The 72,089-nt window shown below is 45.7% G+C and overlaps 3 protein-coding genes across 3 annotated transcripts; 1 reads left to right on the forward strand and 2 right to left on the reverse strand.

The window, feature by feature from the left end:
* The first annotated feature begins 11,987 nt into the window (after positions 1–11,987).
* On the forward strand, positions 11,988–35,928 carry LOC306939562 (uncharacterized protein). The gene is made up of 4 exons (XM_079524154.1): positions 11,988–12,126; positions 18,788–18,908; positions 33,341–33,601; positions 34,272–35,928. Exons 2-4 carry the CDS (start codon positions 18,788–18,790, stop codon positions 35,696–35,698), a joined length of 1,809 nt encoding a protein of 602 aa, XP_079380280.1. The 5' UTR covers positions 11,988–12,126; the 3' UTR covers positions 35,699–35,928.
* Positions 25,434–28,794, reverse strand: LOC306940207 (uncharacterized protein; the record flags this gene model as incomplete). The annotated part of the gene is made up of 2 exons (XM_079525229.1): positions 25,434–25,545; positions 26,088–28,794. One exon carries the CDS (start codon positions 28,792–28,794, stop codon positions 26,185–26,187), a length of 2,610 nt encoding a protein of 869 aa, XP_079381355.1. The 3' UTR covers positions 25,434–25,545; positions 26,088–26,184.
* A 3,398-nt stretch (positions 35,929–39,326) lies between the features above and the next one.
* Positions 39,327–48,799, reverse strand: capslb (calcyphosine-like b; the record flags this gene model as incomplete). Its single annotated transcript, XM_079523894.1, has 4 exons — positions 39,327–39,447; positions 44,790–44,999; positions 46,679–46,856; positions 48,663–48,799. 4 exons carry the CDS (start codon positions 48,797–48,799, stop codon positions 39,346–39,348), a joined length of 627 nt encoding a protein of 208 aa, XP_079380020.1. The 3' UTR covers positions 39,327–39,345.
* Positions 48,800–72,089: the final 23,290 nt, after the last annotated feature.

The raw sequence follows: 72,089 nt of genomic DNA on the forward strand, positions 1-72,089 counted from the left end.
CACGTTTCCATCGCATCGCTACATTTCCAACATTAAACAACTACATTAAACGTTTATATTTCAAACATAAAAGTCTCTCCTCAAAGCCACGGCTGTTAGTTCTCCTCGGGTTGGTAGAATAAACATTATCTTCACTGTTCTTAAATGAAAAATATTTTTAAATCACCTCGGTGGACATTTTCTCACTTTTCCACTGTATGCTTTCAACTAGGCGCCCCTATCGGTGGAGAGGTGTATTGCACGTCTGATTACATTATAATTATGAGACAAAATGTCCACGGATGTTGTTTAAATGTTGTTTATGTAACAATAGTGAAGATAATGTGTCTTCTACCGACCCGAGGAGAACCCTCACATCCCTGGCTCTGAGGAGACCTTTAGGGTTGGAATAGAAAACGTTTATGTAGATGTTTAATAATGTTATAAAAGTAGACAAACAGGCTGAAGTTCCTGAACCAATGGCTACACTGGAAGGGTTTATGCTGCACGCCGCCTGTAGAGGTCACTGTTGTTCAGCTGTTGAGGGAGGAGGGAAAAAGGCCTTTCCTATAGAGATTGCAAACATTGTAAAATAAATAGTTTTTTTTATTGATTTAGATTTTATTGATTTTATTTTAAGAACTGCTAGTGTGTTATGCATTATTATAACACCATAGCATTAAAATAATGTGAAATGGTTACATTTTGCTCTACTGTATAAAACATAAAGTTATAGTTATAACTTTACTCTCTTCAGAGTCACAGACCAACATGTGTAAAGCACTGGTTCCCAAAGTGGGGTCCGGGGACCCCCAGGGGTCCTCGATGGAGTTCCAGGGGGTCCCCAGCTAAATGATATAGTTAGGAACCAAATGGACCCTTATGGGTCTGATCATGGTGAAAAGATGACTTTTCTTTAGGTGAATCTTACATCTTCGTAATGAAAGGATAAGTGTCTTGCCCCGAAATGACCAATTAAACATTGTTATGTTGTCATTATTACATTATAAATGACCAATTAAACATTGTTATAATATGTTGTCATTATTACATTATAAATGACCAATTAAACATTGTTATGTTGTCATTATTACATTATAAATGACCAATTAAACATTGTTATAATATGTTGTCATTATTACATTATAAATGACCAATTAAACATTGTTATAATATGTTGTCATTATTACATTATAAATGACCAATTAAACATTGTTATAATATGTTGTCATTATTACATTATAAATGACCAATTAAACATTGTTATAATATGTTGTCATTATTACATTATAAATGACCAATTAAACATTGTTATAATATGTTGTCATTATTACATTGTACAGCTTTTCGTCTCGTCTCATATTTGCCGTCGACAATGAAAGGAGAAATTAGGTCACATGTGCCTGAAATATGACGTTAATGTTTGGCAACACAAACATTAAATTCCGTTGATAATGAAGGGAAAATGTACGTCACATGTAGACCAATCACATGATGTAATAATGATGTCATAATGTAGGCCAGGGGTGCCCACACTGTTTTGACTTGAGAGCTACTTTCAAAATGATTTTTACACTTGTGTTCAATGACTGTGACTGTGACTGTGTGTGTGTGTGTGTGTGTGTGTGTGTGTGTGTGCGTGCGTGCGTGCGTGCGTGCGTGCGTGCGTGCGTGCGTGCGTGTGTGTGAACATGACTTTGACCTTTGTAACAGAAGATGAAGGAACTGTTATGGTTTATAAATCATGATAAGAGTTCATGATAATAAAATGAAATGTAAGCCTCGGACGTTACGCTCATCCTATAGCCCAGGGGGTCATCATATCCTATAGCCCAGGGGGTCATCATATCCTATAGCCCAGGGTCATCATATCCTATAGCCCAGGGGGTCATCATATCCTATAGCCCAGGGGGTCATCATATCCTATAGCCCAGGGGGTCATCATATCCTATAGCCCAGGGTGTCATCATATCCTATAGCCCAGGGGGTCATCATATCCTATAGCCCAGGGGGTCATCATATCCCATAGCCCAGGGGACATCATATCCTATAGCCCAGGGGGGCTCAACCCTAAACCACACATCATATCCTATAGCCCAGGGGGTCATCATATCCTATAGCCCAGGGGGTCATCATATCCTATAGCCCAGGGGGTCATCATATCCCATAGCCCAGGGGGTCATCATATCCTATAGCCCAGGGGGTCATCATATCCTATATCCCAGGGGGTCATCATATCCCATAGCCCAGGGGGTCATCATATCCTATAGCCCAGGGGGTCATCATATCCTATAGCCCAGGGGGTCATCATATCCTATATCCCAGGGGGTCATCATATCCCATAGCCCAGGGGGTCATCATATCCTATAGCCCAGGGGGTCATCATATCCTATAGCCCAGGGGGTCATCATATCCTATAGATGCCTTAACAGATGACGTCACACTGATAAGCAACAGCATGCGCGCGCAGGCCGGCAGCAGAAGAACCCTGCCTCTCATAAGATGCAATGGAAAAGTTGTAACTGCACTCACGTGTAAAAAATACCCCACCAAATGCTGTTTTTCTCCCAGTGTGGAGGAAGAATGATTAGGATTTTTATTGTGATCTCTCACTCTTGAAATATAATAATCCATTGGTTTCTGTTGTGTGTGAACAATAATAGCAACTCAAACCAGTCGCTGTCATAAGAACGGGATACAGCCCATCAAGTATCATTTATGATTCAACCAGTCGCTGTCATAAGAACGGGATACAGCCCATCAAGTATCATTTATGATTCAACCAGTCGCTGTCATAAGAACGGGATACAGCCCATCAAGTATCATTTATGATTCAACCAGTCGCTGTCATAAGAACGGGATACAGCCCATCAAGTATCATTTATGATTCAACCAGTCGCTGTCATAAGAACGGGATACAGCCCATCAAGTATCATTTATGATTCAACCAGTCGCTGTCATAAGAACGGGATACAGCCCATCAAGTATAATCTGTCATAAGAACGGGATACAGCCCATCAAGTATAATCTGTCATAAGAACGGGATACAGTCCATCAAGTATCATTTATGATTCAACCAGTCGCTGTCATAAGAACGGGATACAGCCCATCAAGTATCATTTATGATTCAACCAGTCGCTGTCATAAGAACGGGATACAGCCCATCAAGTATAATCTGTCATAAGAACGGGATACAGCCCATCAAGTATAATCTGTCATAAGAACGGGATACAGCCCATCAAGTATAATCTGTCATAAGAACGGGATACAGCCCATCAAGTATAATCTGTCATAAGAACGGGATACAGCCCATCAAGTATAATCTGTCATAAGAACGGGATACAGCCCATCAAGTATAATCTGTCATAAGAACGGGATACAGCCCATCAAGTATAATCTGTCATAAGAACGGGATACAGCCCATCAAGTATCATTTATGATTCGTCCCGTAATGGTGTCACGCACGCAGACCTCTGCGCTCCCAACAGTCGCATCCTCAATGCGATGTGAGCTGTTCTCTGTGCGCAATACTGTTGCACAATGAAGTATAAATGTCTCCTAGGGTGCACCTCACTAGTCAACACACAATGAAGTATAATGTCTCCTAGGGTGCGTCTCACTAGTCAACACACAATGAAGTATAAATGTCTCCTAGGGTGCGTCTCACTAGTCAACACACAATGAAGTATAAATGTCTCCTAGGGTGCACCTCACTAGTCAACACACAATGAAGTATAAATGTCTCCTAGGCCTCACTAGTCAACACACAATGAAGTATAAATGTCTCCTAGGCCTCACTAGTCAACACACAATGAAGTATAAATGTCTCCTAGGGTGCATCTCACTAGCCAACACACAATGAAGTATAAATGTCTCCTAGGGTGCACCTCACTAGTCAACACACAATGAAGTATAAATGTCTCCTAGGGTGCACCTCACTAGTCAACACACAATGAAGTATAAATGTCTCCTAGGGTGCACCTCACTAGTCAACACACAATGAAGTATAAATGTCTCCTAGGCCTCACTAGTCAACACACAATGAAGTATAAATGTCTCCTAGGCCTCACTAGTCAACACACAATGAAGTATAAATGTCTCCTAGGGTGCATCTCACTAGTCAACACACAATGAAGTATAAATGTCTCCTAGGGTGCACCTCACTAGTCAACACACAATTAAGTATAAATGTCTCCTAGGGTGCATCTCACTAGTCAACACACAATGAAGTATAAATGTCTCCTAGGGTGCACCTCACTAGTCAACACACAATGAAGTATAAATGTCTCCTAGGGTGCGTCTCACTAGTCAACACACAATGAAGTATAAATGTCTCCTAGGGTGCACCTCACTAGTCAACACACAATGAAGTATAAATGTCTCCTAGGCCTCACTAGTCAACACACAATGAAGTATAAATGTCTCCTAGGCCTCACTAGTCAACACACAATGAAGTATAAATGTCTCCTAGGGTGCATCTCACTAGCCAACACACAATGAAGTATAAATGTCTCCTAGGGTGCATCTCACTAGTCAACACACAATTAAGTATAAATGTCTCCTAGGCCTCACTAGTCAACACACAATGAAGTATAAATGTCTCCTAGGGTGCACCTCACTAGTCAACACACAATGAAGTTAAATGTCTCCTAGGGTGCATCTCACTAGTCAACACACAATGAAGTTAAATGTCTCCTAGGGTGCACCTCACTAGTCAACACACAATGAAGTTAAATGTCTCCTAGGGTGCACCTCACTAGTCAACACACAAGAGGAGGTTGAATGAACTGAAACCAGCGCTCCCCAAAACAACAGGTTTGGAGATCTGTTGGGAATTGATTACATGAAACAGTCACCCGTGCGCCCAGGGTGTCATCATATCCTATAGCCCAGGGGATCATCATATCCTATAGCCCAGGGGATCATCATATCCTATAGCCCTGGGGTCATCATATCCTATAGCCCAGGGGATCATCATATCCTATAGCCCAGGGGGTCATCATATCCTATAGCCCAGGGGGTCATCATATCCTATAGCCCAGGGGATCATCATATCCTATAGCCCAGGGGATCATCATATCCTATAGCCCTGGAGGTCATCATATCCTATAGCCCAGGGGATCATCATATCCTATAGCCCAGGGGGTCATCATATCCTATAGCCCAGGGGTCATCATATCCTATAGCCCAGGGGATCATCATATCCTATAGCCCAGGGGATCATCATATCCTATAGCCCTGGAGGTCATCATATCCTATAGCCCAGGGGATCATCATATCCTATAGCCCAGGGGATCATCATATCCTATAGCCCTGGAGGTCATCATATCCTATAGCCCAGGGGATCATCATATCCTATAGCCCAGGGGGTCATCATATCCTATAGCCCAGGGGATCATCATATCCTATAGCCCTGGAGGTCATCATATCCTATAGCCCAGGGTGTCATCATATCCTATAGCCCAGGGGGTCATCATATCCTATAGCCCAGGGGGTCATCATATCCTATAGCCCAGGGGGGCTCGAAATGGGTGCCACGCCTTGATGCAAGTTTAGAGGTGTCTCCCAATACTTTGGTCATGTTTATCACAGAATGCCCCCGCGACCCGACTACGGATAAGCGGTTGAAGATGGATGGATGGATCACAGAATGCAGAGAGACAGTAAACTATAGGATCATAGAATGCAGAGAGACAGTAAACTATAGGATCATAGAATGCAGAGAGACAGTGTAGTGTCTCAGTAAACTATAGGATCATAGAATGCAGAGAGACAGTGTAGTGTCTCAGTAAACTATAGTATCATAGAATGCAGAGAGACAGTAAACTATAGGATCATAGAATGCAGAGAGACAGTAAACTATAGGATCATAGAATGCAGAGAGACAGTGTAGCGTCTCAGTAAACTATAGGATCATAGAATGCAGAGAGACAGTAAACTATAGGATCATAGAATGCAGAGAGACAGTAAACTATAGGATCATAGGATGCAGAGAGACAGTGTAGCGTCTCAGTAAACTATAGGATCATAGAATGCAGAGAGACAGTGTAGCGTCTCAGTAAACTATAGGATCATAGAATGCAGAGACAGTGTAGCGTCTCAGTAAACTATAGGATCATAGAATGCAGAGAGACAGTGTAGCGTCTCAGTACACTATAGGATCATAGAATGCAGAGAGACAGTGTAGCGTCTCAGTAAACTATAGGATCATAGAATGCAGAGAGACAGTGTAGCGTCTCAGTAAACTATAGGATCATAGAATGCAGAGAGACAGTGTAGCGTCTCAGTAAACTATAGGATCATAGAATGCAGAGAGACAGTGTAGCGTCTCAGTAAACTATAGGATCATAGAATGCAGAGATCACTGTACACTAAATCCCTTGGCACCATCATCTCTGCTCACAATATATCCTATCACTGCTATGCCGATGACACACAACTGTTTCTATCCTTCCCCCCCTCTGCCACCCAGGTGGAAGAGCGCCTCACTGCATGCCTGGCTGACATCTCACAGTGGATGTCTTCCAACCACCTCAAGCTGAACCCAGACAAGACTGAGCTTCTGTTCTTCCCAGCTAAGTCCTGCCCTATGCGGGAGCTAACTATCTCCGTAGACAACGCCCTGGTAAAGTCTGTCCCGACAGCCAGGAACCTTGGTGTTGAAAAACTTGACTATTGTAACTCCCTCCTTACTGGCCTACCGGCATGTGCACTTAAGCCCCTCCAACTGATCCAAAATGCCGCAGCCCGCTTGGTCTTCAACCAGCCAAAATTCTCACACGTCTCCCCCTTCTCCGCTCCCTCCATTGGCTCCTGGTCGCTGCCCGCACAGAATACAAAACTCTGATGCTGGCATTCAAAGCAACCAAAGGTATGGCTCCCTTATATCTCACAAGTATGATCGTACCCTACAAACCCTCCCGCGCACTCAGATCAGCCAACGCAAGCTGGAGGTACCTTCACTAAAAACGCTGGGACAACGCTCCACACGTCCCAAACTCTTCTCCCTTCTGGCTCCAAAATTATGGAATGCACTTCCCACCACAGTCAGAACTGCAGCCTCACTCCCAATCTTCCGCCGTAGTCTAAAAACCCACCTGTTCAGACTCCATCATGGCCTGTAGCACCTGCCCTAGTACAGCCCCTTAGATAGCACATTATGTAGACTTAGATAGTATTTAAAACAGACTTATAGCTTGTTACGTAGACAGCTCTAGAATTGCATTTTACGTAGTCATAGCACTTTATAGTACACATGTATAATATATAATATAGTATAGTATGTATAGTTTACATAGATACTCCACTGTTACGTTCTTAGTTTACGCATGATTCATGATAAGTACTTTTTTATATATATATATATTTATATGTGATGTATGCCATGCTTTTGTTATTGCTTAATGTAAGTCGCTCTGGATTAAGAGCGTCTGATAAATGCCTAAATTGTAAATTGTAAATTGTAGAGAGACAGTGTAGCGTCTCAGTAAACTATAGGATGGATCATAAATCAATGACACATCAAATCATAATTCACAGAAACAGTAAAGTTACCTTGCTGTACAGATCGTAATCAATCATGGCCGGGCCGGTCTCTTGTGTTCGTTATAGTCCCAGATAGTTCTGTAATAATTAATAACACATTAATGACGTTAGATTAAATTAAAATATAGTTTTAGTCAGCCTCTCGCTGAAGGAATGAAGGAATGAATGAATGAATGACAGCCGCTCGAGGCTGAGCCTTTTCTTTCACAAGCTTGTCTGAACAAAACAAACACACCTCTCAGGGAGATAATGGTCGTGTGTCTGACGTAACATGGTACCTCCGCCCTGCGCCACACGCACACACACACACACGCACACACACACACACACACGCACACGCACACGCACGCACGCACACGCACGCACACACACATACGCACACACACACACACACACACACACACACGCACACACACACACACGCACGCGCACACGCACACGCACACGCACACGCACACACGCACACACACACACACACACACACAAGCACCACACCTTCTCCAGGTATGAGCTAGGGCATGTGTTGTCCTGGAAACAACAAGCTGCAAAGTCATTAAGGTGCTTCACTCAATTCATTAAGTCATTAAGGTGCTTCACTCAATTCATTAAGTCATTAAGGTGCTTCACTCAATTCATTAAGTCATTAAGGTGCTTCACTCAATTTATTAAGTCATTAAGGTGCTTCACTCAATTCATCAAGTCATTAAGGTGCTTCACTCAATTCATTAAATCATTAAGGTGCTTAGTTATAACCCATTCATTCTACTGTACTTACTGTACTCAGTTATAACCCATTCAGACGTGAGGACCGGGTTAGTGTTAGGGTTCTACTAAACGGTCTTCTGAATCCTGACAGTTTTCTGAAAATATCTTGTTCCAGGAGCAAAGATTTGAGTTAAAAAAAAACGTTCGCTCTGAAAAAGAATATCTATATATTCAAAGATTTCAAAAATAGCAGATCTACAAGCTCGTAGCGCGGCACCGAGTGCCGCGCTACGAGCTTGTAGATCTGCTATTTTTCAACAGCTAAGGAAGAACATATAATGCTTTAAAGCAGCATTCTATTCCCTCCCCGTCCCCAATGGGTTAATAGCACGTGGCGTCAACAATGGGAACGGCAAGCAATGAAATGGTTCCAGGGGAGAGAAAAATAATTTGTACTGAACAATACAGAGAAAATGCTTTGAACAAAGGAAGTACTTATTGTGCAGCATTTTGACGTTTCTGTCCTCCCATTAAGGAGTAGGGGTGCTAGCCCCTCCTATATACAGCTTTGAGGGTGCTAGCCCCTCCTATATACAGCTTTGAGGGGTGCTAGCCCCTCCTATATACAGCTTTGAGGGGTGCTAGCCCCTCCTATATACAGCTTTGAGGGGTGCTAGCCCCTCCTATATACAGCTTTGAGGGGTGCTAGCCCCTCCTATATACAGCTTTGAGGGGTGCTAGCCCCTCCTATATACAGCTTTGAGGGGTGCTAGCCCCTCCTATATACAGCTTTGAGGGGCGCTAGCCCCTCCTATATACAGCTTTGAGGGGTGCTAGCCCCTCCTATATACAGCTTTGAGGGTGCTAGCCCCTCCTATATACAGCTTTGAGGGCCCTAGCCCCTCCTATATACAGCTTTGAGGGGCGCTCCCCTCCTATATACAGCTGTTGTAACTCCTCCTAAAGCCTTTATTAACACACAGCATGTTGTAACTCCTCCTAAAGCCTTTATTAACACACAGCATGTTGTAACTCCTCCTAAAGCCTTTATTAACACACAGCATGTTGTAACTCCTCCTAAAGCCTGCATTAATAGTTAACAAACACCCTCTATAGCAACATGATGTGACTTAAAGGGATAGTTCAGATTTTTTGAACTTAAGTTTTATGAAATACTTGCCATTAATATAGTGGTTGCAACTGTATTAATTGATTGCCCGAGTCCTGTGGTAGGAGTTCTGCTCTGGTTTTGCTGAAATATCAAGTAGTTCCGGTCATTTTGTGGGGGGCACTGGGGGCCACGCAGTAAAAGTAAATGAATCCACAAAACTAACGTAATTTGTATTGTTGACCTATTTCTAAAATATTAGTGCAACTTCCGTTCTTTTTTTACCCCTCTATCACACAGAACTATGTTTTTTGTGTCCATATCACTACGCCCAAAAAATAGTTCCATGTGTTAATATTGACCAAAACCAGAGCAGAACTCCCACCACGGGACTCTGGCAATCAATTAATACAGCTGCAACCACTATATTAATGGCAAGTATTTCATACAACTTAAGTTGTGGCCTAAACTATTCATTTTTATTATATAAATGTAACTCCCCACCTATAACATCTAACCTAACCTAACAACCTAACAACCTAACCCTAACCCTAACCTATAACATCTAACCTAACCTAACAACCTAACCCTAACCCTAACCTATAACATCTAACCTAACCTAACAACCTAACCCTAACCCTAACCTATAACATCTCACCTAACCTAACAACCTAACCCTAACCCTAACCTATAACATCTCACCTAACCTAACAACCTAACCCTAACCTATAACATCTCACCTAACCTAACAACCTAACCCTAACCCTAACCTATAACATCTCACCTAACCTAACAACCTACCAATCCAATAGGCCTACAGGGAACAGGATAGTAAACAAACCCTTAAATGCTAAACTCCTAAATGGCTCCTAATTAGAACAGAGCCAGGACAATAGCAGTAACACAAAGCCATTCAGATTCAAAATCAGACCATCTTGGTCTGAGGTTGACACTAATGGGCTTGATGAGTGGACTTAATCCCCTCAAAAGTTTAATCATCAAGGTTGAATCATCAATCAACACTTTAATCGTTGACCTCAGAGGTAGATTAAGCCGGACTAAAACTAAATATAAGATTGAGACATTTTTTAAGACTAAAACTTAATTGCCCAGACTCTTCTTCAACCAAGATGGCGAAAGCAAACATTCTTTGTTCGGTACTCATACAATAGTTTGGTACAAAACACTGAAGTCCTTAAACCAAAAACCTAACCCTAACCTATAACATCTCACCGGGACATCCAGCTCTCACAACAACAGGAGGCACTGTGCTGAAGGAAGTCAAGGACTTCAAGTACCTGGGCTCATGGGTCAACTCAACCCAACAGTAGCTGGGCTCATGGGTCAACTCAACTCAACAGTAGCTGGGCTCATGGGTCAACTCAACCCAACAGTAGCTGGGCTCATGGGTCAACTCAACCCAACAGTAGCTGGGCTCATGGGTCAACTCAACCGAGCAAGATCTGAAAGTGAGGAAGGCACTTGCATGGAGGGCCCTGAATGGCATGACCAGTGTATGGAACTCCAATCTCCCCCGACAAATCAAACTCAGCTTCTTCTACGCAACAGTGGAGTCTGTTCTCCTATACGGCAGTGAATGCTGGACCCTGAAGCCAACCCTGCAGAAGTCCCTTGACGGGTGCTACACCAGAATGCTGCGTGCAGTACTTAACATCAGCAAGACTGTACATGTTACTAACTAGACTCTGTATGAGGGATTGCCAAGGGTGAGCCAGAAAATAGCAGCCAGGAGAATGAGACTAGCAGGACACTGCCAAAGGCATCAAGAGCTGCCAGCCAGCAAACTGGTGCTCTGGGAACCAACACACGGGCACCGGTCACGAGGACGTCCCACGCTGACATACGTCGATGTACTCAAGAACGATGCAGGAGCTCAAAGTACCAACGAACTGGTCGGATGTATGTAGAACCATGAGGATGACTGGAAGCGACGATGGAGGGCTCGTCTGAGGACCCCCTAGAGAACTCAAACATATTGATAACAGTCAATGTTAATCATATAAACCCAATTTAGTGGCATGCATCGCTTATTCTGAGTTTCCCAGGCTAATTACCAAAAAGCGGCCCAAATTAGCTGACATCACCCTACAGTACAGTACAGTACAGTACAGTACAGTACAGTACAGTACAGTACAGTACAGTATCATTGCCAATGGCAAATCTTGAGACCTGTGAGGTCAAAAAGCACAAATTCAATTTAAACTAGACTAAAATTGTTTGTACCCAGATTCGGTACAAACAATGGACTAAATTATTTTCGCTCCTATGCCACCAAAATGTGGAACGCCCTACCAACAGTCATTAAGACATACAAATCCCTTGACTCCATCAAAATCGCTCTCAAAGGGCACCTATGGACGGCTGCTATTCAAATCCCCCCCCCCACCCCTTTTCCCCTCACTGTATATGTTTCTTTTTGTGTCTATTTGTACGTCTCTAAATGTTTTGATGAATTGAACAAGGTGGACCCTCTTGTAAACAAGTGTAATGCTTTATGGTGTCGTCCACTCACAGTTAACAGTCTTTGTATTGAGTTGTGCTTTAAATCTACTGTAATTCTGCAAACTGCAAAATAAATATTTAAATCAATCAATCAATGATCTTCTAGTTGAGCCTGATCGTCTTTGATGATCGACTGCTCTCCTCTCCCTGCACAGAGCAATCTGATGCTAATGCTAATGCTAACGCTGCAACCTCTCGTCTCTGTTATTGTTTACGTTTGGTTACCCTGGTGATTGTTGTTGTTAATTGATCTGCACTAATAAGCGGTGAGTCAAAGAATATGTGTTTATTATTTATTATTATTATTGTTCATTGGCTGATTGCTTCTAAACTAGCTATAGTTAGACCAACACGTAGATGTAATTTGTTTTAAATCTATTTGTACATCTGTTCATGTGTCCGAACCTCCTGTGGTCACTGCACGCTCACTAGTCCATCCCGCGGAGATCTTAAAGATGGACAAAAACACCATATTAGGGTTTTATCCGCCCGTCCCAAATGTTCCCTATCTTTGCGGGAGGTTTGTGTAACTTATCGATCTGTCTGTTTCAATGAAGAAGTGTTTTAAATCCCGTCCGTGGCCCAGTCTGGCGCGGGCTGTCCTGAGGGGGCGCGTCTGGCGACAGCCGGAATTACGCTCCTTGTTAACATGAGGTAAACGATGGCGTTTTGGCCACAGACGGAATTAAAACACTTCTTCATTGAAACATATGGACTGATAAATTACAAACCTCCCGTAGAGATAGGTGACATTTGGGACACACGGATAAACACCTTATATTGTGTATTTGTACATGGTTCAGAGCGCTGCGGGCTGGACCGGTGACCGTGCAGTGACCACAGGGGCTAGGCCACTAAGACTCTCACATACATACACGAACATGATATACATGTTGTTGTACAGAGAGAGGTTTTAAGGATAACACAACACGTTATAGGGGCGTAATTGTTTCCATTGTGGTCCTGTGAATTCAATTCATCTATTAAATCAATTTAACATGTATTTTGTCCACAGACAAAACCCCATCTGAAAATATACACAATTTGACTCTTCTTTTTTTTCATGATTTGTTTTTGAGGGGCTCTAGCCCATCCTATACACCCATCCTATACACCCATCCTATACACCCATCCTATACACTGACACCACGGGGCTCTAGCCCATCCTATACACTGACACCACGGGGCTCTAGCCCATCCTATACACTGACACCACGGGGCTCTAGCCCATCCTATACACTGACACCACGGGGCTCTAGCCCATCCTATACACTGACACCACGGGGCTCTAGCCCATCCTATACACTGACACCACGGGGCTCTAGCCCATCCTATACACTGACACCACGGGGCTCTAGCCCATCCTATACACTGACACCACGGGGCTCTAGCCCATCCTATACACTGACACCACGGGGCTCTAGCCCATCCTATACACTGACACCACGGGGCTCTAGCCCATCCTATACACTGACACCACGGGGCTCTAGCCCATCCTATACACTGACACCACGGGGCTCTAGCCCATCCTATACACTGACACCACGGCTCTAGCCCATCCTATACACTGACACCACGGGGCTCTAGCCCATCCTATACACTGACACCACGGGGCTCTAGCCCATCCTATACACTGACACCACGGGGCTCTAGCCCATCCTATACACTGACACCACGGGGCTCTAGCCCATCCTATACACTGACACCACGGCTCTAGCCCATCCTATACACTGACACCACGGGGCTCTAGCCCATCCTATACACTGACACCACGGCTCTAGCCCATCCTATACACTGACACCACGGGGCTCTAGCCCATCCTATACACTGACACCACGGGGCTCTAGCCCATCCTATACACTGACACCACGGGGCTCTAGCCCATCCTATACACTGACACCACGGGGCTCTAGCCCATCCTATACACTGACACCACGGGGCTCTAGCCCATCCTATACACTGACACCACGGCTCTAGCCCATCCTATACACTGACACCACGGGGCTCTAGCCCATCCTATACACTGACACCACGGCTCTAGCCCATCCTATACACTGACACCACGGGGCTCTAGCCCATCCTATACACTGACACCACGGGGCTCTAGCCCATCCTATACACTGACACCACGGGGCTCTAGCCCATCCTATACACTGACACCACGGGGCTCTAGCCCATCCTATACACTGACACCACGGGGCTCTAGCCCATCCTATACACTGACACCACGGGGCTCTAGCCCATCCTATACACTGACACCACGGGGCTCTAGCCCATCCTATACACTGACACCACGGGGCTCTAGCCCATCCTATACACTGACACCACGGGGCTCTAGCCCATCCTATACACTGACACCACGGGGCTCTAGCCCATCCTATACACTGACACCACGGGGCTCTAGCCCATCCTATACACTGACACCACGGGGCTCTAGCCCATCCTATACACTGACACCACGGGGCTCTAGCCCATCCTATACACTGACACCACGGGGCTCTAGCCCATCCTATACACTGACACCACGGGGCTCTAGCCCATCCTATACACTGACACCACGGGGCTCTAGCCCATCCTATACACTGACACCACGGGGCTCTAGCCCATCCTATACACTGACACCACGGGGCTCTAGCCCATCCTATACACTGACACCACGGGGCTCTAGCCCATCCTATACACTGACACCACGGGGCTCTAGCCCATCCTATACACTGACACCACGGCTCTAGCCCATCCTATACACTGACACCACGGGGCTCTAGCCCATCCTATACACTGACACCACGGCTCTAGCCCATCCTATACACTGACACCACGGGGCTCTAGCCCATCCTATACACTGACACCACGGGGCTCTAGCCCATCCTATACACTGACACCACGGGGCTCTAGCCCATCCTATACACTGACACCACGGGGCTCTAGCCCATCCTATACACTGACACCACGGGGCTCTAGCCCATCCTATACACTGACACCACGGGGCTCTAGCCCATCCTATACACTGACACCACGGGGCTCTAGCCCATCCTATACACTGACACCACGGGGCTCTAGCCCATCCTATACACTGACACCACGGGGCTCTAGCCCATCCTATACACTGACACCACGGGGCTCTAGCCCATCCTATACACTGACACCACGGGGCTCTAGCCCATCCTATACACTGACACCACGGGGCTCTAGCCCATCCTATACACTGACACCACGGGGCTCTAGCCCATCCTATACACTGACACCACGGGGCTCTAGCCCATCCTATACACTGACACCACGGGGCTCTAGCCCATCCTATACACTGACACCACGGGGCTCTAGCCCATCCTATACACTGACACCACGGGGCTCTAGCCCATCCTATACACTGACACCACGGGGCTCTAGCCCATCCTATACACTGACACCACGGGGCTCTAGCCCATCCTATACACTGACACCACGGGGCTCTAGCCCATCCTATACACTGACACCACGGGGCTCTAGCCCATCCTATACACTGACACCACGGGGCTCTAGCCCATCCTATACACTGACACCACGGGGCTCTAGCCCATCCTATACACTGACACCACGGCTCTAGCCCATCCTATACACTGACACCACGGGGCTCTAGCCCATCCTATACACTGACACCACGGCGCGTAATCAGCGCCTCAAACTGTGACTCCGCCCTATTTTGGGGGAAGTTGTGATTTTGGCTCGTTCATTGCAATGCAATTTGCGGCATTTTCAAAACAATATTGAGCAGAGTAGCGATTATCAAACGTATTTGCAATGCCATACGTTGAAAGATCTGTTGCCCGTGGACAAGGCACGCTACCTCCGCAAGTTAGATAGCATCGGCATAGATGCATAGAAAATTCTTACCCCAGGCTAAAACTGGATGTGACGTTTTTGGGCGTTCCTGTCTAGCGTGGTGTCAGTGTATGCACAGATTTGTGCGTGCGTGCGTGCGTGCGAGCACGGAATGTGCTCAGCTGATTGGCTGAGCACGGAAGGTGATGTATGATGACGTATGATGATGAGAGCGCCCCTCACTTCACACAAGTGTGATTGAGGGGCACTAGCCCCTCCCCTAGCCCCTCCCCTAGCCCCTCAAGTCCTCAAACACGTCTCAATATTTACCATTGACGATGAAAGGAGAAATTAGGTCAAATGTTGCCAAATATGACGTCAATTTAACCAATCACATGAAATCAGTTGTTCATGAGATTGTGTATAATGATAAGAGCACCGCTCACTTCACATGGGTGTGATTTTTAACTATCGTTGGCTCATTGTAACCCACAGGCTTTCCCTGTCTTCAAAAGATCTCTAAAGTACGGTACGGTACGGTACGGTACGGTACGGTACGGTACGGTACGGTACAGTACAGTATCATTGCCAATGGCAAATCTTGAGACGTGTGAGGCAGTGATGTAAACAGGTTTTCAATGTAATGAGTCCCAGGATGCAGGGATGGTCTTTTAGAAATGAGTCCCAGGATGCAGGGATGGTCTTTTAGAAATGAGTCCCAGGATGCAGGGATGGTCTTTTAGAAATGAGTCCCAGGATGCAGGGATGGTCTTTTAGAAATGAGTCCCATGATGCAGGGATGGTCTTTTAGAAATGAGTCCCAGGATGCAGGGATGGTCTTTTAGAAATGAGTCCCATGATGCAGGGATGGTCTTTTAGAAATGAGTCCCAGGATGCAGGGATGGTCTTTTAGAAATGAGTCCCATGATGCAGGGATGGTCTTTTAGAAATGAGTCCCAGGATGCAGGGATGGTCTTTTAGAAATGAGTCCCAGGATGCAGGGATGGTCTTTTAGAAATGAGTCCCATGATGCAGGGATGGTCTTTTAGAAATGAGTCCCAGGATGCAGGGATGGTCTTTTAGAAATGAGTCCCATGATGCAGGGATGGTCTTTTAGAAATGAGTCCCAGGATGCAGGGATGGTCTTTTAGAAATGAGTCCCAGGATGCAGGGATGGTCTTTTAGAAATGAGTCCCAGGATGCAGGGATGGTCTTTTAGAAATGAGTCCCAGGATGCAGGGATGGTCTTTTAGAAATGAGTCCCAGGATGCAGGGATGGTCTTTTAGAAATGAGTCCCAGGATGCAGGGATGGTCTTTTAGAAATGAGTCCCAGGATGCAGGGATGGTCTTTTAGAAATGAGTCCCAGGATGCAGGGATGGTCTTTTAGAAATGAGTCCCAGGATGCAGGGATGGTCTTTTAGAAATGAGTCCCAGGATGCAGGGATGGTCTTTTAGAAATGAGTCCCATGATGCAGGGATGGTCTTTTAGAAATGAGTCCCAGGATGCAGGGATGGTCTTTTAGAAATGAGTCCCAGGATGCAGGGATGGTCTTTTAGAAATGAGTCCCAGGATGCAGGGATGGTCTTTTAGAAATGAGTCCCAGGATGCAGGGATGGTCTTTTAGAAATGAGTCCCAGGATGCAGGGATGGTCTTTTAGAAATTAGTCCCAGGATGCAGGGATGGTCTTTTAGAAATTAGTCCCAGGATGCAGGGATGGTCTTTTAGAAATGAGTCCCAGGATGCAGGGATGGTCTTTTAGAAATGAGTCCCAGGATGCAGGGATGGTCTTTTAGAAATGAGTCCCAGGATGCAGGGATGGTCTTTTAGAAATGAGTCCCATGATGCAGGGATGGTCTTTTAGAAATGAGTCCCAGGATGCAGGGATGGTCTTTTAGAAATGAGTCCCAGGATGCAGGGATGGTCTTTTAGAAATGAGTCCCATGATGCAGGGATGGTCTTTTAGAAATGAGTCCCAGGATGCAGGGATGGTCTTTTAGAAATGAGTCCCAGGATGCAGGGATGGTCTTTTAGAAATGAGTCCCAGGATGCAGGGATGGTCTTTTAGAAATGAGTCCCAGGATGCAGGGATGGTCTTTTAGAAATGAGTCCCAGGATGCAGGGATGGTCTTTTAGAAATGAGTCCCAGGATGCAGGGATGGTCTTTTAGAAATGAGTCCCAGGATGCAGGGATGCTCTTTTAGAAATGAGTCCCAGGATGCAGGGATGGTCTTTTAGAAATGAGTCCCAGGATGCAGGGATGGTCTTTTAGAAATGAGTCTCAGGGACATTTTATTGAGTCCCACTTCAACCACGTTAGGAGTCATATTTTGCCATTTTTACAAATTGCAGCATTTAACTCCCATTTAATTTTATATGGTTATAATGTGGTTATATTATTCATGTAGAAAACAGAAGAAGAAATGATTATTATAACTAAAGCTAGCAAAATAAACTATAATAAAACCAGTACAGTATTCAGTAGTGCATCCCGTGGACGCAGAGGTGGTTGTTTTATTGCGTCCCTGAACTATAAACTGCGTTTTGGGATGCAGAATGCACCCTATTTTAATCTCTGGTGAGGACAAAAAGCACACATTAAATTACATTTAAACTAGACTAAAATGTTAGGAAGGGACTAGTGGACAAGGGACTAGTGGACTAGTGGACAAGAGATCCAGTGGTTTCATTGTGAGCTTGTAGATCGGCTATTTTCAGCAAGTGTAAAAACAGCCATCACGACGGCATCAACAAAAAACACTTTAGTCGACTAAATCAAACTGTAGATTTAGTCGACTAGAATCTTATGACATTTTAGTCGACTAAAACTAGACTAACACTAAAACATTCCAGGTGACTAAAATGTGACTACAACTAAATGAAAACTATTCAAGAGGCCATGACTAAAACTAAAAACTAATTTGCTGACTAAATCAACACTGGTGTGTGTGTGTGTGTGTGTGTGTGTGCGTGTGTGTGTGTGTGTGTGTGTGTGTGTGTGTGTGTGTGTGTGTGTGTGTGTGTGTGTGTGTGTGTGTGTGTGTGTGTGTGTGTGTGTGTGTGTGTGTGTGTGTGTGTGTGTGTGTGTGTGTGTGTGTGTGTGTGTGCGTGCGTGCATAAATCAGATGTCTACCAGTGATTCCTTCCACTCAGCAGCCCTGAGTGAAGACCTGAGCTCTGCTGCCCCCTGGAGGCCTGCTGCCTGCATGACTCCTCCTGTCCACTGCACCGACACTGACGCAGGCTGTGAGTCACGCACGCACGCACGCACTGAGACAGGCTGTGAGCGAATACTAAAAATACTAAAATTCTATTTTCGTTTTTTGGTGTTTTAAAGCATTAATGTTATACTTTAGCTGTTGAAAAATATTTTGAGATGGGGGTCCGCGGCCCAATAGAGATAATATTTTGAGATGGGGGTCCGTGGCCCAATAGAGATAATATTTTGAGATGGGGGTCCGCGGCCCAATAGAGATAATATTTTGAGATGGGGGTCCGCGGCCCAATAGAGATAATATTTTGAGATGGGGGTCCGCGGCCCAATAGAGATAATATTTTGAGATGGGGGTCCGCGGCCCAATAGAGATAATATTTTGAGATGGGGGTCCGCGGCCCAATAGAGATAATATTTTGAGATGGGGGTCCGTGGCCCAATAGAGATAATATTTTGAGATGGGGGTCCGCGGCCCAATAGAGATAATATTTTGAGCTGGGGGTCCGTGGCCCAATAGAGATAATATTTTGAGATGGGGGTCTGCGGCCCAATAGAGATAATATTTTGAGATGGGGGTCTGCGGCCCAATAGAGATAATATTTTGAGATGGGGGTCTGCGGCCCAATAGAGATAATATTTTGAGATGGGGGTCTGCGGCCCAATAGAGATAATATTTTGAGATGGGGGTCTGCGGCCCAATATAGATAATATTTTGAGATGGGGGTCTGCGGCCCAATAGAGATAATATTTTGAGATGGGGGTCTGCGGCCCAATATAGATAATATTTTGAGATGGGGGTCTGCGGCCCAATAGAGATAATTCTGGAGGTCCTTGACATGAAAAAGGTTGAGCACCACTGACATAGAAACATGTTTTTTTCAGAAAAAATGTAGGATTTAGAAGCTTTTTTTTTAATCGACCTCAGTCCAAAATGGGTTAATTAGCTAGCAGTACAACCAGCTACATTTCCGATGCGATACAAAATCAAGAATTATTGACAGTTTACATAATTACAGCACATTTCAAGCACAACTCAATACAAAGACTGTTAACTGTGAGTGGAGTGTGGACGACACCATAAAGCATTACACTTGTTTACAAGAGGGTCCACCTTGTGCAATTCATCAAAACATTTAGAGACGTACAAATAGACACTTCTACCGGTATATAGTCAAAGAACAGAACAGGAATTCATCATAAAGGAGGTCAAAAGGGAAAAGAAACATATACAGTGAGGGGAAAAAGGGGGGGGGGTTCAGGGGAGGGATTCAGATTTTACGGGGGCCAGTTTCGAATTGCAGCCGTCCGTAGGTGCCCTTTGAGAGCGGTTTTGAAGAGAGAGAGAGAGAGAGAGAGAGAGAGAGAGAGAGAGAGAGAGAACATTGCTTTGAGAGAGAGAGAGAGAGAATTGCTTTGAGAGAGAGAGAGAGAGAGAGAGAGAGAGAGAGAGAGAGAGAGAGAGAGAGAGAGAGAGAGAGAGAGAGAGAGAGAGAGAGAGAGAGAGAGAGAGAGAGAGAGAGAGAGAGAGAGAGAGAGAGAGAGAAAATTGCTTTGAGAGAGAGAGAGAGAGAATTGCTTTGAGAAAGAGAGAGAGAGAGAGAGAGAGAGAAAATTGCTTTGAGAGAGAGAGAGAGAGAATTGCTTAGAGAGAGAGAGAGAGACACGTAAAGCCGTTCCATTTCAAAGAATAAAAAAATGCCGTCTCGCAGGCGCGACTCCGCGAGGCCCATGTGCAGCCGCACCGTTCGCACAACCTAAAAAGCGTCTCTGTCTCTGAGAGTGCAATATTATAGTTAGTTACCGTACTTATATTAGTGCAGAAAAGAGACAATAAATCCCGCTTTGGAGAAGATGTGCTCCGAAGGGTTGTAGTGGCAGGGAATCAGGGATGGATAGAATCCTCTTCTCTACTATAGGTGAATCAGGGATGGATAGAATCCTCTTCGCTACTATAGGTGAATCAGGGATGGATAGAATCCTCTTCGCTACTATAGGTGAATCAGGGATGGATAGAATCCTCTTCACTACTACAGGTGAATCAGGATGGATAGAATCCTCTTCGCTACTACAGGTGAATCAGGATGGATAGAACCCTCTTCACTACTACAGGTGAATCAGGGATGGATAGAATCCTCTTCACTACTATAGGTGAATCAGGATGGATAGAATCCTCTTCGCTACTATAGGTGAATCAGGGATGGATAGAATCCTCTTCGCTACTATAGGTGAATCAGGATGGATAGAACCCTCTTCACTACTACAGGTGAATCAGGGATGGATAGAATCCTCTTCACTACTATAGGTGAATCAGGATGGATAGAATCCTCTTCGCTACTATAGGTGAATCAGGGATGGATAGAATCCTCTTCGCTACTATAGGTGAATCAGGATGGATAGAATCCTCTTCGCTACTATAGGTGAATCAGGGATGGATAGAATCCTCTTCACTACTACAGGTGAATCAGGGATGGATAGAATCCTCTTCACTACTACAGGTGAATCAGGGATGGATAGAATCCTCTTCGCTACTATAGGTGAATCAGGATGGATAGAATCCTCTTCGCTACTATAGGTGAATCAGGGATGGATAGAATCCTCTTCGCTACTACAGGTGAATCAGGGATGGATAGAATCCTCTTCACTACTACAGGTGAATCAGGGATGGATAGAATCCTCTTCGCTACTATAGGTGAATCAGGATGGATAGAATCCTCTTCGCTACTACAGGTGAATCAGGGATGGATAGAATCCTCTTCACTACTACAGGTGCCAACTTTGCATAACGTGGCACATTATTTTTCCACCACAGCGGTCGTGGACTTCTTTGCATATTTTAAAATGCAATCATGTCACTTTTGACTTATTTTTCTGCGTGGACGGCATGACTGTACTGTAGCTGTAATTGTTGACTTCCTCGTTAACACGTGAGGACAGAGGAGGCTCTGCGAGGCGCGAGCATGGCTCGCAGACCAAATGGGGACGCTTTTTTTTTGGATGACTATTCGATTTTTTATTTCAAGATCGACTCCCGTGCTTATCGATCGAACGTCGATTAATAATTTTTTTTGGGTCAGCCCTAGACCAGACCCATTGCAAGATGCTGTACTCTGTCATCGACCCTAAGCCATTCCAGCCTGTCAAAGTGGGGGTGCATACTTAGTTTAGACTAGTCATTGGTTAGACATGGGTTAAGGTTAGGTTTAGGTGTGCTGCCCCGTGGGAGGTTAGGTTTAGGTGTGCTGCCCCGTGGGAGGTTAGGTTTAGGTGTGCTGCCCCGTGGGAGGTTAGGTTTAGGTGTGCTGCCCCGTGGGAGGTTAGGTTTAGGTGTGCTGCCCCGTGGGAGGTTAGGTTTAGGTGTGCTGCCCCGTGGGAGGTTAGGTTTAGGTGTGCTGCCCCGTGGGAGGTTAGGTTTAGGGTGAGGGTTTGAGATAGGTTGTAGTTGTAGGACCAATGACTGGTCTAAACCAAAAACGGTCTAAACTAAGTACTGCACCCGTCAAAGTGGGCAGGGGTGGGGTGCATACCGAGTTCAGAGCTGAGGGCCTTTTCAACCTGCAGTTTGTTCCTGTCCGAGACCAGCAGTGCTGAGTCATCTGCGAACAGGAACAAGTTGCAGTCACAAGCTGATGTCATGTCGTTTACATATATTAGGAACAGTAAAGGCCCTAGTATGCTTCCTTGTGGAACGCCACAGCTCACTGGGAGGGGGGGGGGGGGAAGTGTTCCGTTCACCTCCACCATCTGTTCTCTCCCCTCCAGGTAGGATTGCATCCAGCTCACTGATGTGCTATCGAAACCAATTGCTTTTAGCTTGTTAACCAGTATGGACTGGTTCACTGTGTCAAAAGCCTTTTGGAGGTCCAGCATGACCATGCCGCAGTATTTGCCAACATCCACCTCATGTTTGATGTGGTCGCTCAAATAGAGAAGGCATGTGTCAGTGGAGTGGGATGTTCTGAAGCCAGATTGGAACTCGTACATTAATTTATTTGTGGCAAGATACTTTTCAACCTGTTCATAGACCATTTTTTCCATCACTTTCGAGATGGAGCTAGAATAGAAATAGGGTGGTAGTTGCCGGGGTCTAATTTACTCCCTTTCTTGTGCAGGTTTGATTGATTGATTGATTGAAAAATGTATTAACAGTTTGCAGAATTACAGTACATTTCAAGCACAAACTCAATACAAAGGCTGTTAACTGTGAGTGGACGACCCAATTAAGCATTACACTTGTTTCCAATAGGGTCCACAATGTTCAATTCATCAAAAACATTTAGAGACGTACAAATAGACACTTCTATATAGACAAAGGACAGAACAGGAATTCATCATAAAGGAGGTAAAAAGGGAAAAGAAACATATACAGTGAGGGAAAAATTCACGTTCAGCTCCCCAGGGTCCCCAAGTCGGCTCCGTGGCCGTACCTTGAGTTGGCTGTGTGGCCGTGACCATCTCTTGTGTTGTCCTTGTGTTGGGTCCCCAAGTCGGCTCAGTGGCCGTACCTTGAGTTGGCTGTGTGGCCGTGACCGTCTCTTGTGTTGTCCTTGCGTTGGGTCCCCAAGTCGGCTCAGTGGCCATACCTTGAGTTGGCTGTGTGGCCGCGACCGTCTCTTGTGTTGTCCTTGCGTCCGTGTTTGAGGGATTCCGATTTTACAGGGTCCAGTTTCAAATTGCAGCCGTCCGTAGGTGCCCTTTGAGAGCGGTTTTGAAGGAGTCAAGGGATTTGCATGTCTTAATGACTGTTGGTAGGGCGTTCCACATTTTGGTGGCATAGAAGCGAAAATAATTTAGTCCCTTGTTTGTGCCGAATCTGGGTTGAACATGGTTCGTTGCACTCCCTCTGGTGTTGTGGGTGTGGACTTCGTTAACATTAAGGAAGTATCTAGACAGGTACATGGGTATCTTGGTGGTGTATCGAATCTTGTGGACCAGACCCATTGCAAGATGCTGTACTCTGTCGTCGACCCTAAGCCATGGGTTACTTTGGCCAGTTTGAAATCTTGGGGGACCTGTCCCTGTTTGATGGAGAGGTTTTCTATGTGGGTGATGATTGGAGCTATAGAGATGGCTGAGTCTCTGAGAAATGTGGAGGGAATAATGTCATGGCCAGTGGGGTTGGAGGGCACTCAATTTCTTAAGTACCTCATCAGTTGTTACCATAACTAGTTTAAAATCATCTTTACAAACACCTAGGTTTCTGTAGAAGGTTTTAATGTGCTCTACACCAAAGAGCCCAGAGTGGGAGGGCAGTTTGTTAACCAGAGTTGTTGCTATGTTTGTAAAGAAGATGTTTAAGTAGTTGGCCACATCAAGCTTGTCAGTGATGAGAGTGTTGTTCGGTTTGATGTTTATGTTTGAAAACCTGGTTTTTAGTTTCTGACCGCAGCCTAGTTGATTGTTTAGTAGGTTCCAGAGCTCACGAGGATTGTTTTTGTTTTCCTCTGCTTTATCATTGATAAAGTTACTTTTAGCTGATTTAGTCATGGTAGTTACACTGTTTCTTAGCTTGTTTCATTGTGTTTTTAGGATGCCCAGTTGGGTTTGGAGATCACTGTCGAAGCGTTTGGCTAGCTTGGACTTGCATTTTAGAAGTTAAGAGCATTTTTTGTCTCTGGCTTTCATTGCAGTCCGTATGTCTGAATTCATCCATGGCTCCGAGCGGGTTTTGACCCTGATGGTTCTCAAAGAAGCCATGTTGTTTAGTACTGATAAATAATAATGTAAATGTGGTTTTGAAGCCAAGCCATGCTTCCTCGACTAGTGAGCTCCTGAGCTCATCGGACCAATCCAGACTCTCCAGTTCAATGTTAAAGGCCTCGCTAGAGTAGGTTTTGAGGTCCCTAGATATGACTGTTTTGGACAGCCAGACTTTAGTTTTAGTTTTTTGCGGGTGCAGAAAATCATAAAATTATCGCCTTTCTTGGAGATTCTGGATTTGTCCGAGGACAGAATGAGATAAATGACAGTTTGAGTAGAATCACACACTCTCGTGGGTTGGGTAATTAGCTGACATGTCACGTTGCATGTCTGTATTGTAGTCGCCAATCAGGATTTTCTCTACACATTCCTCCCCAGCTAAGCACCCCTCAAGTATATCATAGAACCCATGTTGGTCAGGCGGTCTATATACGGTGCCCACTAATACTGATTTAGCATTTTTGAAAATGTATTCAACCCACACAGTTTCTATTTCATCATGCTGTAAGTCAGTACGAGTGATGTATTCAGTGTCTTTGTGAATATACATGCATATACCACCACCATGTCTGTTTCTGTCGTTTCTGATGATTGAATAGTCCTCTATTTCAACTTCAGGATCTTTGGTAGATTCATCCAGTTTAGTTTCAGAGAAACTCAGAACGTGTGCCTTACCGTTTTGAAATATTTGTTTGATTTCGGCAAGTTTAGGTCCAAGGCTGTTCACGTTCGAATGACATATGTGCAAGCCGTTGGCGCCGATAATAGAGGTGATATTGTCTGTGTTGAAGTAGGCTGATGTGTGAATGGGGGGGGGGGGGGGTGTCAAGTTCAACTCAGTTCCACTCCAAAGGACATACAAGGACGCAACTCCAATTTCCAACTCAATCCAATGGTTTTTTATTTTCCAACTTTTACACTCAGTGTTGGCTTCATTGGTGATTGGCTGGTCATTTCAGTTAGGTTGAAAACCTTCGAACACAAGGAAACAAAGATTAACAACATTGCCAAACAACAAATGATAATCCTTTCAAACCAGGTTCTCTTTTTAACCACTGATTTTAAACATTACATGTATTTTAAACAGTGTTTAAACAATGAACACCTTAGTCAACATTTTAAACAAATTAAACATTTCAAATTACTTTACCCTTTAAGCTTGGATAAAGGAATAAGGATTCAAGTTAAGTAAGCATCTAGCATTTTAAATTGAATAAGTAGTTAAAGAAAATAGCTGAACTTTAAGCTCTAATTGAACAAGGCATTTTAAACCTTTAACATGAATTGTCCATATTTTAGTAGTCTTTTAAATTCTTAAATCATTTTAACATTTCTAACTTATTTTGTAAAGAGATACTAAACATAAATGAAATCCAACTCTCAAGCAAGTTAATGTGTCCTTCCCCACTTCAGACTGAAGCAGTTGAAGCTACTAAACACAATTAGCCAGATTTTAACCACATCAAACAGTACTGCAGTGCATACATAAGTATAAATAAAACAATATCACCGACCATTGGCGTCTTTGGAGGTAGAACCCAAGAGTTGTCTTTGCTGTTTGCATCTGGTGTTTGTTTGAATGACTGACGCTCCATTCCTTTTAAGGTGCTCCTAATCAGGTAACGAGCAGCCATCTTGCTGCTGCATTCTGGGAGATGTAGTTTCTGAGGTGTGAGATGTCATGCTGACCAGATTTTGTCCATTTCTGAGTTTTAACTCAACACCTCCCACTTGAGCTCCTGGGTTTCCAAACACAGAGAGGTCACAAGTCTTCACACCTTTGACTCTGGTTCCTTTCTTGAGTCCGTCTCTTCTTGAACTTGAGAGAAGCGATGCATCACATCCTTTGTCAGTCGGCGCAGGTTGCTTTGGTGATGTTGCCTCCCACTTTGATTGGTTTGGGCCTCCCACTTTCATTGTTTTGGGGCCTCGCACTTTGATTGTTGTCCCCATGGAGCGAGCAAAGTGTGCATTTGATTTGTACGCTGCCACCTCCACCTCTTCAAGCAAGTCAGGATGTGCTCCACCCACCGTCTTGCCAAGTGGACTTTCCCACAAGACGAGGTCTCCAATGACCTTTACCCTCTGGGGAGCGAGTCTTCCCTCTCGATGGCTAATGAGAAGCTCAACTTCTTCTGGCCTTTCCAATTCTTCAAGTGTGACCTCTGGGAAGAACTTCTGCAACTTCTCCGGTTCAATTACTTGGTGTACTTTGGCAATTTCATTCAAGCCGTAGCAGACCATTTCATGAGCTCTCACTGTTCCTTTGGGAGTCTTGACTCTGACTTTGAGGAGATATCTTTGCGTTTTCACCTTCGTGGTCATTCCACCAACTCCATGGACAACTAAAGTTATCTTCTCTTTTCTTAAATTCAGTCTTTTTGCAGCCTTGTGGGTAATATAATTTGTGTCTGATGCAAGGTCAATTAAGGTCCCAATCTTCTGCCCTGCATTTGCAGTGACTTGCATCAACATCATGATGACCGGAAGTTCAGAGAGCCCATTCTTCTGCAGAAGTTTAGACTTAGCTGAAGTGCTGCGTGTCGCTGTCGTCTTGTTGGTGAAAGCCCTTCTGCCGCGATATGCCATTTCTGGGGAAAGTTCAGACAGGAATTCCTCTTGTTCCTCTGTCAGTTTGAATTTTCCCTCTTCACCTCTTTTGCCTTCTGCTTTAGGACAAAGGAAATAATGGTGGTCCGGAGCACAGCTGCCTCCCCTCTCACAGTCTGTGTTTCTGCAAAGGAAAGTGTCTCTGCAGTATCCATCTTCATCATGGCATCCTAGACACTTTGTGCATGCTCCCATCTTTTCCAACACATCTTTCTTCTCAGGTAACTTCAGTCCTTTAAATATCTTACAGAAGAATATTTTGTTGTTGTGCCCACTCTCACCGCAGACACCACATACCCCATCAAGGTCTGGTCTCTTTGTGGTTCTTGTTGAGGCAAACTTCCTCTCTGAATGATATGAACGATCTGGTTTGTCCATCTTCTCCACGTTTCGGAGCTGTTCGAGTCTCTCTAGGATTTCTTCTTGGTTTGTCAGGAACTTCAAGAGCATGTCAAAGTGATTGTCTGACGTGACATTGTTTGTGGGTTCAACCATGAACATCAGCCAGTCTCTTAGTATAAAGTCAGGCAACTTGCTTTCAAGTGATCTAATTACTAGTGGGTTGTTAATAGCTCCCGAGTTTCCCAATTCTGTGAGATCCGCTAGGGCCTTCTCCACCGTCTGTATGAGGTCAATGACGTGCCTTGGCTGGTCCCCCTTCACATGTGGCATCTTGTCCAGCTCTTCAAGTATTTCTATAGTGATGGTTGACTTGTTGCCATATCTGTTCTCCAATACTCTGAAAATGTCATTGGCAGCGGGGTATGTTGACAGTCTGAGGTCTTTTGAGATCTTGCCATCCACGCTTTCCAAGAGTTGAATTTTCTTCACCTCCGGTGATCCGGATGGCTCCCCCTGCTTTTGCAGGCTTTCCCAGTCTTTCCTCCATCTGTGGTATTCTCTCTTGCTTCCATTGAAGATAGGTAGAGTGGTTGGTTTGATTCTCACCACTGGTGCTGTCGGTTGGGGTGGTGCTGTTGGTCCTGTGCCTTGCTCGGCGATCCTCCTTGCAGTGACAAGTTGAGCTTTCTTGAATAGAAGCTGGTTGTTGGACGCTCTTAGTCTCTTGATTCTTCCATCCAATTCATCCCTGGATTCCCCAGGGATCCAGGTCTCCCATTTGGACATTTCTGAGATGGCCCCTTTTAGCCACTCATCTAAGAGAATGAGGTACTCTTCTTTTAAATATACATTTTCTACTGGTACATCATTTGCTGCATCATTGGCCATTTCAGCTCCAAGGATCGCCCTTTCAAGATCACTCTTGCCATACCTGGACCATAGGTTGATCTGAACAATGGCTCTAATCTCTGCCAGCTTCGTCTCAGCTTCTTTTGCAGACTTTTCAATTTCAGCCACTTGCCGTTCATCAAGGACTGCTTCTGCACCATCTTTAATGTCAGCCTCCAGACCAATCCTGTAGTCGTTATTGGCTTTGACCATCTTTTTGAACCCGTCTAAAAGTTCAGTAAACTCCACCTTTAACTCCATTTGAAGCATGTTGTTTGCTCCCCACGAAATGTAATTGGCCTGCCTGGCGAAGCTGCTTTTTGCCATGGTCCACTCCATCTTGAGCTTCTTGACCGACTTCTCCAGGCCATCTTCTGCCATTTTGACTTCCCTCCACATCAACAGCTTGTATCTGGTCAGAAGCCGTTTATCTTCTTCCAGGCTGCTCGTAGGTGGTTTTCTACTGTTAAGTTGTCCTCTGCATCAACAGCTTTGATTTGGACTGAAGCCGTTTATCTTCATCCAGGCTGCTCGCATTTGGTTTACAACTGTCAAGTTCAACTCAGTTCCACTCCAAAGGACATACAAGGACGCAACTCCAATTTCCAACTCAATCCAATGGTTTTTTATTTTCCAACTTTTACACTCAGTGTTGGCTTCATTGGTGATTGGCTGGTCATTTCAGTTAGGTTGAAAACCTTCGAACACAAGGAAACAAAGATTAACAACATTGCCAAACAACAAATGATAATCCTTTCAAACCAGGTTCTCTTTTTAACCACTGATTTTAAACATTACATGTATTTTAAACAGTGTTTAAACAATGAACACCTTAGTCAACATTTTAAACAAATTAAACATTTCAAATTACTTTACCCTTTAAGCTTGGATAAAGGAATAAGGATTCAAGTTAAGTAAGCATCTAGCATTTTAAATTGAATAAGTAGTTAAAGAAAATAGCTGAACTTTAAGCTCTAATTGAACAAGGCATTTTAAACCTTTAACATGAATTGTCCATATTTTAGTAGTCTTTTAAATTCTTAAATCATTTTAACATTTCTAACTTATTTTGTAAAGAGATACTAAACATAAATGAAATCCAACTCTCAAGCAAGTTAATGTGTCCTTCCCCACTTCAGACTGAAGCAGTTGAAGCTACTAAACACAATTAGCCAGATTTTAACCACATCAAACAGTACTGCAGTGCATACATAAGTATAAATAAAACAATATCACCGACCATTGGCGTCTTTGGAGGTAGAACCCAAGAGTTGTCTTTGCTGTTTGCATCTGGTGTTTGTTTGAATGACTGACGCTCCATTCCTTTTAAGGTGCTCCTAATCAGGTAACGAGCAGCCATCTTGCTGCTGCATTCTGGGAGATGTAGTTTCTGAGGTGTGAGATGTCATGCTGACCAGATTTTGTCCATTTCAAACAGGGGGTGGAGTGAGGGGGGTGGCGCCGTTGAACCTGGTAATGTCTGCAGACAGACCATCTCAATGGGGCCGTGTTGAACCTGGTAATGTCTGCAGACAGACCATCTCAATGGGGCCGTGTTGAACCTGGTAATGTCTGCAGACAGACCATCTCAATGGGGCCGTGTTGAACCTGGTAATGTCTGCAGACAGACCATCTCAATGGGGCCGTGTTGAACCTGGTAATGTCTGCAGACAGACCATCTCAATGGCGGCCGTGTTGAACCTGGTAATGTCTGCAGACAGACCATCTCAATGGGGCCGTGTTGAACCTGGTAATGTCTGCAGACAGACCATCTCAATGGGGCCGTGTTGAACCTGGTAATGTCTGCAGACAGACCATCTCAATGGGGCCGTGTTGAACCTGGTAATGTCTGCAGACAGACCATCTCAATGGGGCCGTGTTGAACCTGGTAATGTCTGCAGACAGACCATCTCAATGGGGCCGTGTTGAACCTGGTAATGTCTGCAGACAGACCATCTCAATGGGGCCGTGTTGAACCTGGTAATGTCTGCAGACAGACCATCTCAATGGGGCCGTGTTGAACCTGGTAATGTCTGCAGACAGACCATCTCAATGGGGCCGTGTTGAACCTGGTAATGTCTGCAGACAGACCATCTCAATCGGGCCGTGTAGAACCTGGTAATGTCTGCAGACAGACCATCTCAATGGGGCCGTGTTGAACCTGGTAATGTCTGCAGACAGACCATCTCAATGGGGCCGTGTTGAACCTGGTAATGTCTGCAGACAGACCATCTCAATGGGGCCGTGTTGAACCTGGTAATGTCTGCAGACGGACCATCTCAATGGGGCCGTGTTGAACCTGGTAATGTCTGCAGACGGACCATCTCAATGGGGCCGTGTTGAACCTGGTAATGTCTGCAGACGGACCATCTCAATGGGGCCGTGTTGAACCTGGTAATGTCTGCAGACGGACCATCTCAATGGGGCCGTGTTGAACCTGGTAATGTCTGCAGACAGACCATCTCAATGGGGCCGTGTTGAACCTGGTAATGTCTGCAGACAGACCATCTCAATGGGGCCGTGTTGAACCTGGTAATGTCTGCAGACAGACCATCTCAATGGGGCCGTGTTGAACCTGGTAATGTCTGCAGACAGACCATCTCAATGGTGGCCGTGTTGTCTGCAGGCATCCCTGGATCCACGGCTGATTTTTGCAGTTGCGCTGCGCACCCGACAGAGTGATACACTTCTCCAGTAAGCGGTGCAGAACCGAGAGAGTGATATTTGCAGGATGGACTATAGTAAACATTAAATACTTTTCCCCCTCCTGTATAGACATCGGGACATCGAATTAAATAAACACTGATTTCCGATGTCGGGCATCGGCGCCCAAAATGACCGATACATAGGTGCGACCGACAGATCGGTCGGGCTCTAGTTTATATTCTGTCACGTCTAAAGTCTCTCTAGAAGCGTTTATATTCCATCTGAAGTCTCTCTAGAAGTGTTTATATTCCATCTACAGTCTCTCTAGAAGCGTTTATATTCCATCTAAAGTCTCTCTAGAAGCGTTTATATTCCATCTAAAGTCTCTCTAGAAGCGTTTATATTCCATCTACAGTCTCTCTAGAAGCGTTTATATTCCATCTAAAGTCTCTCTAGAAGCGTTTATATTCCATCTACAGTCTCTCTAGAAGCGTTTATATTCCATCTACAGTCTCTCTAGAAGCGTTTATATTCCATCTACAGTCTCTCTAGAAGCGTTTATATTCCATCTAAAGTCTCTCTAGAAGCGTTTATATTCCATCTACAGTCTCTCTAGAAGCGTTTATATTCCATCTACAGTCTCTCTAGAAGCGTTTATATTCCATCTACAGTCTCTCTAGAAGCGTTTATATTCCATCTACAGTCTCTCTAGAAGCGTTTATATTCCATCTACAGTCTCTCTAGAAGCGTTTATATTCCATCTACAGTCTCTCTAGAAGCGTTTATATTCCATCTACAGTCTCTCTAGAAGTGTTTATATTCCATCTACAGTCTCTCTAGAAGCGTTTATATTCCATCTACAGTCTCTCTAGAAGCGTTTATATTCCATCTACAGTCTCTCTAGAAGCGTTTATATTCCACTGTCACGGCTAAAGTCTCTCTAGAAGCGTTAATATTCCAAACGAGATGCCCTATTCCAAACTGAAGTGCCCTTGAGCAAGGCATTGAACCCCCCAACCATGAAATGTTCTATGAGCAGGGCGTGGCTGTAAACAAGCATCTCGAGCTTAGTCCACTTACCCTGGGTAAACAAAGAACTTTGCTTTTTATGCTTCCTGAAGTCAGAAATGAAGACAGGACATTGTAGTTTCGATCAAAACCATGGAGAGCGCCCTAGATTTAGAGTTGGTTAGGAGATCGCTGAAAAAGGAAAGGCCAAAGGTAACAACTAAACAAGGTATCTCCATAACGTATTCCATACGTGTCGCGAAGGCCCAGCGAACCACGATCGCCTCGGAAACCAAGGAAGGAACCAAATAGAATAGAATACATTTCTGGTTATTGCATCGTCTGTTTCTCACTTCAAATGTTTTGAACAACATTGTTGAGAGCAACGTTTAGCTGTAAATGACATTGTGTGTTAGTTTACAGCTGTCATGTTGTTTAGTTAAATTACATTTTGTGTTAGTTTACAGCTGTCATGTTGTTTAGGTAAATTACATTGTGTGTTAGTTTACAGCTGTCATGTTGTTTAGTTAAATTACATTGTGTGTTAGTTTACAGCTGTCATGTTGTTTAGTTAAATTACATTGTGTGTTAGTTTACAGCTGTCATGTTGTTTAGTTAAATGACATTGTGTGTTAGTTTACAGCTGTCATGTTGTTTAGTTAAATTACATTGTGTGTTAGTTTACAGCTGTCATGTTGTTTAGTTAAATGACATTGTGTGTTAGTTTACAGCTGTCATGTTGTTTAGTTAAATTACATTGTGTGTTAGTTTACAGCTGTCATGTTGTTTAGTTAAATTACATTGTGTGTTACTACCACCTGTTTGACGTCACCCTCTTCTCTCCTCCTAGATCTCTCACTACCACCTGTTTGACGTCACCCTCTTCTCTCCTCCTAGATCTCTCATTACGACCTGTTTGACGTCACCCTCTTCTCTCCTCCTAGATCTCTCATTACGACCTGTTTGACGTCACCCTCTTCTCTCCTCCTAGATCTCTCACTACCACCTGTTTGACGTCACCCTCTTCTCTCCTCCTAGATCTCTCCTTACGACCTGTTTGACGTCACCCTCTTCTCCCGTCCTAGATCTCTCATTACGACCTGTTTGACGTCACCCTCTTCTCTCCTCCTAGATCTCTCATTACGACCTGTTTGACGTCACCCTCTTCTCCCGTCCTAGATCTCTCCTTACGACCTGTTTGACGTCACCCTCTTCTCTCCTCCTAGATCTCTCATTACGACCTGTTTGACGTCACCCTCTTCTCTCCTCCTAGATCTCTCGCTGCCACCGGCGCGTCAAGACAAGGTTCCCCCTGAACAGCAGGAGAGAAGCCCCGTTCTAGAACCTCCACAGATTAAAGAGGAACAGCAGAAGATGAGTCCCGTTCTAGAACCTCCACAGATTAAAGAAGAACAGCAGGAGATGAGCTCCATGCTGGTCCAGGAGGAACCACCACCTCCACAGATTAAAGAGGAACAGCAGGAGATGAGCTCCATGCTGGTCCAGGAGGAACCACCACCTCCACAGATTAAAGGTTTCATGACATTCATTTATTTATTTTGTATTTCTTTTAGGTTTTATGACAATTACACCAAAACCTGAACTTTGAACATTCAGTGGATTTTCTGTGGTCTGGGGGTTTTCTCTGGGGTTTGGAAGCCTTTTGAGCTGCAATGAAAACAGGCAAAACAGTGACATCTGCTGGCAAATCCCATTTACATATATGGGATTTGCTGGCTGTGACATCACAAACAGCAGGAAAATCAGAGCACTTGTTTGAGCCAGAAAAACGCAGAGCACAGAACATCTACTGAATGTAGATCCGTCAGCTCAAAACCACGGAGAGTGCCCTGGATTAAAAGAGACGAGGCATTCTTTCTGCAGCGCTAACAGCTAAGTCAACGGTAAGCTAACATGAGCCCAGAGTGTAGCATACGGTAGCTGAGAGGCAAACTGAAAAATAAAAAAAGGAAAAAATTCAGAATATTCTTCTCTCGCCCGGCATCATTGAGGATGCGCTAGGACGTCTACACACGTCCTTTGTATACGTCGATTGGGATACCTAGGACCTGTAGACACGTCCTAGGGACGGAAACGGTTAAAAGTTCTGGGTTTTTTTTGGGTGCAATTGAGCTTAGAAAACCTAATTTTTTTTAAAAACAAATTACAAAAACCTTTTTTTTAATGTCACAATTTCTTTAAAGATGAACAGGAGGAGGAGCTACTTCAAAGGCCAGAGGAGGCTGCAGGGTCGTCGTCGTCGACATTACTAGCGGTGAAAAGTGAAGATGAAAAGAGAGAGACAGAGCCTGTAGCCGGAACCTCCACCGAACACATGAAGACGCAAGCGTATATAGATTATTGGGTACGGGGATCACAGCCAGCCGGTGATGAGCAGCCCCTCTCTGACGACACGACTGACGACACGGACGACTGGGCTTCTTCACGCGGCTCTGAATCCGACACTGAAGACAGCGACGAATGGGAGGAGGCCGTTGTTCCGAACACGCTGGAGTCGCAACGTGCGGGGGCACAAAGGTCGTCTTCGAAGTCGCCGAAGCGAAAGCCGGCGTCCGCGAGGACTCTGAAACGAAAGAAAGGCTTTTGCTGTACGGTTTGTAACAAAAGCTTTACGAAGACCGGACCTCTGAACACGCACATGACCATTCACACAGACGAAAAGGCCTTTGCTTGCACGGTTTGCAGCAAAACGTTCACCACCAGTCCGATACTGAAGCAGCATATGCTGATTCACATGGGAGAGAAGCCCTACGCTTGTACGGTTTGTAACAAGAGCTTTAGACAATCTGGACATCTGAAAAACCACATGATCATTCATACGGGTGAAAAGCCCTTTGCTTGCACAGTGTGTAGCCAAAGATTTAACGCTGCCGGAATATTGAAGAAACACATGATGATTCATACAGGGGAAAGACCCTTTGCTTGTACATTTTGTAGTCAAAGCTTTAACCGAGCTGGAACTCTGAAAGCACACATGATGAGTCACACGGGTGAAAGACCCTTTTGTTGCACGGTATGTAATGAGAGCTTCACCACCAGTGGAATTATGAAAAGACACATGAGGATTCATATGGGCGAAAAGCCCTTTGCGTGTACAGTTTGCAGCAAAAGCTTTAGACAATCTGGACATCTGAAAACACACATGATGATTCATACAGGTGAAAAGCCCTTTGCTTGCATGGTATGTAGTCAAAGCTTCAACCGAGATAAGACTCTGAAAGCACACATGAGGATACATACAGGAGAGAAGCCCTTTGCATGTACATTCTGTAGTCAAAGTTTTAACCGAAGTGAAACTCTGAAAGCACACGTGATGATCCATACAGGTGAAAGGCCCTTCGCTTGCACGGTATGTAGCAAAAGCTTCACCACCAGTGGGATACTGAAGAAACACTTGAGGACTCACATGGACGAAAGGCCCTTTGCTTGTACAGTGTGTAGCAAAACCTTTAGGCAGTCTGGATCTCTGAAAACGCACATGATGACTCATACAGGGGAAAAGCCCTTTGCTTGCACGGTGTGTAGCAAAAGCTTCACCAGGAGTGGACTACTGAAGACACACATGACGATTCATGTGGGCGGCGAAAACACACACGAGGAGGATTCGTGATCCTGGGGTCCAACGTTGAACGGTTGTTGTGATCTTGGGTCGAAATTGAAAATTACTTGAATGAAAATTAACCGAATATGAATTCATACATGAATGAAAATGAATGTGTTTTGTAGGGCTGGACTGGATTACAAAAAAAAAAAAATCTGATTAAGTATAGGCTTTGTAATTAATTAATCACATGTCAATATTTAACCTCTTTTTCTTCTTTTTTGAATTAAAAACAGGTTTTGGTATACGAGTCAATGAGTGAGTTATTTTAAATCATCCACCGGGCCAAAGCAAAGCGGTATGATCGGTTTTCAATGTTGAACAATCAGGCTTCCTCATAATATGGCACATTATAATCATATAATAATATGGCACATTATAATCATATAATAATATGGCACATTATAATCATATAATTTATTAGTAAATATGTCACATAGACAATAATCAGACCCATCTGAGGCACGGACCACCATTTGATGACATTTAGCCTCTCAGACCCAAAACTAAAGAATATTGTTGTTGTCGTTGGAACATGGTGTTGGTACCATTAGGAGAGATAACATGGTGTTGGTACCATTAGGAGAGATAACATGATGTTGGTACCATTAGGAGAGATAACATGATGTTGGTACCAGTAGGAGAGATAACATGATGTTGGTACCAGTAGGAGAGATAACATGGTGTTGGTACCATTAGGAGAGAGAACATGGTGTTGGTACCATTAGGAGAGAGCATGGTGTTGGTACCATTAGGAGAGATAACATGATGTTGGTACCATTAGGAGAGATAACATGGTGTTGGTACCATTAGGAGAGATAACATGATGTTGGTACCATTAGGAGAGAACATGATGTTGGTACCATTAGGAGAGATAACATGGTGTTGGTACCATTAGGAGAGATAACATGATGTTGGTACCATTAGGAGAGATAACATGATGTTGGTACCATTAGGAGAGATAACATGATGTTGGTACCATTAGGAGAGATAACATGATGTTGGTACCATTAGGAGAGATAACATGATGTTGGTACCATTAGGAGATATAACATGATGTTGGTACCATTAGGAGAGATAACATGATGTTGGTACCATTAGGAGAGATAACATGATGTTGGTACCATTAGGAGATAACATGATGTTGGTACCATTAGGAGAGAAAACAGGCAAACGTTGATCAAAATAACAATTATTCTACATTCTCTAATTGTGTCGACTTTTTGTAAATTAACTAATGCAGATGTAGACTATAATGGTGCGTTCACACGGGCAGAATGATGCAAAGATACAGTCTACCATTCATTGTCAATGGAAGCACAGCGACATGAAGATACAAAGATAGTCTACCATTCATTGTCAATGGAAGCACAGCGACATGAAGATGCAAAGATACAGTCTACCATTCATTGTCAATGGAAGCACAGCGACATGAAGATGCAAAGATACAGTCTACCATTCATTGTCAATAGAAGCACAGCGACATGAAGATACAAAGATACAGTCTACCATTCATTGTCAATGGAAGCACAGCGACATGAAGATACAAAGATACAGTCTACCATTCATTGTCAATGGAAGCCAGCAGGGCTTTACAGAGTAAAAGCGGCCATGTCTTCCCGGCACCCGAGCTTATATTTTGAAAGGAATCACGGCACTGATTGTGTTAACCTGAGGGCCACAGTAAGTAAAGGTGGGGGCCGCATGTGGCCCCCGGGCAGGCAGTTGGACCATGTATGTCTCAGACGACTAAATATCAAAAACCATAGTATGTTAGTATTTTAGTCTTTTAGTATTTTAGTCTTTTGGTATTTTAGTATTTTAGTATTTTAGTCTTAGTCAACAAAAACAACCCTGGTCTCTTGTTAGTGTTGTCGTATTGCGGCAGAGTGAAGGTGAAAGGTCAAAGCCATGCGGTCATATATAGGGTAAAGGTGAAAGGTCAGAGCTTCCAGGCATCATATAGGGTAAAGGTCAAAGGTCAGAGCTTCCAGGCATCATATAAGCCAAATTCCAATACCCAAAATCTCGGCCACTCGCTCACTCCCAATCTCGGCCACTCGCTCACTCCCACTCGCTCACTCCCACTCGATCACTCGGGGTCATTCCAGCTTGACCCGGAAATGGTTAACGTTCCGATTGTTAAAGTACTCCATCGAGGAGGCGAGTGGAGTCGAGTGGAGGAGCCGAGTGGGCTCTCCGAGAGCGCATAGAGCGAGTGTACATCAGGCGCAGGCTCGGTGGGGTATGTTGTCTCCTCGCGGCGGATTTCCGCATCACGTCTACATGATTTTTCCTTCTCCAGTGACATAAGTCCGCCTCCTCCACATGTGGCACAGAAAACACTGCTTGAAACACGATACTATGCACCCCCCCCCCCCCCCCCCACACCCTCCATCCACTAGCTGCCGGCCGCTGCGGCTAGTCGCTGAGTCAGCGACGCTGACCCAACACACACATGCACGCACACACATTAAACTAAAACGCTTTGCGGTTTGTTGAAGAGACACATTTTCGCTGAATTAATAGAGCTTCAGAATGATAAAGTAGCCTCTGCCTACACACGTGAAAGTGAAAGGACAGCAACAAGCCACTGGCTTTATTGCGTTGTGTGATATAAGCATAATAAAAGTAGGCTATATAAATTAGGATATATTGTGCGCACCTCAAAAGCTATAGTTAATTTCTCTCTGTGCATGCCTGAATGCACAGACTGCTATGAATGACGGTGACAAAAATGTATTTATTTATATGTGGACTGAACTGAATATGTAAGTCAGAGAGACTACCTATAATTCCTGTTATAGTGTCCGTTATTTGCAAAGACCGTCGGAGGAGGGACTGTCCGAGGAGGGGGGGTGATTTATACGAGCAAAGAGGAACGCGGGCTGCGGGCAGGTCAGAATTCCCTTCACAATCATATAATATAAAAGTGTGCGCATCCTGGCGCTTATTCACTATTTCAGGAATAAATAGCCTTGTTGCACATGTTACCAATACATACACATTGGCCTCGGTTACATGCACAACAATGAATTGTCTATTCTGTAGACTGTACGGTTCCAGTGATCCAGCTGTGTCTGTGTGACACTGTATTGTTCCACCACTTTTGCTTTGGCAATGTAAACGCATGTTTACCCATGCCAATAAAGCCCTTTGAATTGAATTGAATTGATTCACGTCATAAGTGATCGCGGAATATGCCGTCGCTTTGAAATGACAGCGGAGTACATTCCGATTCTAGAGGCAAATCCACTCCACCACTCTGTCCTCGCATCGAATCCTCTCCTCCTCGCTGGGGGCGGAGCTAAGGAGCGAGTGGAGGACGCGAGGGGAGTGAGCGAGTGTGAAAGTTGCGGTATTGGAATTTGGCTATAGGGTAAAGGTCAGACCTTCCAGGCATCATATAGGGTAAAGGTCAAAGGTCAAAGCTTCCAGGCATCATATAGGGTAAAGGTCAAAGGTCAGACCTTCCAGGCATCATATAGGGTAAAGGTGAAAGGTCAAAGCTTCCAGGCATCATATAGGGTAAAGGTCAAAGGTCAAAGCTTCCAGGCATATAGGGTAAAGGTCAAAGGTCAGAGCTTCCAGGCATCATATAGGGTAAAGGTCAAAGGTCAAAGCTTCCAGGCATCATATAGGGTAAAGGTGAAAGGTCAGAGCTTCCAGGCGCTCCTCATCATCAGGATGAAGTACACGTCGGTGTCGATGGAGGCGCTGACCCCAAAGTAATAGTTGAGGAACTCCTCTTTGGTCACCTGGAAAATATAATACATTCAATAATAATAATAACTAGAAAAAGTGCCCTTCTGGGCACAGGTCTCCACCAGGAGGATAGGATTGTGTGTGATGTTTGGCAAATTTCTTCCTCAGCCTAGTAGTGGGAATAGGCATGCACAGTTTCACAGCAATCGGACGCTGCGTTGCGGAGTTGTGGCAATTTGTACAAAACGGGTACAAAACGGGCTACTCCTGAAAACTTTAGAAGCCAATCGTAGGCAATCAGGATGGATAATTATGAGAAATCAAACAAATCACATGATCACATGACTATGGAGAGCATGTGTACCGATTTGTGTGAAATTTGGATAAAATCTGAAGGAGTAATATTAGAAAATGTGTTTTATATATGTCGGCCTCCTGGTGGCGCTATAAAGAGCAGATGTGAAAAATTCCAGGCAAAGGTTTTTCCTTGGCCTCTAGGGAGTGTGCATACATGGTTTTACACAGATCGGTGCAGTTATAGGTAAAACACAAATCGGCCAGTTATAGCGCCACCATGAGGCTGAGTTGAAAATATTCAAGTGGCATTTCTTCCTCGACCTAGTGGGAATGTGCGTGCAAAATTTCACAGAAATCACACCATGTGTTCATGATTTGCAGCATTTTGTTTGAAACGGAGCACTCCTGCGAACTTTGGAAGCCAATCTTAGCCAATCAGGATGGAGTCTGAAAAATCTGAAAGACCCGTTTCGTTGAATGGCTCTAGAGAGACTGTGTACCAATTTGCGTAATGTTTGGACAAAATCTGTAGGTGTACTGTCAAAACATTTGTTTTGCACAAAGCGGCCTCCTGGTGGCGCTATAACAGGCCAATGTGAAAACTTTGGGGCAGAGGTTCAGCTCTGGCATTCAGGGAGTGTGTGTGCAGAGTATGGCTGCGATCAAGCCAACGGTGCCAGAGATTAGCTGTTCACAGACGGACGGACGGACACACGGACGGACGGACACACGGACGGACGGACGGAGTGCAAAACATACTCTCTCCCCATGCCTTCGGCCTGGTGGAGACAATAATAATAATGATGGAAAATTATTTGTACACTCAGAGTCACAGACCCATAATGGTCCATTTGGTTCTGGTTTAACTGGGGACCCCCCTGGAACTCCCTCAATGACCCCTGGGGGTCCCCAGACCCCCCACTGTGGGGCGAACCACTTGTCGTAAGGACAATGTCTTCATTACCTTTCCATCCTTGTCGTAAGGACAGTGTCTTCATTACCTTTCCGTCCTTGTCGTAAGGACAGTGTCTTCATTACCTTTCCGTCCTTGTCGTAAGGACAGTGTCTTCATTACCTTTCCATCCTTGTCGTAAGGACATTGTCTTCATTACCTTTCCGTCCTTGTCGTAAGGACAGTGTCTTCATTACCTTTCCGTCCTTGTCGTAAGGACAGTGTCTTCATTACCTTTCTGTCCTTGTCATAAGGACAGTGTCTTCATTACCTTTCTGTCCTTGTCGTAAGGACAGTGTCTTCATTACCTTTCTGTCCTTGTCATAAGGACAGTGTCTTCATTACCTTTCTGTCCTTGTCATAAGGACAGTGTCTTCATTACCTTTCTGTCCTTGTCGTAAGGACAGCGTCTTACCTTTCTGTCCTTGTTGTAAGGACAGTGTCTTCATTACCTTTCCGTCCTTGTCGTAAGGACAGTGTCTTCATTACCTTTCCGTCCTTGTCGTAAGGACAGTGTCTTCATTACCTTTCTGTCCTTGTCGTAAGGACAGTGTCTTCATTACCTTTCCGTCCTTGTCGTAAGGACAGTGTCTTCATTACCTTTCCGTCCTTGTCGTAAGGACAGTGTCTTACCTTTCCGTCCTTGTCGTAAGGACAGTGTCTTCATTACCTTTCCGTCCTTGTCGTAAGGACAGTGTCTTCATTACCTTTCCGTCCTTGTCGTAAGGACAGTGTCTTCATTACCTTTCCGTCCTTGTCGTAAGGACAGTGTCTTACCTTTCCGTCCTTGTCGTAAGGACAGTGTCTTCATTACCTTTCCGTCCTTGTCGTAAGGACAGTGTCTTCATTACCTTTCTGTCCTTGTCGTAAGGACAGTGTCTTACCTTTCTGTCCTTGTCGTAAGGACAGTGTCTTACCTTTCCGTCCTTGTCGTAAGGACAGTGTCTTCATTACCTTTCCATCCTTGTCGTAAGGACAGTGTCTTCATTACCTTTCCGTCCTTGTCGTAAGGACAGTGTCTTCATTACCTTTCCGTCCTTGTCGTAAGGACAGTGTCTTCATTACCTTTCCGTCCTTGTCGTAAGGACAGTGTCTTCATTACCTTTCCGTCCTTGTCGTAAGGACAGTGTCTTACCTTTCTGTCCTTGTCGTAAGGACAGTGTCTTACCTTTCCGTCCTTGTCGTAAGGACAGTGTCTTACCTTTCTGTCCTTGTTGTAAGGACAGTGTCTTCATTACCTTTCTGTCCTTGTCGTAAGGACAGTGTCTTCATTACCTTTCTGTCCTTGTCGTAAGGACAGTGTCTTCATTACCTTTCCGTCCTTGTCGTAAGGACAGTGTCTTCATTACCTTTCTGTCCTTGTCGTAAGGACAGTGTCTTCATTACCTTTCCATCCTTGTCGTAAGGACAGTGTCTTACCTTTCTGTCCTTGTCGTAAGGACAGTGTCTTCATTACCTTTCCGTCCTTGTCGTAAGGACAGTGTCTTCATTACCTTTCTGTCCTTGTCGTAAGGACAGTGTCTTCATTACCTTTCCGTCCTTGTCGTAAGGACAGTGTCTTCATTACCTTTCCGTCCTTGTCGTAAGGACAGTGTCTTACCTTTCCGTCCTTGTCGTAAGGACAGTGTCTTCATTACCTTTCCGTCCTTGTCGTAAGGACAGTGTCTTACCTTTCCGTCCTTGTCGTAAGGACAGTGTCTTCATTACCTTTCCGTCCTTGTCGTAAGGACAGTGTCTTCATTACCTTTCCGTCCTTGTCGTAAGGACAGTGTCTTCATTACCTTTCCGTCCTTGTCGTAAGGACAGTGTCTTACCTTTCCGTCCTTGTCGTAAGGACAGTGTCTTCATTACCTTTCTGTCCTTGTCGTAAGGACAGTGTCTTCATTACCTTTCCGTCCTTGTCGTAAGGACAGTGTCTTCATTACCTTTCCGTCCTTGTCGTAAGGACAGTGTCTTACCTTTCTGTCCTTGTCGTAAGGACAGTGTCTTACCTTTCTGTCCTTGTCGTAAGGACAGTGTCTTACCTTTCTGTCCTTGTCGTAAGGACAGTGTCTTCATTACCTTTCTGTCCTTGTCGTAAGGACAGTGTCTTCATTACCTTTCCGTCCTTGTCGTAAGGACAGTGTCTTCATTACCTTTCCGTCCTTGTCGTAAGGACAGTGTCTTCATTACCTTTCTGTCCTTGTCGTAAGGACAGTGTCTTCATTACCTTTCTGACCTTGTCGTAAGGACAGCGTCTTACCTTTCCGTCCTTGTCGTAAGGACAGTGTCTTCATTACCTTTCCATCCTTGTCGTAAGGACAGTGTCTTACCTTTCCGTCCTTGTCGTAAGGACAGTGTCTTCATTACCTTTCCGTCCTTGTCGTAAGGACAGTGTCTTCATTACCTTTCCGTCCTTGTCGTAAGGACAGTGTCTTCATTACCTTTCCGTCCTTGTCGTAAGGACAGTGTCTTCATTACCTTTCCGTCCTTGTCGTAAGGACAGTGTCTTCATTACCTTTCTGTCCTTGTCGTAAGGACAGTGTCTTCATTACCTTTCCGTCCTTGTCGTAAGGACAGTGTCTTCATTACCTTTCCATCCTTGTCGTAAGGACAGTGTCTTACCTTTCTGTCCTTGTCGTAAGGACAGTGTCTTCATTACCTTTCTGTCCTTGTCGTAAGGACAGTGTCTTCATTACCTTTCTGTCCTTGTCGTAAGGACAGTGTCTTCATTACCTTTCTGTCCTTGTCGTAAGGACAGTGTCTTCATTACCTTTCTGTCCTTGTCGTAAGGACAGTGTCTTCATTACCTTTCTGTCCTTGTCGTAAGGACAGTGTCTTCATTACCTTTCTGTCCTTGTCGTAAGGACAGTGTCTTCATTACCTTTCCGTCCTTGTCGTAAGGACAGTGTCTTCATTACCTTTCCGTCCTTGTCGTAAGGACAGTGTCTTCATTACCTTTCCGTCCTTGTCGTAAGGACAGTGTCTTTATTACCTTTCCGTCCTTGTCGTAAGGACAGTGTCTTCATTACCTTTCTGTCCTTGTCGTAAGGACAGTGTCTTCATTACCTTTCCGTCCTTGTCGTAAGGACAGTGTCTTTATTACCTTTCCGTCCTTGTCGTAAGGACAGTGTCTTCATTACCTTTCTGTCCTTGTCGTAAGGACAGTGTCTTCATTACCTTTCCGTCCTTGTCGTAAGGACAGTGTCTTCATTACCTTTCTGTCCTTGTCGTAAGGACAGTGTCTTCATTACCTTTCCGTCCTTGTCGTAAGGACAGTGTCTTCATTACCTTTCTGTCCTTGTCGTAAGGACAGTGTCTTCATTACCTTTCCGTCCTTGTCGTAAGGACAGTGTCTTCATTACCTTTCCGTCCTTGTCGTAAGGACAGTGTCTTACCTTTCTGTCCTTGTCGTAAGGACAGTGTCTTCATTACCTTTCTGTCCTTGTCGTAAGGACAGTGTCTTCATTACCTTTCCGTCCTTGTCGTAAGGACAGTGTCTTCATTACCTTTCCGTCCTTGTCGTAAGGACAGTGTCTTCATTACCTTTCCGTCCTTGTCGTAAGGACAGTGTCTTCATTACCTTTCCGTCCTTGTCGTAAGGACAGTGTCTTCATTACCTTTCCGTCCTTGTCGTAAGGACAGTGTCTTCATTACCTTTCTGTCCTTGTCGTAAGGACAGCGTCTTACCTTTCTGTCCTTGTTGTAAGGACAGTGTCTTCATTACCTTTCTGTCCTTGTCGTAAGGACAGTGTCTTCATTACCTTTCTGTCCTTGTCGTAAGGACAGTGTCTTCATTACCTTTCCGTCCTTGTCGTAAGGACAGTGTCTTCATTACCTTTCTGTCCTTGTCGTAAGGACAGTGTCTTCATTACCTTTCCGTCCTTGTCGTAAGGACAGTGTCTTCATTACCTTTCCGTCCTTGTCGTAAGGACAGTGTCTTCATTACCTTTCTGTCCTTGTCGTAAGGACAGTGTCTTCATTACCTTTCCGTCCTTGTCGTAAGGACAGTGTCTTCATTACCTTTCCGTCCTTGTCGTAAGGACAGTGTCTTCATTACCTTTCCGTCCTTGTCGTAAGGACAGTGTCTTCATTACCTTTCTGTCCTTGTCGTAAGGACAGTGTCTTCATTACCTTTCCGTCCTTGTCGTAAGGACAGTGTCTTACCTTTCCGTCCTTGTCGTAAGGCGAGTCGAAGCTGTCCAGGAAGGTCCTGAACACCTGCTCCTCGCTCCACTCCCCGTTGCGGTACTTGGGATGGTTCTGGGCGTTGTACACGCCCCGCAGGTCCTCCACGGTCACCACGCCGTCCCCCGTACGGTCCAGCTTGCGGAACGCCTGCAGGATGACCTCCTTACGCGCCGAAGACATCGGGGGCTGCGACGCATGTACCACACATACATGTTACTGCGACGCAACCACACATACAGGTTACTGCAACGCATATACCACACATACACGTTACTGTGACACATATACCACACATACATGTTACTGCAACGCATATACCACACATATACCACACATATACCACACATATACCACACATACAGGTTACTGCAACGCATATACCACACATATACCACACATACAGGTTACTGCAACGCATATACCACACATATACCACACATACAGGTTACTGCAACGCATATACCACACATATACCACACATATACCACACATATACCACACATATACCACACATATACCACACATACAGGTTACTGCAACGCATATACCACACATATACCACACATATACCACACATATACCACACATATACCACACATACAGGTTACTGTGACACATATACCACATATACCACACATATACCACACATATACCACACATATACCACACATACAGGTTACTGCAACGCATATACCACACATATACCACACATATACCACACATATACCACACATATACCACACATATACCACACATATACCACACATATACCACACATACAGGTTACTGCAACGCATATACCACACATATACCACACATATACCACACATATACCACACATACAGGTTACTGCAACGCATATACCACACATATACCACACATATACCACACATATACCACACATATACCACACATACAGGTTACTGCAACGCATATACCACGCATATACCACACATATACCACACATATACCACACATATACCACACATACAGGTTACTGCAACGCATATACCACACATATACCACGCATATACCACACATATACCACACATACAGGTTACTGCAACGCATATACCACGCATATACCACACATATACCACACATATACCACACATATACCACACATACAGGTTACTGCAACGCATATACCACACATATACCACACATATACCACACATATACCACACATACAGGTTACTGCAACGCATATACCACGCATATACCACACATATACCACACATACACGTTACTGTGACACATATACCACACATATACCACACATATACCACACATATACCACACATATACCACACATACACCACACATATACCACACATATACCACACATATACCACACATATACCACACATATACCACACATATACCACACATATACCACACATATACCACACATATACCACACATACACCACACATATACCACACATATACCACACATATACCACACATATACCACACATACACCACACATATACCACACATATACCACACATACACCACACATATACCACACATATACCACACATATACCACACATATACCACACATATACCACACATACACCACACATATACCACACATATACCACACATATACCACACATATACCACACATATACCACACATATACCACACATACACCACACATATACCACACATATACCACACATATACCACACATACACGTTACTGTGACACATTAAAAATATAAAACCTTTTAAATGCACTCAACGAGACAACCTGAGTCATTTAATACAACATATTTTAATTCATTAATAATTTTCTTTTCTTTTTCACCTGGTCAAAGTCGATATTAATTAAATGCATTAATTGACCCGTTAGTTACCCTGAGCGTCAGCAGGAACTCGTCGAAGTCGATGGTTCCGCTGCCGTCGCGGTCGAAGGTTCTGAACAGACCCAGAGCCTCGTCCCGCTCCATCAGGACGCCGTAGTCGTTTAACCCCTTCAGGAACTCCTTGAGGTCCAGAGAGCGGCTGGCGTTGTCGTCCATGATCTTAAACGTCCTGCGAACAGAAACGCTCGTTCACTTAAAACGATTTATGTTGTTTTAAAGCATTATGTTATGCTTTAGCTGTTGAAAAATAGCAGATCTACAAGCTCATACAGCGGCTCGGTGCCGAAATAGAAATAGTTCGGCAGAAATATAATTTATTTAAGCCATCAAAATTAACCCATTCTGGACGGTGTTTTAACTAAGCATTATGTTATAATTTAGCTATTGAAAAATAGCAGATCTACAAGCTCATAGGGCGCCACCGAGTGGCGCGCTACGAGCTTGTAGATCTGCTATTTTTTTTTAATCGTGAAAATGCGGCACAAATCTTTGAATATATATTCTTTCAGAGCGAACGTTTTTCTTATTTCGACGTCAGGCCTAAATCTGTAAAGCTGTTGTTGTGATTTAAATCATCACAATGTTTTGGACCCAACAGATAATTAGAAAGTTGTTCCAGGGACCCCCCCCCCCCCCCAGAAGCAACGATTTGAGTTAAAAACGTTCGCTCTGAAAGAATATATATTCAAAGATATGCGCCACATTTTAACGATTTTTCAAAAATAGCAGATCTACAAGCTCGTAGCGCGGCACTGCTAAAGTAGGCCTATAACCAGGGACGGATTAAACCCCACGAGGGCCCCTGGGCCGGTAATCTTTGCAGGGCCCCCATAGCGCACTGACAAACATGTTTAATGTTTGTCAGTGTTTTTTATCACCTTTGTGACCTAAATTTAACAAAATAAATCATCATCATCATCATCATAACCTTTATTTAAACTCGGAGTACAATTGAGGGGCAGGCCCTCATCAATGTAGCTGAAATACAAAACACAAAAATCAACAACATACACTAAATACATGGCCAATGAAGGGCCCCAGGAGCCCATTTCAGGGTGTCAAACCTAGTACCTGACGGTCCAATTTCCCTGAAGGGCCCCTGAGAGCCAAGGCTAAATTGTCCCGGCCTGCCCAAATCATGACAACAAACACAATATTTTGGACCAAACAAATAATTACAAAGAAGAAAAACAACAAAAAAAGTGTAACCTGCCGTTTTTTCTTCTTCTTTCTAATTATTTGTTCGGCCCCAAAAAATGTGTTTGTTGTCATGATTTGTCACGACAAGAGTTTGCTTTGTACGAGGCTTAAAAGGTCTTTAAATAAATACTTTTTGAAATGTCTATGAGGAAAATGAACGGAGAATCATTTCCTGGGCCCTGGTAGGGGGCGGGACTGGGTCCTGGTAGGGGGCGGGACTGGGTCCTGGTAGGGGGTGGGACTGGGCCCTGGTAGAGGGTGGGACTGGGCCCTGGTAGGGGGTGGGACTGGGCCCTGGTAGGGGGCGGGACTGGGTCCTGGTAGGGGGCGGGACTGGGTCCTGGTAGGGGGCGGGACTGGGTCCTGGTAGGGGGCGGGACTGGGTCCTGGTAGGGGGCGGGACTGGGTCCTGGTAGGGGGCGGGACTGGGTCCTGGTAGGGGGCGGGACTGGGCCCTGGTAGGGGGCGGGACTGGGCCCTGGTAGGGGGCGGGACTGGGTCCTGGTAGGGGGCGGGACTGGGTCCTGGTAGGGGGCGGGACTGGGCCCTGGTAGGGGGCGGGACTGGGTCCTGGTAGGGGGCGGGACTGGGTCCTGGTAGGGGGCGGGACTGGGCCCTGGTAGGGGGCGGGACTGGGTCCTGGTAGGGGGCGGGACTGGGCCCTGGTAGGGGGCGGGACTGGGTCCTGGTAGGGGGCGGGACTGGGTCCTGGTAGGGGGACGCACACACACACACACGCGCACACACGCACACACGCGCACACGCACACACTCACCTGCCCAGGCCCTTGATGCCAGACGACCCTCGGGCCAGGCACTGCAGCCTCAGCCTCTCCACGGGATCTGAACTCACACACAGACGTCTCTTGGCGCCCAGCGCCATCTCTCGGTCGTGCCTCGACGTCCCGGCCATGGCTGAACACACGGAGCACATTAACATAATGTGTAACATGTGACATGTGACATGTGACATGTGACATGTGCAACTTTGACGATGGATAGGGCCACTATAGTTCCACACTCACTCCAGAGGGCCACTATAGTTCCACACTCACTCCAGAGGGCCACTATAGTTCCACACTCACTCCAGAGGGCCACTATAGTTCCACACTCACTCCAGAGGGCCACTATAGTTCCACACTCACTCCAGAGGGCCACTATAGTTCCACACTCACTCCAGAGGGCCACTATAGTTCCACACTCACTCCTGAGGGCCACTATAGTTCCACACTCACTCCAGAGGGCCACTATAGTTCCACACTCACTCCAGAGGGCCACTATAGTTCCACACTCACTCCAGAGGGCCACTATAGTTCCACACTCACTCCAGAGGGCCACTATAGTTCCACACTCACTCCAGAGGGCCACTATAGTTCCACACTCACTCCAGAGGGCCACTATAGTTCCACACTCACTCCAGAGGGCCACTATAGTTCCACACTCACTCCAGAGGGCCACTATAGTCCCACACTCACTCCAGAGGGCCACTATAGTCCCACACTCACTCCAGAGGGCCACTATAGTCCCACACTCACTCCAGGGGGCCACTATAGTTCCACACTCACTCCAGAGGGCCACTATAGTTCCACACTCACTCCAGAGGACCACTATAGTTCCACACTCACTCCATAGGACCACTATAGTTCCACCCTCACTCCAGAGGACCACTATAGTTCCACACTCACTCCAGAGGGCCACTATAGTTCCACACTCACTCCAGAGGGCCACTATAGTTCCACACTCACTCCAGAGGGCCACTATAGTTCCACACTCACTCCAGAGGGCCACTATAGTTCCACACTCACTCCAGAGGGCCACTATAGTTCCACACTCACTCCAGAGGGCCACTATAGTTCCACACTCACTCCAGAGGGCCACTATAGTTCCACACTCACTCCTGAGGGCCACTATAGTTCCACACTCACTCCAGAGGGCCACTATAGTTCCACACTCACTCCAGAGGGCCACTATAGTTCCACACTCACTCCAGAGGGCCACTATAGTTCCACACTCACTCCAGAGGGCCACTATAGTTCCACACTCACTCCAGAGGGCCACTATAGTTCCACACTCACTCCAGAGGGCCACTATAGTTCCACACTCACTCCAGAGGGCCACTATAGTTCCACACTCACTCCAGAGGGCCACTATAGTTCCACACTCACTCCAGAGGGCCACTATAGTTCCACACTCACTCCAGAGGGCCACTATAGTTCCACACTCACTCCAGAGGGCCACTATAGTTCCACACTCACTCCAGAGGGCCACTATAGTTCCACACTCACTCCAGAGGGCCACTATAGTTCCACACTCACTCCATAGGACCACTATAGTTCCACACTCACTCCAGAGGGACCTTTATAGTTCCACACTCACTCCAGAGGGCCACTATAGTTCCACACTCACTCCAGAGGGCCACTATAGTTCCACACTCACTCCAGAGGGACCTTTATAGTTCCACACTCACTCCAGAGGGCCACTATAGTTCCACACTCACTCCAGAGGGACCTTTATAGTTCCACACTCACTCCAGAGGGCCACTATAGTTCCACACTCACTCCAGAGGACCACTATAGTTCCACCCTCACTCCAGAGGGCCACTTTAGTTCCACACTCACTCCAGAGGGCCACTATAGTTCCACACTCACTCCAGAGGGCCACTTTAGTTCCACACTCACTCCAGAGGGCCACTTTAGTTCCACACTCACTCCAGAGGGCCACTATAGTTCCACACTCACTCCAGAGGACCACTATAGTTCCACACTCACTCCAGATGGCCACTATAGTTCCACACTCACTCCAGATGGCCACTATAGTTCCACACTCACTCCAGAGGACCACTATAGTTCCACACTCACTCCAGATGGCCACTATAGTTCCACACTCACTCCAGAGGGCCACTATAGTTCCACTCTCACTCCAGAGGGCCACTACAGTTCCACACTCACTCCAGAGGGCAACTACAGTTCCACACTCACTCCAGAGGGGCACTACAGTTCCACACTCACTCCAGATGGCCACTATAGTTCCACACTCACTCCAGAGGGCCACTATAGTTCCACACTCACTCCAGAGGACCACTATAGTTCCACACTCACTCCAGAGGACCACTATAGTTCCACACTCACTCCAGAGGGCCACTATAGTTCCACACTCACTCCAGATGGCCACTATAGTTCCACACTCACTCCAGAGGACCACTATAGTTCCACACTCACTCCAGATGGCCACTATAGTTCCACACTCACTCCAGAGGGCCACTATAGTTCCACTCTCACTCCAGAGGGCCACTACAGTTCCACACTCACTCCAGAGGGCAACTACAGTTCCACACTCACTCCAGAGGGGCACTACAGTTCCACACTCACTCCAGATGGCCACTATAGTTCCACACTCACTCCAGAGGGCCACTATAGTTCCACACTCACTCCAGAGGACCACTATAGTTCCACACTCACTCCAGAGGACCACTATAGTTCCACACTCACTCCAGAGGGCCACTATAGTTCCACACTCACTCCAGAGGGCCACTATAGTTCCACACTCACTCCAGAGGGCCAATATAGTTCCACACTCACTCCAGAGGGCCACTATAGTTCCACACTCACTCCAGAGGGCCACTATAGTTCCACACTCACTCCAGAGGGCCACTATAGTTCCACACTCACTCCAGAGGGCCACTATAGTTCCACACTCACTCCAGGGGGCCACTATAGTTCCACACTCACTCCAGAGGGCCACTATAGTTCCACACTCACTCCAGGGGGCCACTATAGTTCCACACTCACTCCAGAGGGCCACTATAGTTCCACACTCACTCCAGAGGGCCACTATAGTTCCACACTCACTCCAGAGGGCCACTATAGTTCCACACTCACTCCAGAGGGCCACTATAGTTCCACATTCACTCCAAAGGGCCACTATAGTTCCACACTCACTCCAGAGGGCCACTATAGTTCCACACTCACTCCAGAGGGCCACTATAGTTCCACACTCACTCCAGAGGACCACTATAGTTCCACACTCACTCCAGAGGACCACTATAGTTCCACACTCACTCCAGAGGGCCACTATAGTTCCACACTCACTCCAGAGGGCCACTATAGTTCCACACTCACTCCAGAGGGCCACTATAGTTCCACACTCACTGGAACTATGTGGACCACTATAGTTCCACACTCACTCCAGAGGACCACTATAGTTCCACACTCACTCCAGAGGGCCAATATAGTTCCACACTCACTCCAGAGGGCCACTATAGTTCCACACTCACTCCAGAGGGCCACTATAGTTCCACACTCACTCCAGAGGGCCACTATAGTTCCACACTCACTCCAGAGAGCCACTATAGTTCCACACTCACTCCAGAGGGCCACTATAGTTCCACACTCACTCCAGAGGGCCACTATAGTTCCACACTCACTCCAGAGGGCCACTATAGTTCCACACTCACTCCAGAGGGCCACTATAGTTCCACACTCACTCCAAAGGGCCACTATAGTTCCACACTCACTCCAGAGGGCCACTATAGTTCCACACTCACTCCAGAGGGCCACTATAGTTCCACACTCACTCCAGAGGACCACTATAGTTCCACACTCACTCCAGAGGACCACTATAGTTCCACACTCACTCCAGAGGGCCACTATAGTTCCACACTCACTCCAGAGGGCCACTATAGTTCCACACTCACTCCAGAGGGCCACTATAGTTCCACACTCACTCCAGAGGACCACTATAGTTCCACACTCACTCCAGAGGACCACTATAGTTCCATACTCACTCCAGAGGGCACTATAGTTCCACTCTCACTCCAGAGGGCCACTACAGTTCCACACTCACTCCAGAGGGCCACTATAGTTCCACACTCACTCCAGATGGCCACTACAGTTCCACACTCACTCCAGAGGACCACTATAGTTCCACACTCACTCCAGATGGCCACTATAGTTCCACACTCACTCCAGAGGGCCACTATAGTTCCACTCTCACTCCAGAGGGCCACTACAGTTCCACACTCACTCCAGAGGGCCACTATAGTTCCACACTTACTCCAGAGGACCACTATAGTTCCACACTCACTCCAGAGGGCCACTATAGTTCCACACTCACTCCAGATGGCCACTATAGTTCCACACTCACTCCAGAGGACCACTATAGTTCCACACTCACTCCAGATGGCCACTATAGTTCCACACTCACTCCAGAGGACCACTATAGTTCCACACTCACTCCAGAGGACCACTATAGTTCCACAATCACTCCCAGTTGCCCATGTATGATAACGTAACCCTCACATGTGACTGGCTGAACACATTCCCCGCCGGGATTATTATATTTATGTATCGACGTTCATGGCGCCGATTTGGAGATACAGGCCATTGAAAGCAGAACATAGAACGCTGTGCTGGGATGCTAACGGCACTCAGCTATCGACTCGTTCCGATCAAAACATGGATTAAAGAATATAAAGACCTTGGGTTACGGGATGGGCGCGCGGCCCGACTGAAGGTGATTTACGGGATCTACGTGAACGGCTTCGTGTTAACAGATATAATGTGTAACATTGTGTACCATATCGTTGCTGCCTGTTGCTGCTAAAGCAGCTAACTCCACCACCTCTCCCCCTCTCAATCTGTCTGCTATAAAGCAGCTAACTCCACCACCTCTCAAACTGTCTGCTAAAGCAGCTAACTCCACCACCTCTCCCCCTCTCAATCTGTCTGCTATATAAAGCAGCTAACTCCACCACCTCTCCCCCTCTCAATCTGTCTGCTATATAAAGCAGCTAACTCCACCACCTCTCCCCCTCTCAAACTGGCTGCTATATAAAGCAGCTAACTCCACCACCTCTCCCCCTCTCAATCTGTCTGCTATATAAAGCAGCTAACTCCACCACCTCTCCCCCTCTCCAACTGTCTGCTAAAGCAGCTAACTCCACCACCTCTCCACCTCTCAAACTGTCTGCTATAAAGCAGCTAACTCCACCCCCTCTCCCCCTCTCAAACTGTCTGCTATAAAGCAGCTAACTCCACCACCTCTCCCCCTCTCAAACTGTCTGCTATAAAGAAGCTAACTCCACCACCTCTCTCCCTCTCAAACTGTCTGCTAAAGCAGCTAACTCCACCACCTCTCCCCCTCTCAAACTGTCTGCTAAAGCAGCTAACTCCACCACCTCTCCCCCTCTCAATCTGTCTGCTATATAAAGCAGCTAACTCCACCACCTCTCCCCCTCTCCAACTGTCTGCTAAAGCAGCTAACTCCACCACCTCTCCACCTCTCAAACTGTCTGCTATAAAGCAGCTAACTCCACCACCTCTCCACCTCTCAAACTGTCTGCTATACAAAGCAGCTAACTCCACCACCTCTCCCCCTCTCAAACTGTCTGCTATATAAAGCAGCTAACTCCACCACCTCTCCCCCTCTCAAACTGTCTGCTATAAAGCAGCTAACTCCACCACCTCTCCCCCTCTCAATCTGTCTGCTATAAAGCAGCTAACTCCACCCCCTCTCACCCTCTCAAACTGTCTGCTATAAAGCAGCTAACTCCACCACCTCTCCCCCTCTCAAACTGTCTGCTATAAAGAAGCTAACTCCACCACCTCTCTCCCTCTCAAACGGTCTGCTAAAGTAGCTAACTCCACCACCTCTCCCCCTCTCAAACTGTCTGCTAAAGCAGCTAACTCCACCACCTCTCCCCCTCTCAAACTGTCTGCTATAAAGCAGCTAACTCCACCACCTCTCCCTCTCAAACTGTCTGCTATAAAGAAGCTAACTCCACCACCTCTCTCCCTCTCAAACTGTCTGCTAAAGCAGCTAACTCCACCACCTCTCTCCCTCTCAAACTGTCTGCTATAAAGCAGCTAACTCCACCACCTCTCTCCCTCTCAAACTGTCTGCTATAAAGCAGCTAACTCCACCTCCTCTCCCCCTCTCAATCTGTCTGCTATAAAGCAGCTAACTCCACCACCTCTCCCCCTCTCAATCTGTCTGCTATGAAGCAGCTAACTCCACCACCTCTCCCCCTCTCAAACTGTCTGCTATAAAGCAGCTAACTCCACCACCTCTCCCCCTCTCAAACTGTCTGCTATAAAGCAGCTAACTCCACCTCCTCTCCCCCTCTCAAACTGTCTGCTATAAAGAAGCTAACTCCACCACCTCTCTCCCTCTCAAACGGTCTGCTAAAGTAGCTAACTCCACCACCTCTCCCCCTCTCAAACTGTCTGCTAAAGCAGCTAACTCCACCACCTCTCCCCCTCTCAAACTGTCTGCTATAAAGCAGCTAACTCCACCACCTCTCCCTCTCAAACTGTCTGCTATAAAGAAGCTAACTCCACCACCTCTCTCCCTCTCAAACTGTCTGCTAAAGCAGCTAACTCCACCACCTCTCTCCCTCTCAAACTGTCTGCTATAAAGCAGCTAACTCCACCACCTCTCTCCCTCTCAAACTGTCTGCTATAAAGCAGCTAACTCCACCTCCTCTCCCCCTCTCAATCTGTCTGCTATAAAGCAGCTAACTCCACCACCTCTCCCCCTCTCAATCTGTCTGCTATGAAGCAGCTAACTCCACCACCTCTCCCCCTCTCAAACTGTCTGCTATAAAGCAGCTAACTCCACCACCTCTCCCCCTCTCAATCTGTCTGCTATATAAAGCAGCTAACTCCACCACCTCTCCCCCTCTCCAACTGTCTGCTAAAGCAGCTAACTCCACCACCTCTCCACCTCTCAAACTGTCTGCTATAAAGCAGCTAACTCCACCACCTCTCCACCTCTCAAACTGTCTGCTATACAAAGCAGCTAACTCCACCACCTCTCCCCCTCTCAAACTGTCTGCTATATAAAGCAGCTAACTCCACCACCTCTCCCCCTCTCAAACTGTCTGCTATAAAGCAGCTAACTCCACCACCTCTCCCCCTCTCAATCTGTCTGCTATAAAGCAGCTAACTCCACCCCCTCTCACCCTCTCAAACTGTCTGCTATAAAGCAGCTAACTCCACCACCTCTCCCCCTCTCAAACTGTCTGCTATAAAGAAGCTAACTCCACCACCTCTCTCCCTCTCAAACGGTCTGCTAAAGTAGCTAACTCCACCACCTCTCCCCCTCTCAAACTGTCTGCTAAAGCAGCTAACTCCACCACCTCTCCCCCTCTCAAACTGTCTGCTATAAAGCAGCTAACTCCACCACCTCTCCCTCTCAAACTGTCTGCTATAAAGAAGCTAACTCCACCACCTCTCTCCCTCTCAAACTGTCTGCTAAAGCAGCTAACTCCACCACCTCTCTCCCTCTCAAACTGTCTGCTATAAAGCAGCTAACTCCACCACCTCTCTCCCTCTCAAACTGTCTGCTATAAAGCAGCTAACTCCACCTCCTCTCCCCCTCTCAATCTGTCTGCTATAAAGCAGCTAACTCCACCACCTCTCCCCCTCTCAATCTGTCTGCTATGAAGCAGCTAACTCCACCACCTCTCCCCCTCTCAAACTGTCTGCTATAAAGCAGCTAACTCCACCACCTCTCCCCCTCTCAAACTGTCTGCTATAAAGCAGCTAACTCCACCTCCTCTCCCCCTCTCAAACTGTCTGCTATAAAGAAGCTAACTCCACCACCTCTCTCCCTCTCAAACGGTCTGCTAAAGTAGCTAACTCCACCACCTCTCCCCCTCTCAAACTGTCTGCTAAAGCAGCTAACTCCACCACCTCTCCCCCTCTCAAACTGTCTGCTATAAAGCAGCTAACTCCACCACCTCTCCCTCTCAAACTGTCTGCTATAAAGAAGCTAACTCCACCACCTCTCTCCCTCTCAAACTGTCTGCTAAAGCAGCTAACTCCACCACCTCTCTCCCTCTCAAACTGTCTGCTATAAAGCAGCTAACTCCACCACCTCTCTCCCTCTCAAACTGTCTGCTATAAAGCAGCTAACTCCACCTCCTCTCCCCCTCTCAATCTGTCTGCTATAAAGCAGCTAACTCCACCACCTCTCCCCCTCTCAATCTGTCTGCTATGAAGCAGCTAACTCCACCACCTCTCCCCCTCTCAAACTGTCTGCTATAAAGCAGCTAACTCCACCACCTCTCCCCCTCTCAAACTGTCTGCTATAAAGCAGCTAACTCCACCTCCTCTCCCCCTCTCAAACTGTCTGCTATAAAGAAGCTAACTCCACCACCTCTCTCCCTCTCAAACGGTCTGCTAAAGTAGCTAACTCCACCACCTCTCCCCCTCTCAAACTGTCTGCTAAAGCAGCTAACTCCACCACCTCTCCCCCTCTCAAACTGTCTGCTATAAAGCAGCTAACTCCACCACCTCTCCCTCTCAAACTGTCTGCTATAAAGAAGCTAACTCCACCACCTCTCTCCCTCTCAAACTGTCTGCTAAAGCAGCTAACTCCACCACCTCTCTCCCTCTCAAACTGTCTGCTATAAAGCAGCTAACTCCACCTCCTCTCCCCCTCTCAATCTGTCTGCTATAAAGCAGCTAACTCCACCACCTCTCCCCCTCTCAATCTGTCTGCTATGAAGCAGCTAACTCCACCACCTCTCCCCCTCTCAAACTGTCTGCTATAAAGCAGCTAACTCCACCACCTCTCCCCCTCTCAAACTGTCTGCTATAAAGCAGCTAACTCCACCTCCTCTCCCCCTCTCATGGAAGTAATTGATAATATATAAAGTCACAACACCAACTTTGATACAAATTTCTCTCTCTCTCTCTGTGTCTCTCTCTCTCTCTCTCTCCTCCCTCTCCCTCTCCCTCTCTCTCTCTCTCTCTCTCTCTCTCTCTCTCTCTCTCTGTCTCTGTGTCTCTCTCTCTCTCTCTCTCTCTCTGTCTCTCTCTCTCTCTCTCTCTCTCTCTCTCTCTCTCTCTCTCTCTGTGTCTCTCTCTCTCTCTCTCTCTCTCTCTCTCTCCTCCCTCTCCCTCCCTCTCCCTCTCCCTCTCCCTCTCTCTCTCTCTCTCTCTCTGTCTCTCTCTCTCTCTCTCTCTCTCTCTCTCTCTCTCTCTCTCTCTCTCTCTCTCCCCCCCCCCTCTCTCTCTCTCTCTCTCTCTCTCTCTCTCTCTCTCTCTCTCTGTGTTTTAAGGCAGCGGTTTCCAAACTCTTTCATGTTAATATAAGGACCCCCAAATAGGCACTAATCAGCCCCGCCCCCGCGGACCCCCATTCACGGCTCTAACCATTATAGCCTATACTCTCAGAGTTACAGACCCATGAGGGTCTATTTGGTTCCAGACTGGGACCCCCTGGAACTCCCCCAAGGACCCCTGGGGGTCCCCGGACCACTGGTTGAGATTGAGAACAAGGTAACCAACCAGGTCCGCCCCTGACATGGCTGTCAATCATCCACCATGATTGACAGGTTGTTATTGTTCATACTGACGTAAACAGAACAATAAAACAATTATATATATAATAAAGTTAACCCTTTTGGTGGTTTAGCTATTGAAAAATAGCAGACCTACAAGCTCATAGCGCGCCACCGAGTGGCGCGCTATGAGCTTGTAGGTCTGCTATTTTTGAAAAATCGTAGCTTTTTCAGAAAACTGTCAGGATTTAGAAGACATTTCCTTTAATCTGATCTCAGGTCAAAGTTAATATTACATTTACACTCAATCTGAGAATAAAGACGTACCTGTTATCGTGTCTCTACTGTAGCAGTACAGTATGATGCAGATGATGAAGATGATGAAGATGATGTTGACGCTCCCTCTGTCTCCAAAGCATCCTAGTTGCCATGGAAACTAGAGCGTCCTTCCGGTCGGTTATAGGCACTGACTTCCTGAAGCTATATATATATAACGTTATTGTTTGCACACAGGCACGCACGCACGCGCCGCACGCACGCACACACACAAACACGGGCATGCAATGCACACAAACAGGCACACGCACACTGCACGCATGCAAGCACGCAGTGCCGCGCACACACAGCCCCGACACGCGCGCGCACGCCCGCACGCACGCACCACCATGACAACGAACGAGCGTTCTCCTGAACGTGACGTCATGAAATGTCCAGTCCATGTTGGACTGTCCATGTTGGACTGTCCATGTTGGACTGTCCATGTTGGACTGTCCATGTTGGACTGTCCCATAGAGTATATATATAAGGGACTGTCCATGTTGGACTGTCCCATAGAGTATATATATAAGGGACTGTCCATGTTGGACTGTCCAACCCACTGCGTGAACTAAACGGAGAAAAGCCTTCCAAATAAAAGTGGTTATAACATTAATACTTTACAATGAATTAAATTACAATCTGTTTTAACTCGTTTTTTAACCTGCAACATCCTTTGTATGGTTGTTATATATAGAAATACAATAGAAAATAGCCTACAGACGGCAGCCAAGTGAATTAAAGTGCCTTACAGCACCCTCTGGTGGTGGTACACAGGAACTACAGCAGGCCACGCTGTCCGTCGTTTAGACCTAGAATGCCTGTGATCATTTAATTAACTTCGTAAATTTTCATGTATCATAGGCATAGATCCATTCCATCCGCTCCTGGTTGAATTCAATTATGTGCGGGCTTAATGTGATAAATACTCCGTTTGTACTCACCCATTAAATAATTCCAAAAACGTGGAGTGAAATATGGTCCTCTAGTTTTATATAGTATGTGAAAGTTCTGGTACAAAACGTGTATTTAGTCAATTATCTCCACTTTTTCAAGAGATGCACACGGACGTCTTTCTCTCCGGGCGAGAGGGGACCGGAATGATTGATGAACTCATTTTATGAATACGTCCTGTTTACCGCAGACGTCATCACCAATTGACCAGGGAAACACAAAAGTTTGGGTCACACAATTGGCAGGTGGTGTGATTAATTACCCAGCACCTATCGCAAGGCACCTGCCAATTGTGTGACCCAAACTTTTGTGTTTCCCTGGTCAATTGGTGATGACGTCTGCGGTAAACAGGACGTATTCATAAAATCAGTTCATCGATCATTCAGGCCCCCCCTCGCCTGGAGAGAAAGACGTCCGTGTGCATCTCTTGAAAAAGTGGAGATAATTTATTTTTTAAACATCCGTTTATTATGAATTTTTTGTATACAGGCATTTCAGTAATTACAGTTACAGATTGGTCAAAAAAATAGCAGAAACATATAAACAAAACAAGACTTACAATAAAAAGAGACAAAACATAACCGTCAAAGAAAAAGACAAAAACAATAAAATAATAACCGACATGACTGATGACTACACGCACTCCGAGGACAGAAACATCACAACACAATCTAAAAAACATTTACAGTAATTAGATGACATTACGGGGCAGAACAATATCGTTTCAATCACTTCAGTCCAACACAAGCATCTCAATAATGGGTGACCAGATTCTTTGAAATAAGGGTTCCCTTTTCGACAGAGTAAATCTAATTTTCTCCAAATGCAGCACTCCTCCCAGCTCCCTTAGCCACATATCAACTGTCGGAGGTTTATCCGACTTCCAGGCCTGTAGTATTAACTTCCTAGCTAGCAGTGTAGCGAGCGAAATGGCCCGTGCCTCATATTTGTTTTGAACCTGATCTGGTTCCACCACACCGAAGAGTGCAACTAGCGGTGCCGGGGGGAAGTCTCTTTTATATGCTTTAGCCAAGAAATCAAAAATATTACTCCAGAAACTTTGCAAATTATGACATTGAAGAAATTGATGAGACAGAGTCCCTTGTTCTGTTAAACACTTTCCACACATGGGAGAAGAATCCTTAAAGATTTTGTTTAATTTAGTTGGGGAATAGTGCAGCCTATGAACAATCTTAAATTGAATCAGAGAGTGCCTAACATTGATAGAGCTATGGTGAATGTTGGCGATACAGTCCTCCCATACTCCATCTGAAATCTCTATGCCCAATTCTCTTTGCCAATTGTCCTTAAACAAGCGTGATGATGGGCTAACCACGGCCTGTAAGGTGTCATAAAATTGAGAGACTGCACCTTTTTCAAAGGGCTCAATGTTGAAGAAACTGTCCAAAACTGGATGACTGGGTTAAAAGTGGAGATAATTGACTAAATACACGTTTTGTACCAGAACTTTCACATGGATATAAAACTAGAGGAACATATTTCACTCCACGTTTTTGGAATTATTTAATGGGTGAGTACAAACGGAGCATTTATCACATTCAGGCCGCAAAGTTTACGTCCAACATGAAAGCAAGTGCGACCTTTCTATGGCTCTGTATGTGAAATACTGTATATATGGAACAACAAGAGCCGTTCTAGGGTTATCCCTCGTTGTAAAACAGGTTGTAAACAAACATCTCTGAGTGAATTCAGAACTAACTAGAAAAAGTGCCCTTCTGGGCACAGGTCTCCACCAGGAGGATGTTTTGTGTGTGTGTGTGTGTGTGTGTGTGTGTGTGTGTGTGTGTGTGTGTGTGTGTGTGTGTGTGTGTGTGTGTGTGTGTGTGTGTGTGTGTGTGTGTGTGTGTGTGACGCGGCTTGGCCTGTTGTAGTGCCACCATGAGGCTGATTTGAAAACTGTCAAGTGGCATTTCTTCCTCAGCCTAGTGGGAATATGCATGCACAGTTTCACCGCAATCGGACGCTGCGTTGAGTAATTGTGGCAATTTGTACAAAACGGGTACAAAGCCGGCTACTCCTGAAAGGTTTAGAAGCCAATCGTAGTCAATGAAGGTGGATTATGAGAAATCAAACAAACGCGTCTTGATCACATGACTATGGAGAGCATGTGTACCGATTTGCGTGAAATTTGGATAAAATTAGAATATGTAAAATAATAATAATATTAGAAAATGTGTTTTACATATGTCGGCCTCCTGGTGGCGCTATAAAGAGCAGATGTGAAAAATTCCAGGCAAAGGTTTTTCCTTGGCCTCTAGGGAGTTGGCATACAAAGTTATCCACAGATCCGTGCAGTTAGAGGTAAAAACACTTTTCGGCGAGTTATAGCGCCACCAAGAGGCTGAGTTGAAAATGTTCACGTGGCATTTCTTCCTCGGCCTAGTAGGAATGTGCGTGCACAATTTCACGGAAATCACACGATGTGTCCATGATTTGCAGCATTTTGTTTGAAACTGAGCACTCCTGCAAACTTTGGAAGCCAATCTTAGCCAATCAGGATGGAGTCTGAGAAATCTGAAAGACCCGTTTCGTTGAATGGCTCTAGAGAGACTGTGTACCAATTTGCGTGATGTTTGGACAACATCTGTAGGTGTACTGTCCAAAAACTTGTTTTGCACCTCCTGGTGGCGCTATAACAGGCCGTTCTGGAAATTCTGGGGCAGAGGTTCATCGTTGGCATCCAGGGAGTGTGTGTGCAAAATTTGACATCGACCGGGTTAACGGTGCCGGAGATTAGCTGTTCACAGACGGACGGACACACACACACACGGACGGACACACGGACGGAGTGCAAAACATACTCTCTCCCCATGCCTTCGGCCTGGTGGAGACAATTATTAATATTATAGTTATATTATAGTATATTATAGTTATACATTATAGTCACTGATTGGTTCACCCATTATTTATTCAATTAAACACCTTAAAACTCCAAGATATAGTAGATTTAAATACCGCAATAACAATGTACAAGGCACACAATCATCTGCTCCCGAGCTGTATCCAAGAGCTGTTCTGGCCTAGAGAGAGCCGCTACAACCTAAGGGGCACTGCCATATTCAAACAAACGAATGCAAGAATAAACACCAAAGAGAGGTGCATATCGGTCAGAGGGGTCAAGTTGTGGAATGGACTGGATGACGAACTAAAAAATTGTACTACAATAAATAAATTTAAAAAATTGTATAGATCAAAAACAATAGATATATATAGAACATTGATATGATGTCTTGTTTTGTTTTCTTGTTTTGTTTCGTTTTTGTTGTTTTTTTTGTTGTTGTTTTTTTTTTTTTTTTTTTTTGTCTTGTTCCTGTTAACTGTTTTTTTCCTGTATGTCTTTGTTCTTGTTTTTGCTTTGTTTTTTTGTTTTTTTTGTTGTGTTTGTTTGTATTTGTTTTGTTTTCTTGTTTTTTTCTCCCTTCTGTTTGCTTTGTTGTATTATTTTACATATGAAAGTTAATTATTTGTTAGAAGGGTAGGCACAATAAGCTTAGGCTTCAGCCTACACCTTTTTGGTCAATATTTCTTTTTGCAAAAAAACACAAAACAGGCACTGTATTGTTTTTAATGACCAAAATAAATAAACTCTACTCTACTTCACAACTGAGTGGTTCACAACAACATACTGCTAATAATGACACATTAGCATATGTTTCACATATCTTGGACCCACCCTGGACAATAGACTTAGGTTTGATCAACATATTACATCTATCCAGTCACGTTTTCAGCAAAGACTTCATGTAATCCGCAAGTTAAGATCATTATCTGTTGCTCCTCATCTTTTATTATTATTGTACAAAAACTCTTCAGTATTTCCCGTATTGCTTCCAAGATTATCGGACTTCCCACACCAACACTTTCTGATATGAACAATAAGGCCCTTTCTGAAACCAGTCCCTTGACTTGAAGTTCTCTCGGGAGGTTCCCTGGTCAGGAAGTGCCCCTCCAGCTGAATCCAGTTCCCTTGATTAGGGTGCTGGGTTTAAAAAACTGTTTGGAAATACCAAGGGGGCAGGCAGACTTTCCAACGTTGAAGCTCTCCTCCCTAGTGGTAGGAGGAGGGACTACAGGCGGACCCGTGGATTCATGACCGGGAAACCCCGTGCAGCTGGGCTTTAACATTGAGCGCTCGGTTGCACTTCCGCATTTGACCACCAAAATGTGGTGGTCAAATGCGGAAGTAGACGTTCTGAGACGGTACTTCCGGCAGTCTTCCGGGTGCTTCAAAACGCCACTGAGCAACTTCCACTGACATGAATAGCTGGGGGGGCGGAGCTTCGCGCCAGTTCAGTCTCTATTATATATATACTCTATGGGAAATACACTCGCCCTCCTTGTGCAGAAACAGGAAACAGACACCATTCGTTGCCATGGTTACCATCACGCCATTGTGTTCTCTATCGTATCAGAGACCATCTCTCCACCCAACATATTTCATATGTAAGGGGAATGTCCCCACTTCACTTGTGACGTGGATATCTCTTTAAGACACACCAGTTGTACTGGCACGCACGGGTATATAAGGCCCAGGTGTGCATGATTACACTGATTTTTTGATCTCCACTAGTCACCAGACAGACGTGGCGTCTCGACAGCAGAGAAGCTAACAGCTACATACAGCAGATTCTTCTGAATTATTGGTTTCTGTTTTCTTTTCCTTAAAAATACTTAATTTAAATTAATACGGGTTGGAATAGAGACCGGATAGACCCGCCGCAGGCTGCGGATAGAGAGCCGGCGTGACATTCGCCCCTCTCGGGGTTGTCTCATTCAATTCAACTCGTTTGTAATCTGACAGGGTAACCAGCCAAAAAAAACACCATTACAGGCGTATTGTTGACGTTGCGTTAGCTCACGCGTCCTGTGGTGTAGAGCCTGTCTGTCGACCTCCGGGGAGGGACACAGCAGGACAAGCGGCTTGGTAACCCTTGATAAAGGCAGCGGAATAGAGCTCTATATGGGTGTATTATTGGCGTAGCGTCAATTCACGCATCCGTGGGGCATATTCCGTGGGCTGGAGTTGACCTGCGGTGGCGCAGCGAAACAACAGTCCTGCCAGGCCAGCATTGAACACAGCACAACACAGTCGTATTGTCGCCGGGGCGACTTCCGCCTCTGTAGCGCTGTGTCTTTGCTCGCCTCGTGAGAGAGAGCTCGCTTGAGTGTATTGCGGCCATAAAACCGTTCACGCACTCCGGCGTAGACTACGTGGTGGAACCCGTGCGGACGGTGGAAGCCACGGAGCAAGCGCATCCTCCGAAATCTCCCAAAACTCCACACTGACAGTGTGGATAGTGACGACACGAAGGGAATCCCGTGTGACGTCACGGAGCAAGTTCTCCGAATTGGGAAAGGCAGTCAGCGCACCGTACTGTCGTATTGCTGACTGGTCAGCTCACGCGACGGTGGTGGTTCTGTCATAGACAGGACGAGCTGAATGCCAACTCACGCATGCAGCGCGACATTAATTCCACAACAAACAAAGTCTGGTCTCCAGTGCTGTGCATGGAATCCTGTGGGGGATTTCCCCGTGACATCACGGTGATATATCGTAGGGTAATTTTTGCCTGGAAAGCGATCCCCGTTCTAAGCATGGGCCAAACAGTGGAAATCTGCATACCTATATACACTATATAATATAATGCAAAAGGGTTGGAGCAGAGTGTTGTCTCCAACTCAAACACTCTGTGCCTCAGCTCAGCTGTGGAGTTCAGGTGCGACCTTCCTCCAGAGGAAGAGATAGAGAGAGATTATAGATGCTCTGCTGGCTGTTGTTTATTTATTTGGTTATTCGGAAAGATCCCCATTAGCTGATGCCATGGCAGTCAGCTAGTCTTTTGGGATCCACACGAAACATGTTACAAATTGCAACAAAACAAAAACAAAACAACAACACATGAATATCAATATGTGACTGAGAGACAGCAGCGTAAACTGTGACCCTCACTTCTCAAGCACATTACTATACTCCCCGTCTTTGAGCATGTCCAAACAGAATGTGTATTTATTTAATCTTTATTATAATATAATTATAATTATAATTATTATAATATAATATAATTAAAATAATAGTGTATATAGGCAGGGTAACCAGCCAAAAACACCATTACAGGCGTATTGTTGACGTAGCGTTAGCTCACGCGTCCTGTGGTGTATAGCCTGTCTGTCGACCTGTGGGCAGGGACACAGACAGGACAAGTGGCGCGGTAATCCTTGATAAAGGCAGTGGAATAAAGCTCTATACGGGTGTATTGTTGGCGTAGCGTCAATTCACGCATCCGTGGGGCATATTCCGTGGGCTGGAGTTGACCTGCGGCGGCGCAGCGAAACAACAGTCCTGCCAGGCTAGCATTGAACACAGCACACTATACAGGCGGATTGTCGCTGGGGCGACTTCCGCGTCTGTAGGGCTGTGTTTTTTGCCTCGCCACGTGAGAGAGAGCTCCCTGGGGTGTATTGCGGCAAAAACCGCTCACGCACTCCGGTGCAGACTGCGTGGTAGAACCCGTGCGGACGGGGGAAGCCACGGAGCAAGTCTTCCTCCGAATTGAGCCACTGCACTTCAGAAAGCTGACGCTGAGTCGTCCCTCTCGGGGCTCGATCGTGGCTCTTTTGTAGTTAAAACTACCAAATCCCTTGGGATCAGAGCAGACAGTCTATTCAAACATCACAGCCCCTTGCACACTACTGTATATACGGCGTATTGCTGACGGTGTCAGCTCACGCGTTCGTGATGTAGTTTCGCCAATTTCAGGTTACACAGCGGAGTGTGCCGCGGCTGTCGGGCGGAGTACACTGTACGGTGTATCACGGCAAGGCCGTTCACGCACCTATAGGTGTAAACTTGCATGGTATAATCCGGTTACCGGTTCGAAACCACAAAGTAAGCTCCTTCTCATCCCGAGAATGCACTATGGCCATCTAGGCGCAGCTAGTCAACACAGGCCTATTTTGTCACTACTTCAGCACCGGCTTATATGCGGCGCTTATGTGACCATAATGGCCCGGACCTTTAGGAGCTGCAGCTACTGGCTTCCAGGCTCCCCAGGCAGCAGCAGCGGGCAATGCTATCGATGCCCTCTGATGAGGCGCCGTCTGTGGCGGCCCCAATCCAAGCTGCGATAGGAGGACCAAGCTCCCCCAATGACGCTGCCTATTGAGCCGTCGGCCATGTTTGGCCAAAAAAGGCCAGTGCTTTGCTACAGCATCCTAAGGAGGCTGTGGAGGTGTACAGGATGTGCACCTCCACAAGCAGCCGTGAGCAGCTTGCCTCGGTTGCCCTCAGGCTGTGCAACCCCAGTCAGGTTTGGCAGTTCCAGGGACCTACGCGTCCGGTTACAGGCCAACCGGCGGGGTATGGCTAAAATGTGCTCGGCGGGCTAAGCCCATCCCTCAGTCCTGACAGTTAAGGCCCCAGACCCCACCCGCTGTCTCTCGGGACAGCGGCTGTCCTGGAAGACAATTCAGGTGGACCCCTGGGTGGGTTCCACTATGTCTTCGGGGGGGTGGTGTGCTGCTTACAGCACTCTCCTGGCAAGGAAGGGCTGAGGGTCTGGCAAGCCATCCTCCAAGACGACTGGCTTGCCATGCTCGACCGGGGATGTTATACTCAGATCCCGGGTCGGACATACTGACGCACTGACCGGCTTGTCTTAGACGACGGAACCTTTGAGTCCCGTATCCTCCCATTCGGGTCCTTGGCGGGAGGGCCTTTGCATCCTAAATTGGATAACCGAATGATGTGTGCTCGCTCAGAGGTGCAGTGCCACAACAATGTGGCCAGGCACCTGCAGTACTTTGGGCACCTCGACAAGAGGCCTTGCAGGCGTCAACTCTCACAGTCCACAGCGCTCCTCGGCATGTGTTAGAGGGCAAAGCAGGGACTCGGTCCCTTGCTCTAGTGAGTCGGGCCACCCTCAGGCTGTGCCTCCGCCCCTTAGGGCCGAGGGCAGTCACGGTGCACTTGGTGTCTCCGGCTCTTCTGAACATGCGGCCAGTGCATTATCTGTCATTCACAGTCATGCACTACGCGGGCGTATCGTTGACAGCGTCAGTTCACACGCTCCACGTTGTTCCAGCGAATAATTCTGTCTGTTCACACAGCAGAATGTGACCGTCAAGGGTGAGCAGAACCACCAGAAGGTTGTATTACGGCATGGCTGTGTAAACACCTGGTTGTAATTCTGTGTGTTGGAGACCGGCTACCGAAGCCACGGAGTGAGCTCCCTCCTCATCCAGAGGTATTCCCCCTTACACATGAAATATGTTGGGTGGAGAGGTAGTCTCTTCACTCAGAGAACAAAGGTTACCAAGTAACCATACGTTCTTCTAATGTGTAACACACACCGCAGCGAAGTCTCCCGATTGGTATCTGATTATTTCCACAAGGACGAGAAGGTTTCTCGGTGCCGCGGAAACTACCTTTCCCCGAGGCTTCAAGTCGAAGAAAGACGGTAAGTCCGCTTTCTTTTACCGGGTTAACACTAACTTGGTGGGTAATTTAGCTTTGCATAGTGGCCTGGCACGGCCCTAGCTAGCGTTGTAGTTCTACTATAAATTACCCGTAGCTAGAATCAGCCAGTTTTTGCTTCCACACGAACTTTCGTTGGCCTCAGGGTCTCGAACGTGTGACGGACTTGAACGGTGTTAGAGAGCCAACTAAGCCCGTGGAGACTTGGGCTGCAATGGCTTCTCACAGGGCAGCATTCTTGCCGTTAGCGGCCACAAGAATGTCCCTGTCAGTGAGGGGTGCTGCCGCTTCCTACATGGCAATGCTTAGGTGTCGTCGGCACCAATCCCTGCATTTTGCCCTACGGCCTGATCGGAGTGTGAGCCATCCAGTCTATTGATTTTCACCCTTCCCACCCTCCTAAGCAGGGCGGTGAAGCAGTGCCTTCCTCAGTGTTCTTCTCAGGGCCTTAATGGGCCTAACTGTCTTAGGCAGATAGTCTCCAAGACTGGACTCCACTCACTGGCTTGTGAAACAATCCAGCAGGCATATAGGTGGGCAGGCAGGCCAGCCCCAACAGGAACATGTACACATTCCACACAGGGCCTCGCTGCCACATGGGCTTTGAGGTGCCCTCCAATCTGAGATCTGTGGGACAGCCTCTTGATCGACGCTGTCAGCATTTATCAGGTTCTACCGTATGTGGTATCAGTGTGGCGGCCAGCACCCTTCTCACTGTGGGTGTGCTTAGCTCTGCAGCATAAACGCGATGGGAACTATGCACAAAAACGAAGGCCATCCACTTTTTACTTGTAAAACTGTGATGCGACAATAAGGATCGTTCTGGTTCTGAGAACAGGGCTTCAACAGTCAGCTGACCGAGTGTTCGGCAGGCTGACTTGAGCGGGAGCGCAGGCCTTGCAGACTGCAGTAACCTCGTTACAAAGAAAAGAAGAGCATTTCCTGAAGGGTGCCCTGAGGCTCAGAGGGGCCCAGGTTAGGGACCCAATCAGGCCCATCTGGGGTTAGCCCTGGAGGCTCTACGACCCTTAGTCAGTGAGCCTGACATGCTCAAGACAGCAGTCTTGTCGGCGTCACATCTGCAAGGGGAAACGGGGGAGTTGCGAGCTGTCAATCCATATTGAGCTCTGCAGGCCTATGGATGATGGTATAGTCTTGTGCCCCAAACCAGCCTTTCTCCCCAATGTTTTCAAAAGGGCATGTCTCAATCAGGTGGTTGAGCTCTGCCCTACCGTCGTCATACAGACAGTCGACGTACAGAGATGGAGTCGGAGCACTAGAGTCGGACGTCAGGGCCACACAAGGCCCACAGAATAACGGACCAACTCTTTGAGTGCTTCGAGTGAGAGTGCATGGATCACAGAGGTTATCCAGCACACAAACAGGCAGGAGTACCAGTGCCGCCTGGAGGGCAGGCACACTCCACCTGGGGACGCTGCGGAAAGGTGCGTCTCTGACAGAGATCTGCACAGCGGCGACTTAGTCTACTCCGTCTACATTCACCCGGTTATACCGGCTGAACATGCAGCATTCGCTCCCTTCGGGGAGCTGGTCTCGCATGCTACTCAGCGGTGGGTGTCATTGTCACCTTCACCAGTCAAATCAACCTTGCGCCTGGCGGGTTGGCTTGAGCGGCCCTTCACCCCTGTGTTTCATGGCCTTAGCGTCTTGCGGGGCCAGGCTCTGGGTAGCGTCTGGCGCCCGAGCATTCAGCAGCGGATGGCGTTTGGCCGTCCGGCTGCTCCAGGGGTTGTAAATATTGTAAATATTTTAAAATTGAACATACTTGTAAATATTTTAAATTCAGTATGTGCCGGGTCGGAGCCACTGGTGTTGGCACTGGGGTTCTGGTACTGTCTCGCTTCCTCGCGAGGTGTCTTACAGAGTTCCCCTTACATATGAAATATGTTGGGTGGAGAGATGGTCTCTGATACGATAGAGAACGTATGGTTACACGGTAACCTTTGTTCTCTGAGTGAAGAGACCATCTCTCCACCAAGATGTCGCTCAGAAGCGGTGTCGATCAAATAAACCAGTGTAATCACGCACACCTGGGCCTTATATACCCGTGCGTGCCAGTACAACTGGTGTGTCTTAAAGAGATATCCACGTCACAAGTGAAGTGGGGACATTCCCCTTACATATGAAATATGTTGGGTGGAGAGATGGTCTCTTCACTCAGAGAACAAAGGTTACCGTGTAACCATACGTTACCTGTTATTTTGTTTGTACAGTTACAGTATGTTGCATTGCATCGTGTATGTTTGTGACATGTGGATTTATGTTATGTTATGTATGTTATGTTATGTATGTTATGTATGTTATGTATGTTATGTATGTTATGTATGTTATGTATGTTATGTTATGTCTGTTATGTTATGTATGTTATGTTATGTATGTTATGTTATGTATGTTATGTATGTTATGTTATGTATGTTATGTTATGTTATGTATGTTATGTTATGTATGTTATGTTATGTATGTTATGTATGTTATGTATGTTATGTATGTTATGTTATGTCTGTTATGTTATGTATGTTATGTTATGTATGTTATGTTATGTATGTTATGTGTGTTATGTTATGTATGTTATGTTATGTATGTTATGTTATGTTATGTATGTTATGTTATGTATGTTATGTTATGTTATGTATGTTATGTTATGTATGTTATGTTATGTATGTTATGTTATGTTATGTATGTTATGTTATGTATGTTATGTTATGTATGTTATGTTATGTATGTTATGTTATGTATGTTATGTTATGTTATGTTATGTTATGTATGTTATGTTATGTATGTTATGTTATGTATGTTATGTTATGTATGTTATGTTATGTATGTTTGTGACATGTGGATTTATGTTATGTTATGTATGTTATGTTATGTATGTTATGTTATGTTATGTTATGTATGTTATGTTATGTTATGTATGTTATGTTATGTATGTTATGTTATGTATGTTTGTGACATGTGGATTTATGTTATGTTATGTATGTTATGTTATGTATGTTATGTTATGTATGTTTGTGACATGTGGATGTATGTTATGTTATGTATGTTATGTTATGTTATGTTATGTATGTTATGTTATGTTATGTATGTTATGTATGTTATGTTATGTTATGTATGTTATGTTATGTATGTTATGTTATGTATGTTTGTGACATGTGGATTTATGTTATGTTATGTATGTTATGTTATGTATGTTATGTTATGTATGTTTGTGACATGTGGATTTATGTTATGTTATGTATGTTATGTTATGTTATGTATGTTATGTTATGTTATGTTATGTTATGTTATGTTATGTTATGTTATGTTATGTTATGTTATGTTATGTTATGTATGTTATGTTATGTATGTTATGTTATGTATGTTATGTTATGTTATGTTATGTATGTTATGTTATGTATGTTATGTTATGTATGTTTGTGACATGTGGATTTATGTTATGTTATGTATGTTATGTTATGTATGTTATGTTATGTTATGTTATGTATGTTATGTTATGTTATGTATGTTTGTGACATGTGGATTTCATTCATATGGAAAAAGGAAATACAGCGTGACTGTCAAAAATGACATGTCATATACATCCATGGTGTTTATAAATCATTGTGTTAAAAGTTGTTTTGTTTGTGTGGTTTCATAACTTTCATTTATAGTTTTTCACGGTGGGGTAAATAAAGAGCCCTTGTGAACATCAGTTGGAGCATTGTCTATTCTGCATCAGATGAAGATTGTTTAAGAGGAGTTTATTTATCATTTATTTGTGGTGGTTCTTACATTTGTAGGTCGCGGTTTCCATGCGGACAGAGAGCAGGGCTGCACAAGGCAATCAAGTCTAGATCGGCTCTGGCCCAATCCCAATCCGCTCCCTTGCTGACTCAATGAGCCCTCACTGACTTAGCTGCGCGTCCATGTGAAGTCCACGAGGGCTTGAGGGATGTCCCATTTGAAATCGGTAAGTCAGTGAGGCTGCAAGGGCTCCAAATTGTTGTGAAAGGAATGGGACAGCACTTTGAAGATGAGTCCTTATTCACAGCCAGTGCCTACATGCTTGGCCTATTTATATCATGTCTATTTTAGTATTTAAGCTGATCGTTTTATTATTAGTTTCATAAATACACTTTCCTGTGTGATAGGGGT

Source organism: Electrona antarctica (assembly GCF_951216825.1).
Source record: "Electrona antarctica genome assembly, chromosome: 16".
NCBI lineage: Eukaryota > Metazoa > Chordata > Actinopteri > Myctophiformes > Myctophidae > Electrona > Electrona antarctica.

What these genes read in the sequence shown, in the direction of transcription:
- LOC306939562 (XM_079524154.1), top strand. Translation starts at nt 18,788, where the DNA reads ATGTCTACCAGTGATTCCTTCCACTCAGCAGCCCTGAGTGAAGACCTG. An exon ending in CACCGACACTGACGCAGGCT is followed by an intron (nt 18,909 to 33,340) that starts GTGAGTCACGCA and finishes CTCTCCTCCTAG; the next exon opens with ATCTCTCGCTGCCACCGGCG. An exon ending in ACCACCTCCACAGATTAAAG is followed by an intron (nt 33,602 to 34,271) that starts GTTTCATGACAT and finishes ATTTCTTTAAAG; the next exon opens with ATGAACAGGAGGAGGAGCTA.